We start from the raw sequence: 71,337 nt of genomic DNA, 5'->3' as shown, positions 1-71,337 counted from the left end.
ATGTTGTGTGCGGCACCCGGAGAGTTGAGAGCTGCCCCGCGCTGGGGCTGGGGCTTCTTCCCCTTTGCGAATCCCCAGGGCCACGCATGAATGGAAGTGCCGGAAGGAATTTTTTGCTGTCGCTCTCCTGAGTCTGGTGCACACAGGGCTCCAGACAGAGACGTGCGGTAGGGATGCCTTTTGTGCCTGAGCTCGCTTGGAAAAAAAAGCAACATATGAACAATGATACAGGAGTATGTATTTAAAAAAGACAAAAAAGAATAACAATAACAATAATGACATCAATAACAATAAGAATAACAACAACAATATAAAAAATATAAACAATATCAACAACTAAGAACTGCTGTGACACTACATAGAAAAAAATCCACAAAAGAGTCCAGGGCCGAAGTCCTCATGCCCAGCGCTTCCAGGCAGCAGCCAGAGTGAAGGGGAGCTTGGTCTGCAAGGGAAAAGGAGGCATCAGCAGGGCCGAGGAGCGGCTCGGGGGCTCCCGTGGAGCAGAGGCTCTTTGGCGGCTGCGCGGGCTCTTTGGCAGCAGCGCTGCCGTCATTGGTGCCCTGGCAGAGGCTTGGCGTGGCCAGCGCAGCCCAGAGGCCGGCAGAGGGGCTGAGGCAGCAGGTGCCCAGGCCTTGGGCGCTCCTGCGCCCTGTGCAGCTCTGCCCCGGCGCCGCGGCCCGCCAGAGCGCCCGCACACCTGGGCCAGGCTCCCGCGCGGCTGCTCCCCAAAGGCAGCGCGGAGCAGCGCCAAGGGGCCGGGCACAGCCCCAGCTCTGCCCGTGCAGCCGGCAGCAGGGACCATACCTGGGGGCTGCAGCCGGAGCTCTCCCAGTCCATGGGCTCCTCTGTGCTGCAGCCGACCAGGCCGCTGCTCCCCATCATCTGGAAGAGAGCAGGAGACCTTGGTGGGGACGGTCCGTGGGGAAGAGGAAGGAGAAGGGCATCCAGTGGCTGCAAGGACTGTACCTGGCTGCTGCCATAACTGAGCCACTCCATTGCCTCAGGCTGGTCCCCTGTGGAGCTCCCATTCGTGCATGGAGCCTGCAAGAGAGCAAGAGGCATTTGCTGGGCAGGACGCAGAGCTGGCGCTCCTTGGTTCCCAGGACCTCTCTTCCTGATTTCGGAAAGAATAAAGAGGAAGGGGCCGAGATGAGCCCCAGCTCTCCTGATGCTGCCAGAAGCAGGGGCAATACCTGGATGTTGCAGCTGGAGCTCTCCCACTCCATGGGCTCCTCGCAACTGCAGCTGCCCAGGCCTTGGGCTCCGAGAGTCTGGAAGAGAGCAGGAGAGCTTGTGGGGATGGTCATGGTGGCAGATCGGGCTCTGTGCGCGGGGCCTCGTGTCCCCTGCGTGCACAGGGCAGGCAGTGCACAGAGCCAGGACACCAGGCTCAGGCAGCAGCCCCCGAGGCCTTGGCCGCTCCTGGCCCTGGCGCAGCTCTGCCCCAGCACCCAGGCCTGCCAGAGCTCCCTGCCACCTCTGCCACCAGCCCTGCGGCTGCTCTCGCAGAGCCAAACGCCAGCCGTCCCCGCGCAGCCTCTGCCTGCACGCACAGTACCTGCGATGAGCTCTCCCACTCCATCTCTTCAACTTCATCTTTTTCCATTTTTTTCACTCTACTGACTCTGCAATGGAATGGAAATGTTCACTTTTGCAGCATGAGCACCCTGTCGCACGGTGGCTTTGGAGCCTCCCCTGGGAGGCATCGCGCAGGCTGCCCTGCAGCCCCGCAGCTCCCCTGCATCTTGTGGGCACCACGGGTGGCCCCTGGTGCTGCGCAGCCCTGCTGCTCACCTGGCCTTGCTGCTGCGTGGCCAGCACTGGGGCCACTGTGAGGCGCAGCCCTGGGAAGCATCCGTGTTCCCGTGGCGATAACTGCCCCTCTGGGATGTTCCAGTGCTCCGTGGGGGGAGGAGGGCAGCGGCAGGGGCCAGGGGGGCCACCGTGAGGAAGGGTCTGCGTGTGCTGGACTCCCCCTGGCACTGATGAACCTGGCGGCAGAGAGCAGTGCGTGGCCTTGTGCTTGCTGGGTGCCAAGGAGGGCTCCTCACGCAGCCCCATGGTGCTGCTGGTGGCTGCCTGCCCAGAGGCCGGGCTGCCCTTGGGGCTCTGCTTCCACCGCTGCAAGCAGCCTTGGATGCCTTGATCTTTCTTCACTGCTCCACTCCTGCCCTTACAGCCTGATGGACTTGAGAAAGTTTTGTTGTCCATGGTTGAGACGTGTTCCTTGGTAGTGTGTGCCTGTTGTGACTTTTTCAGATGTTAACCCTTTACTCACCCCTTCCATATGTATTGGTGGAGGGAGGAGGTTGAATAGTACAGGTGGATTAGCCTGGGCCTGGGGAAAAATGTAGCTGTTGCCATTTTCATATAATGCGTGGGTTTTGGGGAGAGCTTTTTAGTAGAGTAATGCTGCTACGGGGAATGTGTGAATAGCCGTAGTGCCTGTGCTGGGAAGGGATGCAAGGAAGCAAGGGCAGTATTTGGGTGCTTCCCTAAGCGTGCAGCGGCTGGTGATTTTTGCTTTGAGGCCTGTATTTTGTGGAGGGGAAAGAGCAGGGTGAGCATGCTAGAAGCAAGGTGTGAGAAGTGTGGTGTAATGGTTGGGAGGGAATGAAGCAGAGCAAGCAGGTGTTGTGAGGCTGCCCTCCTCATAGAGAGTGAAACTTTTGTTCTGAAGTCATGCTGCCTGGGACACAATTAAGCAGAATGACACTCTAAGTAGCAAACACTAAGCAGACATGCTATAAGAATCAAAAGGAATAAAGAGAGGAGAATGAAAGAAAGGACAGATATGGGCCTGGGTTGCCTTGGGAAATACGTGGTGGTCTTGGTGTGTGAGATGAAAGGCTTGTGATGCCTGTTTCCTGGGGAAGATACCTGAGTTATGTAACAGTCCTATATGTAAATGTAGGACTAGCAATATGCTAGACTCTCTCCATGCGTCTCTGAGCAAGTGCCCAGCAGCTATCCCTGTTCCTAGCAAGCAATCTCCAGTACTCCAGATGGGCCGTGTGTGGGTGAGGTCCTCCCCTCATGTACCCAGCCAGGAATCCCAGCTTCCCATCCCACCCTGGATGGGCACTTGCCTTCAGGAGCTTCCTCTGCACCCATCTCTCCAGCCTGTCCAGGGCTCTCAGAAGGGCAGCCCAGAGCTCTGCTGTAGCAGCCATTCCTCCCACTTGTACATCACCATCCCCCTCGTGCAGGGGAAAACCCTCCAAAAGCAAGCAGCGCAATCCCTACACCAAAGTGCTGGAGCCGAGAGGGGCATCTTGCTGCTGGCCAAGTTTGCTTGCTGGCATGCCGCAAGGGTCTGCTGCTGGACAGAGAAACCTTCATCCTGGTCCTCAGATCTTGGCATCTCTCATGCCAACAGAAATGTTCTTCGCATCTCTGACATAGCAAGCTCAGAAACAAGAACCCTGCTTCTCCAGCATCACCTTTTTCTAATTAAAGACCAAACTTGGTAAATATATTTTAGGTGATTGACTTTCTCAAGGAAAACCTGTGCTGGGCTTTCTGAAGCCAAGGTGCCCTCTCCCATGATTCTGTTGGTGCTGGAAGTGCGATTGCAGGTTGAGTGTTTGGCTCCAGGTTTATCTGGGGCGATGGGCCAGGGATTATAGAGCAGAGGGGATTTACCCTCCTCTCCCTCTGCCTTCCCCTTCCCCAAACACAGTCTCAGAATACAGAATTGGGATTGTGTCAAACCCTGGTTGCTTTGGTTCCAGCAGCAGTTTAGCGGCACCCGAAGAGTTAATTTATGACGTGAGAGTTTGGCCATGTGTTGAGAGGCCACTTGGCTTTTAGCAGAGGATCTCTAAGCCGTGCGCCTGTTCCTGTGCTGCTCACGGCGGCATCAGGGAGGCCGGTGCGCAGGGCAGGAGCTGCTCCCTGGCGACAGGGGGACAGGGACACTGCGCCCTGGGCACCTGTGCAGAGCAGGGGGGTCATTTCTCCCCTTGAGAAGCAGCTTGGGAAACAGCCAGATACAGGAATGGAAAACAGGTTTTTGTGGACTTCCCCACTAATGAGTAAATTCCCAAGAGCTGAGTGCCTAGCTCTAGGATAGGGGGTCAAGTGCAGCACGGGCAGCTACCAGGACACGTAGCCCCTCTTCCCCCGCACACCTCAGCCCCAGCCCAGCGCCCTCCTGCCAGCAGCCCGTGTGCTTGCGGTGCGCTCCGCGAGCCGCCGTGCCGGCCTCTTGTGCAAGCGCTGTGGCCTCCAGGGCCTCCGCTCCAAGGAGCCCCATCTCTATTGAAGCCATGGATGAGAAGCCCTGTGTCCCTGTTCACGTGGACGTCCATGGGAAGCCGTTGCTGTCCTTGGACAGCACAGGGACACGCTGCCCTCACCAAACAGAGTCCCCACAGGGGGCCGCAGCACCCGCTCCCCACAGCCTCTGCAAGGGGCAGTGTGGGGCTGCTGGAGCAGCGCAGCAAGGTGTGCGGCCAAACGCACCCGTCTGCCAGCCAAGGCAGGCGCCCTCGCGCAGCGCCTCTCTGCAGGAGCACCGGGGCATGGCCTGGTACCAACTGCCGCCACCATAGTCAGGCCAAGCCCGGGATGCGGCTACCACTCGTTCCTTCCCACCCATTTCAATTGCAGGGTTTTGGTGACATTCCGGAAAAAAAAATACTTTTTTGAGGAAATTGGGCTATAAGGGCAGGAGGGAAGCAGGAAAGAAAGATCAAGACACTCAAGGCTGCTTGCAGGGGTGGAAGCAGAGCCCCAAGTGGAGCCCGGCCTCTGGGCAGGCAGCCACCAGCAGCACCATGGGGCTGCGTGGGGAGCCCTCCTTGGCACCCAGCAAGCCCAAGGCCACGCACTGCTCTCTGCTGCCAGGCTCAGCAGTGCCAGGGGGAGTCCAGCACACACAGACCCTTCCTCACGGCGGCCCCCCTGGCCCCTGCCGCTGTCCTCCTCCCCCCACGGAGCACTGGAACATCCCAGAGGGGCAGTTATCGCCACGGGAACACGGAAGCTTCCCAGGGCTGCGCATCACAGTGGCCCCAGTGCTGGCCACGCAGCAGCAAGGCCAGGTGAGCAGCAGGGCCGCGCAGCACCAGGGGCCACCCGCGGTGCCCACAAGATGCAGGGGAGCTGCGGGGCTGCAGGGCAGCCGGCGCGATGCCTCCCAGGGGAGTCTCCAAAGCCACCGCGCGACACGGTGCTCATGCTGCAAAAGTAAACATTTCCATTCCATTGCAGAGTCAGTAGAGTGAAAAAAATGGAAAAAGATGAAGTTGAAGAGATGGAGTGGGAGAGCTCATTGCAGGTACTGTGCGTGCAGGCAGAGGCTGCGTGGGGACGGCTGGCGTTTGGCTCTGCGAGAGCAGCCGCAGGGCTGGTGGCAGAGGTGGCAGGGAGCTCTGGCAGGCCTGGGTGCTGGGGCAGAGCTGTGCCAGGGCCAGGAGCGGCCAAGGCCTCGGGGGCTGCTGCCTGAGCCTGGCACCCTGGCTCTGTGCACCACCTGCCCCGCACATGCAGGGGACACGAGGCCCCGCGCACAGAGCCCGATCTGCCACCATGACCATCCCCACAAGCTCTCCTGCTCTCTTTCAGACTCTCGGAGCCCAAGGCCTGGGCAGCTGCAGTTGCGAGGAGCCCATGGAGTGGGAGAGCTCCAGCTGCAACATCCAGGTATTGCCCCTGCTTCTGGCAGCATCAGGAGAGCTGGGGCTCATCTCGGCCCCTTCCCTCTTTATGCTTTCCGAAATCAGGAAGAGAGGTCCTGGGAACCATGGAGCGCCAGCTCTGCGTCCTGCCCTGCAAACTCCTCTTGCTGTCTCGCAGGCTCCATGCATGAATGGGAGCTCCACAGGGGACCAGCCTGAGCCAATGGAGTGGCTCAGTTCTGGCAGCAGCCAGGTACAGTTCTTGCAGCCACTGGATGCTCTTGTCCTTCCCCTTTCGCACGCACCGTCCCCACCAAGGTCTCTTGCTCTCTTCCAGATTGTGGGGAGCAGTGGCCTGGGCAGCTGCAGCCAGGAGGAGCCCATGGATTGGGAGAGCTCCGGCTGCAGCCCCCAGGTATGGTCCCTGCTGCCGGCTGCACGGGCAGAGCTGGGGCTGTGCCCGGCCCCTTGGCGCTGCTCCGCGCTGCCTTTGGGGAGCAGCCGCGCGGGAGCCTGGCCCAGGTGTGCGGGCGCTCTGGCGGGCCGCGGCGCCGGGGCAGAGCTGCACAGGGCGCAGGAGCGCCCAAGGCCTGGGCACCTGCTGCCTCAGCCCCTCTGCCGGCCTCTGGGCTGCGCTGGCCACGCCAAGCCTCTGCCAGGGCACCAGTGACGGCAGCGCTGCTGCCCAAGAGCCCGCGCAGCCGCCAAAGAGCCTCTGCTCCACGGGAGCCCCCGAGCCGCTCCTCGGCCCTGCTGATGCCTCCTTTTCCCTTGCAGACCAAGCTCCCCTTCACTCTGGCTGCTGCCTGGAAGCGCTGGGCATGAGGACTCCGGCCCTAGTCTATTTTGTGGATTTTTATGTATGTAGTTTCACAGTAGTTTTGATTTTTTTTGATATTTTTATATTGTTATTGATATTGTTGTTGTTACTGTTATTAATATTGTTGTTGCTATTGTTGTTATTGTTATTCTTTTTTGTTCTTGTTTAAATATATATTCCTGTATCATTGTTCATGTGTTGCGTGTTTTTTCCAATCGAGCACAGGTGCAAAAAGTATCCCCACTGCAGGTGTGTCTGTGGAGCCCCAGGATTTCAGGCACCAGGGGCAGGGGGCGACATTAAAAAGGTCCCTCTGGGACTTCCATTCACATGTGGCCCTGGGGATGCCCAAAGGGGAAGAAGCCCCAGCCCCACTGTGGGGCAGCTCTCAACTCTCCGGGTGGCGCACACAACGTGTCCCCGCAGGGCCCAAGCCACAGGCAAAGGGAAGCTGTCGCGCCCCAGGAACACGGAGCCTGGAGATGCAGGGCCGAACTCCACGAGCCCCTGGGGGACACAGGTGGGCATCACGGTGGGCAGTGTCCCTGGAGGCAGCTGATGCAGAAGTGGCCTGCTGCCAGGAAGGGCCCCGCGCTGGAAACCACGATGGAGGCTGCTCTGTCCCTTGGCAGCCCCATGAACAGGGATCAGGTCATCAAGGAAGGTCCTCCAGCTCCACAGTGACTCTGGCATTTCCTGTGCAGGGCCCATTTGCTCTGCTCATACTGTGGGACACTCGTGTCCTTGCGCTGCCTACAGCCTTTCCCAGCCTTTCCCTGTCCTGAGCCGCCTGCCATTTCCAGCACAAAGAGCTCCGGGAAGGCCCGTGCTGAGCACTGCATGTGAGCGCTGGGCCAGAGGAGCTGCCCTTGCCAAGGGGCCCTCCCTGTGCGCAGGGCTCAGAGCGCAGCAAAGCAAGCTGCAAGCTCCCTGCCACGCAGAGAAGGCAGGAGCTGCCAAGAGCAGGGCCCCGCGCTGCAGGGCCGCACGAGGGCAGAGCGTCTCCCACAGCTGCTCTCTGCCCTGCACCAGCTTCCAGAGGCACCTTTGTCCCCAGGGTGCAGCTGGGCCCTGCGTGCAGCAGCCGCCCGGGTGTCCACAGGCAGGGGGAAGGTGTCCTTCCCTCAGCACCACAGAGAACACGTTTGCCCCATCCTCTTTACATTCTCCCCTCAGCCAGTTGTACATGTGGAGAAGATCCCCTCTCAATCTTCTCGCTTAGTCTTTCCTCATAAGAGAGAAGCTCAAGGCCCTTAATCACACGGTCACCTTCTGTATGGAACTGGTCGGCTCTGGGCTCCTAGCTCTGGAGAGCCCGGGAGAGGTGAAACGGCCTCCCAGGCCCTTGGGTCCTTCCGATGTTGACCAGCTGAGTGGACACAAGAGTCTGGGTCACTGTGGCCATCTGCTGCTGTTCACTCCTCAATCTGGATGCCAGAAGGAAATTGATGCATGGCAGTTTTGAGCACATATTCGGTCATAGATTATTATAAAAACTCTCATATTTAACTATGGTTGTTCATTCTTTTTCTCTATTCCTTTTTCTTTTTCTTTTTCTCTTGCTTTTCCTTTCTCTTTTTCTTCTTTTTCTTTTCTTTTCTTTTCTTTCTTTTCTCTTTCTCTTCTTTTCTTTCTCTTTCTCTTTCTCTTTCTCTTTCTCTTTCTCTTTCTCTTTCTCGTTCGTGCTCTCGTTCTCTTTTCCTTTCTCTTTTCCTTTCTCTTTTCCTTTCTCTTTTCCTTTCTTTTTCTCTTTTTCCTATTATTTTCTTTTTTTATTGGTATCCTTTTTTATTATTATTCTGTTTTTCTTCCTTTTTTTCCATTACTTCCATTGCTCTTCCTTCCATTCCTTCCTTTCATTTGTTCCATCACTCTCTGGACACGAAGGGAACCTCTGAAGTCACACCCAGAAAGGAACGATGTTTCTTTTGTAGAAATGAGTATCCATTCCAATGCCAGGCAGTGGAGTTTCTTGCTCCCTTATGGAGTTGGGAATGAGAGTGTGGTGTCTGGCAAAACCAGACATTTAAGGGGAAGAGAAGGAGGTTGTTGGCAGATTGCAGCATATGATGCGCATGGACTCAAGTGTAATGTACCAAAGATCTTCTCTCGAGCATCAAATACAACTTATATACCTTACTGTCCTGGATATAATTCCTTATTTGCAAAAAGCACGTGAAGATGGTTGCTAAATGAGCCAACAGTCTAACTGGTTACACACAAGGTTATCCCATCACCTATGGATTCGTGGCCTTGCAGATGCCAGTAATCAGCTGGCTCCGTGCCATCTCCAATTACTCCCTGCAGTAAGTTTTGCATGGGAACAGCGAAGGGAGGTCCAGTATTCACTGCTCCTTCAAGGTCATGGGAGAGCGCTGTTCCATCTCAAGCTGCACCGTCTGCCACGGCTCCCCCTGTTTTGTTTAGCCAGGCCGCTGACAAAAGGAGCTGCCCTCATTTGGGCTTCAGCCTTTTGCAGTCTCCTCATCAAGGCCTGCATATTTCATGTATATGAGCAATTATATTTATTTGTATATATTCACATATATATTCATATCCATTCATATATGATTTACATATATATGAATATATATATTCATATATATTTTCTCAGATATATATTTACATATATGAATTATATATTTTTTTATATCTCCATACACATGCCCATATATATATATATATCATATTTATATATGTACACTTGTATTTATTTATATATATTCATATTCATGAACTATATATATTCATAGTATATATGTTTTATATTAATAGTTATATTTATCCATATATTCATATATTCCTAAACATATATATTCGTAATATATGTTTCATGTTAATAATAACATTAATTCATAATGTATATGTTTATATTAATAATCATATTTGTCCATACATATAAAACATATCTATTCATAATATATATGCTTCATATGAATAATAATATTTATTCATATACACATTGTTCACTTTTTTATGATTAATACTTACTTGTTACACACAAAAAAAACATTACAATTTGTGATACTCAGATTAGATACTAATAAAAAAAAAACGCATGGATGTGAAATGCATATCATAACCTTCTGAGTGTGAAGAATGGTCAAATTAGTCTCAGAATGGTTGCTATTAGTCAATAATTGAGATTTTTTTTTTTTATCCATATGCGTTATTGTCAATTGGAGGGGATGGATCCCACTATGAATCCAGTAAAGTTGTGTGAAGGTTATAGGTATACTCATCACACATAAAAACATCCACAATATTCTGTATTGGATATCCATATTAATCATACAGGTTAAAAGCATAAACTACTAATTATATAGGTAGAGATCAATGCAAATAAAAGCATAAGTTGTTAATTATATAGGTTAAGATCCATGTACATAACAGAATAAAATTGCAAACATCACCACATCTATTCCCTACTGCACCAAATGTTGAAAAATGATTCATGATTCACTCCAATGGCTCATTGGTTTTCGACTCCTGTGCTTGGCTGCAATTCTCCTGTGGCTGTGACTCCTCTGTCGTCAAGTAAGGCTTTACAGTTTTTGCTGGTAACCAGTGAGGACCTGTGGGAAGAAGAACACATGCATTTCCCCTTCCACACGTTATTAGTTCTACGAGGCCGGTCCATTGCGACTCCCCACATTCTTTATACCATACCTTTGGTTGAGCCACAAATGGAGGGACCCACCCGAATTGTTGGGCAGCTGCTGTTGTAAATAACTGATGATCAGAACAATTCAAAAAAATTATTGCCTAACTGTTCCTGTGGAGTAACATGGTCCATAGGATTCCTTCTTCTTTGTTTATTTATCGTAGCCTTGAGAGTCCCATGGACACATGCAATAATGGCTTTTCCAGTGAGAGAATGCAGGATATCAGTAACATTGTATACTCCAGTGTCGTAGTAAAATAGAAATTGGTTGTGAAACATAAGCAGGACCATTATAATTCTTAATTCTTTTCAGAAGGCCCATAGCAGCAAACATCGTAACCAGTGGCATTTCACATCGTGTGCCTTTTCTCCCGTATGTGCAGAGGCTACCAGACACCCTGAGAAGGTATCCACGCTAACATGCACAAAACGCAGTCGGCCCCATGTCCATATATGTGTGACATCGCCCTGCCACAACTCATTAGCTTGTAAATCTCAAGGGTTCACTCCTGTATATGATGATACTGGTGTGATACGTTGTAATACTGCTGTAATACAGCCAGAGCAGCTTGCATCGATAAGAATTCCCTATTTAATACCACAAAGTCGTCTTTAGTCAGCTGCAAATAAGCAGCACCAGGATAACTACAATAACTACAATGCAAGCACACATATTAGAGTCATTAAACACAGTCTGGTCATAAATTGCATTAATTAATTAGCAAGCATTTACACATTGGTCTACAACACACACATCCTTTCCCTGCATAAGCTAATGCAGTTTTATTATTACTCTATGGATTGATCTCAAAATGACACACGCTCTCCTTGGTATCAAGGCAAGCTTCGCTCGCCTTAAGCGCATCATCTTCGCATATGAACTCCAGCTCTGATACTAAAACACAGGCTTCTAAATCTATCAATTGCCATTTTTTAGCATTTTTTATCACACACACTTGCCCACATTCAGTGGTCCAGGGAATGGGGGGGAGAGAGGGACGTGGGTGTTTAGAGCACAGATTCGTTGGTGTTAATTTCCAGGGCTACAATGGGGTAAACCTTCTCAATGGTGACATCCGCCACTGTCCGTGCGTTAGTGATGACTGTGCTGAGGACCTGGTCATGGGTGAAGGTCACAGGTCTCCACCACGCTTGAAGCTGTTGTTCTTCCTCCAAGCCCTCAGAGTTAAGGTCAAACAGATCATCACTTGGAGGGTCAGCCACCCCCTCATATGGTGGTGCTCACGGTGGTGGTGTTTCTTTCTGGTCACTCTTATCACTCGGAGGGGCCCCCCGCTGCCTTCAGGGTAAGCATCATCTGCCACCTGGTGGTCACACGTTTTACTGCAGCTGCATCACCATCTGCCATCGCCTCCTTAAGGCAATTTCCGAGATCTTCCCACACCTCTTGCTGAAATGGGCCTTCTTTCAGAAAGATAGGTACCTTATCCTGGATCCATTCTAACAGAGTTGTTAGGTGTTTCCTGGAGACTTCCCGGTTCTGCTTGCACATCATGCGCTGCAGCACATCCAGGCTGTGTTTCTGCTCTTGAGACATTCCACCTCCCAGGGTTCCCAGGCCGCTCACATGATGGGTGCACACTGCAGCTCTTTCTGCTCCGTTCTTGGTTCACCTGGACTGCACTGATGGGTTCACACTGCGTGAGCTTCCTGACTGTTCATGCCCCACATTGGGCTCCATTTGCAGTGTATGATGTGCATGGACTCAAGTGGAATGCACCAAAGACCTTTTATTGAGCATCAGATACAACTTACATACCGTATTGTCCTGAATATAATTCCTTATTTGCAAAAAGCATGCAAAGACAGTTGCTAAATGAGCCAACAGTATAACCAAATACGCGCAAGATTATCCCATCAGCTATGGATTCGAGACCCTGCAGATGCCAGTAACAAGCTGACTCCATGCCATCTCCAGTTACTCCCTGAAGTAGGTTTTGTATGGAAACAGCGAAGGGATAACAGTATACACTGCTCCTTCAAGGTCATGGGAGAGCGCTGTTCCATCTCAAGCTGCACCGTCTGCCACAGCCAAGGAGCTGGAAGGCAGCAGTGCCAGGTCCAGCGGGAGTCGCGCGGCACATGGGGAGCAGCTGAGTGCACCCAACAGCCTGGCTCATTGCAGCCAATGACCACCTGCAGGGACCAGCCCTCACGCACATGCCCGCCCCAGTCCTGCTTCACTGCTTTAGCCCTCTCTTCAGCTTCTCCTAGAGAAGATGTCCTGCTTCTGCTGCATCTCTGCATGGCTCTTGCTTTGGGAGACAGGCCAAGAGGGCAGCCTCAGATCCTGAAGCAACCACAGGTGTCCCAAGCAGGGCATGATGTTCACTCCTTCCAGCAGCATGGAACATAGGGATACACTGGGCCTTGGAAGCAAAACACCAGCAGTACCTGACCTGCAGCACCACCAAGGCCAGGGAAAAGGAGGAGAGCAGCTTTGGCACAAACGGACCTCTCTTCAGGCCCCTCAGGCACAACAAAAGGCACCCATCCATATCCTCATCTTCCACAGCTGCAGGGAGCAAGGGCCTCCTTTGGCCCCTTTGCCATATGCAGCAAGCCAGCAGGGCTGCAGCTTCCCAAGCAAGGCCACTGCAGCTCTGCACAGACCACAACGGGCACTGCGCTCGCACCCGGCAGCAAGCAGTCCTGACGCACAGTGCGAGCAGGCTCCTGCCGGCCTCTTGGCGCAGCTTGCTGAGCACACCTCTGTGCTCACACACCTCCTGCTCACCAAGCTTTTTCACCTGGACCCTCACATCACCTGCCCCAAGGGAAAGAGCCCACGCTGAGCCATTCCTCTGGCCATTCCTTCCAAGGAGGGGGCGATGCCTTTGCAGCAGCTGCCAGCTGCACCTGCGCACCCCCAAAGCAAGTGGAGCTCTTGGGCTCTTCGCACAAGACAAGCTGTTCCACACAGCAACAACATGCTTTTCTCCTCAGGCCTAGAGTAATCCACTCCCACTACTCACTTCTCCCGCGCCACCAATACATATGGAACGGGTGAGTAAAGTGTTAACACCTGAAATAGGCACAAACCGGCACTAATGCCGCACAAATATGTGTTAGAAATCGCAGGTACTTTTCAAGGACTGCTCAAATAGGGAACTGAAAAGTCTTGTAGAGGCACCCACTGACAGGGCACAACTTGACTCACTCATGGTGCAAAGCCCAGAGAATCTTACTCAACTTGCCTGCAGATTCTGGAAGGATCACCTTATGAGGATGACCATATCACGGCCATGTCTTCTTCCTCCTAATGCTATAAATGACAGGGCCTAGCACTCATAAGCCGAGTAGGGACCGGGAATGACACCTGAACAACTCCTGATGCTGGACGGTGAGAATCCCTCACCTCCCCTTAACCTGGCACCCTGCACTAAGGAAACTGCTTGCATGGAGGAGAAACCCCTGCACTTTCAGGAAGAAATGTGCTAGCATTAACCAGGTATAAGCAGTGTGTCCTGTTTAAGTGCCTCTCTCGCATATAGTATTTGCACTTTTGTGTTAACAGATGAGTTTCATTCTAAACTTCCACGGACAGGAACCAGGTCACCAAGCAAGATCCGCCCGCTTCTTGGGACACTGGCGTTTCCTGTGCAGGGGCCATTTGCTCTGCTGGAATTGAGTGACACTCGTGTCCTCTGGCTGCCCGCAGCCTTTCCCATCCCTTGCAGCACCCTGGCTCCTGCTCCTCCTGCCTCCTGGTTGCTGCTGCCTCTCGCTGCCTCTGCAGCTCACGCCTCTGCCCTGGGCCGCCTGCCATTTCCTCTCCAAAGCGCTCCAGGAAGGCCCACGCTGACAGAATCACAGAATTATAGAAGCGTTGAGACGGGAAGGCACCTCTGGAGATCACCTACTCCAAACTCAATCCCATTGCATAGGATCACATCCAGGAGGATTTGGAAAGTCTCCAGAGAAGGAGAGTCCACAACCCCCTGGGCAACCTGTGCCGATGCTGTGTCACCCTCACCGCCAGCCGCTCTTTCCTCCTATTTAGAGGGACCTTCCTGTGCACCAGCTTGTGGCTCTTGCCCTTTCACCTAGCATGGGTCAGCAATAAAATGAGTCTGGACTCCTCCTCTTGACACCCTCCATTAAAGGCATTTTTACTGCTTAATAACATCCCTCTTGGCCTTCTCTCCTCCAGGTTGAACAGACCCAGCTCTCACAGTCTCTCCCCACAGTAAAGATACTCCCACCCCCTCATTGTCTCCAGAGCCCTACACTGCACTCTCCACAGTAGCTCCATGTCCCTCCTGTCCTGGGGAACAAACAGCTGGTCGCAGCCCTGCACATGTGGCGTCCCCAGGGCCTGAGGAGACGGGCAGGATCCCCTCCTTGGACCCACTCCCAACACTCTTCCTACTGCAGCCCAAAACACCAAGGACAGTCTTGGCCACAAGGGCACATTGCTGGCTCTTGGTCAACTTGTTGTGCACCCCAGGTCCTTCTCTGCGCTCTCTGGCCACTGCCTGCACCATGGGGCAAGAGGAGCTGGGGCTGCAAAGGGACCTTGGAGCCTCCTGCCCAAACAACTGGATGCCACCACTGCCTTAGGCCTAGTCCTCCTTATGTACAGTCAAGCGTGCTTCAGAAATGGGAGAGGCACATCACCCCAAGGTCTCTGCGCTAGTCGCTGCACCCTTAACACCTTCTATCACTCCCTCCCCAGAAACCCTTCACACCCCTAGAGGATATGAAGAGGAAATGGGCTAAAGGTGAACTCAGGCTGCCAAATCACAGGCTGACCAGATACAGGGACTTCTTCACTAACTTGATGTTATGATGTTATGATGAAGCAGTCCTGTCCCACATGCTGATCACTGAGGGATGCCACTAATAGCCAGCTGCCGCTTGGCAGCACTGTACTGCTGATCACTGTTCTCAGTGAGCCTGATGCTCCATCCACCTCCCTTATGGTCCACTGATCTTCTGCAAATCAGTTCACCAAATTGACTAGGAGACTATGAGAAACCTTTTCAATGCCCTTGCTAAAGTGAGAGTTTACAGAATCCCCTGTTTTGTCCTTTTGCACACAGGCTTTCCTCTTGAGGTAGGAGGCAACCAGGTTGCTCTGGGAAGGGCTAACTTTACTCTTGTATCAGGTTGGTAGGTGGTTTCACCAGGAAAATCTCCTGGCTCCTGTCCCAGTGCTGCTTAAGATGATAGCTAATGTATCTTAGCTAGGCATGCACCTAGATGGGGACAAGAACAATTTCTTTACATTTTGATTGCAATTAATAAATAGTATTAACTCCCTTCTCCACTCTTACCACTCAATGATGCACCCGCAGGGCAGGAATTTTGGGGGTGGTAAATGAGTGTGGGCAGAAAGAAGCCCATGTGGGGAACCTAAGCACAAGAGTCCCAAGTGTTTTGTCTTTTCGTGGAGGCCGGTTGGGATTGGTGTCACATGGAGCTGAGGGGGTGTAAAACGCGGCTGTTCCCATGTGCTGACCTGATGGTCGAGCAGGTGGCCACGCTGGTGAGGAGAGCCTCAAAGTGGGAGCAACTCGGGGAGGAGGAGGACTCCAAAAAGAGTGAGGAAGTGATGGCCTGGGATGGCAAGGAATAGCCACGGGGTGATGTGGGAAAGAGAAGCTCAGGGAGGGAGCATTGGGATGCAGGGAGCTCTGCCTTGGGGTGAACCAAGAGACAATCGAGAGCACAGGGGCGAGGACGGGGGTGGCCTCATGGTGGGTGTCTGCTATGGAGCGCCTGACGAGGGGCAGCCTCTGCAAGGCCTGGGGAGCGCAGAGCTGTGGAGAGGACAACTCGTCCTGCGCCCCAGGGACCTGCTCAGGAGTGGGGAGAGGAGGTGCCTGGTGTCCCCATGGCGACTCCCAGGGCTTTGTGATGGGGGTGGCATCACACCCACAGGCCACTGTGATGGGGCAGTCCCCAAGGTGACCGTGTCCCTGCTGGGGTCTTCACTCTGAGGATCGCGGCGCAACCAGCAGGGAGCAACTCCCCTTGGTGCCCGTGCAAGAGGTCCTCAGAGAGGTTCCTAGAGATGGAGAAAGAGCAGCAGGCGAATGCCTGCACCTCATCCATGGAAGGGAACTCTAGTGCGCAAGAGTGCACGAGTGAGGTGAGTGTTGGGGCTGGAGGGAGAGCTGGGAGGCAGGGACAGGACCCGCATGGAGAGCACAGGGGTGGTGGGGAAGGAGCCCTGGGTCAAGATAGCCGGGCAGGAGCTCCTCCAGCGAGGGGACGTGCATTCCTGGGCACGGGAAAAGCACCCCGACCTGCACTCTCCACCTGTACTTGGTGCTGGTGATGTTGCATCTCAAACACTGTGTTCAATTCTGGGCCCATCACTAGAAAAAGTAAAAATAAAAGCCATGGAAGCACTGGAGTGTGCCCAGAGAAGGGCACCAACGCTGGTGAAGGCTTTGGAGCATGGACCCTATGAGGAGTGGCTGAGGGAGCTGGGGTTATTTAGTGTGGAAAAGAGGAGCCTCAGGGGAGACATTATTGCTCTGAACAACAACCTGAGAGGTGGTTGTAGTGAGGCAGGGTTGATCTATTCTCAGAAATAGATATCAATAAGACAAGAGGAAATGGCTTCAGGTTGCACCAGGAGAGGCTCAGGTTAGATATTAGGAAAACTTTCCAGGTGGAAAGAGTGGTGAAGCATTGGAAGAGACTGCCCAGGGAAGTGGTAGAATCACTGTCCCTGGCAGCCTTCAAGAAATGTGCAGATAAGGCACTTTAGAGCGATGGTTTAGCAGACATGGGGTTGAGGGGTTTACAGTCGGACTGAATGGTTTTGGAGAACTTTCCCAACATCGTGATTCTATGATTCTTTGATCTGGACGCTCCAAGGCCCACATGAACCCCATGAGCTCTGTACTGAGGGCAGAAAGCAGGTCCAGGCCACGCACAGCCACATTGTGCTCCGCCAGGAGGTTCCCTCCGACACGAGGCTGGGGTTTCCTGTGCTTAAGAGCTGCTTGTACCAACACAAGTGTCCCCATCACGGGCCTCCTTCTCCCCACAGGTGGGCCAGCAGGAGCTGCCCGCAGCAGTGCAGCGCAGCGGGAGCCCGGCTTCGTCCCACCAAAGGGACCGGCTGGCACCGCTGCCCGGCCCTCAGGGCTCACACACCTCTGAACACGGCATCGCACAGGTACAGAGCTGAGCGGCGGTGGAGGCCGAGCCTCTGCCTGAGTCCCCATGGGGCCGAGAAGCAGGCGGGACGTGCTGGGAGACACCAGGAGGTCTCTGTGCCCGGCAGGCCGAGCGCTGCTCTGCACGGCAGCCTGCACGCACCCGCCTCGGGCTCTCCGAGGAGCTGCCTTTGCCCAAGGCTTGCCCATAGGCACGAGCCCTCTCCCCAGGCAGCCTTTGGGAGCAGGGCAGCAGCCACCTGCATGGCAGAGCCATCGTCAAGGGGGTCAGAGGCTGCCGGAGGTTTCCCGTTGGGAAGGATGGAGGGAGGGACCAAGGACGGCAGTAAGGACTGCCTTTGTGGTGGCCTTCATTGCAGGTTGTGGAGGAGACGGCCAGCGATGTCCTCTCCATGGTGCAAGAGCCGCAGCCCTCCACCAGCCTTGCAAGGCCTCAGGAAACGCCATCGCCCTCTCCACGGGAGCCAACACAGCCTGATGCCAATAGAGCTAGGATGGAGCTCGCTGTACCTGTGCCCCCACACGCACTGGCACGCGTCATCCATCAAGACGCCCAGGCAAGATCATGGCAGCTCCAGAGCATAGAGTGGCGCCCCAGCACATCATCTTCTGCACCTCAGACAGGGCCTGATCCCTACAGTCATCGGGGACAATTCCAGTGCAGCATTCCTAGCTGGCCGAGCTGGCCTAGCGGACTAAGCTGCCCAAGTGGGCCAGTGAGAGTACGGCCATCACGGACACGGCAGCAGCCCTTGGAGATCACGTGCCACCTCCAAGGAAGGCCAGTGCACGTGCACGAAGACAACACTGCACGCTACCTGGCTGTGCTCAGCATCAGAACAGAGCCGCTGGAGGAGCTGGAGAGGAGCTGCCTGCAGCGCACTGGACAGAGCTTGGCCCAGCTCCGAGAAGGAGCTTTTCCAATGAGGGAGCAGAAGCTGAGAGAGAGGCAGGACGAGCAGGAGGAGGGCCGTGGCAACCGTTTCTCCCTGACGCTGGCAGGATCACTCAATGCCAAACCCAAGGAGGTGAGTGCCAGGGAGTGCTGGGCCATGGGGGAGCCCTCCCAGTGCTGTGGCCAGCAGCTGTGCCGCGTCGTGCGGGACAGCCGGCTTGACAAAGCACTGGCGGAGCCCCACGAGGCCTTTCCTCCCTTCACAAACCTCCCTCTCTCCTTCTAGCTCCTCGCCAGAAACTCCTTCTATGACCTCTGGAGACCAGAGATCACGCGAGTGGAGCTCCTCAAAGGCGCAAGCTGCAAGTGGGAGGTGCTGGAGCGGCTCTATGCTCATGCCCCAACGCGGGAGGCGCCGAGAGGCCTGGGAGCACTGCAGGAGGAGAGAGTAGAGGACACTGATGAGGAGGAGGAGGATGGGGAAGAGGAGGTGGAGGAAATTAACTCTTTGACCTGGGTCAGAGCCAGCCTCTGCAGCCCGGCTGTGGACCTGGAGACGGAGCACGAGAAGGTGCCCTGCTCGCCCCATGTCAGCACCACAGAGGCTGTGAGCGAGGCACCTGGCCACGTGGAGAGCCTTGAGCCAGCAATGCCCAGGGGCGGTGAGCCAGGAGCACCTCCTTTGGCCAACAGCTTTCTGCACGCAGAGGACAGCGTGTCTGTCCCACCAGCAGCAAGTGCAGGAGCAGAACCAGAGGCCTCCCCTGCATCCAGCAACTTCATCCAGCATGCAGGGGAAAATGCTCCTCCGTCTCCATCACTTCCTCCAGAACCTGCACCAGAGGCCTCTCCTTCATCTGAAAACCCTTGCGATGAGATGAGCAGCAGCCCGTCTCCCAAGGAAACCCTGCTGCAGGAAACAACAGCAGCAGCTTCTCCCCCAGCTGCAGGCCCTGCTCCCCAGGTGAGCAAGCAGCATCTCCCCTGTCCTCACAATCCCCGGGAGCTGCCGTGGGAGCTGTGTGGGGGGTGCCCAGAGTTACCCCATTTCCTTGGAGCCCCCCTGCCCATGGCATCCCACTGTCACCCCCAGGCATTTATCCTCTGCCATGTCTCCATGGGGAGATGCCGACTTCTCTCCGTTTCCAAGTGCCAAAGACACAGGGATGAAGTCTGCTCCAGCCTATGTCGCATTCAGCCCTGAGGCCTGGATGCCGAGCGAGGAGGGAAGAGGCAGCCCCAGCAGCAGCCCCCTCCACACCAGGGCACCAGCCCCCTTGTGCCACGCACGCCCCCGGCTGCCTCCATTCCCCCTGCCCAGCCCTCTGCTATGGCCCCACAAAGAGCCTTGTCCCATTGCCGTGCCAGCCGCAGGTCCCTTCCCTTGGGACATGCAGCCATGGGCAGCCTCCTCTGATCCAAACCCTTTGCCATTGTGCAACCTGGGGCACTGGGACCCTCAGCAGGGCCAGCTGATGGCTGACGGGTGCGTGTTCTTGCTCTGCCCATGCAGGTGGCCTTGGAGCCCCAAGAGGAGGAGGAGAAGCCCTCCTCCTGCAGCCCCACACCTGACGTTGAGGCAGGTACGTACCCACGTGGAGAGCCCTGCTGGGGACAGTGGGCCTGTCCTGGCACAGGGGGTGGCACCGAGGCCGGCAGCAGGAAGAGCTCAGGAGTTGCTGTGCCGAGGACAGAACCCCTCGGGAAGCCCTTGGTGGCAGGGACAGGCAGGTGCAGACCTGCACCCTGCAGCCCATCGCCCACAGCTCTGCTTCCCACCACAGGCATCGCCGCCCTCCCGGACGTTGCAGCTCCCCAGCGATGGCGCTCACGGCTCAGGACGGCGCTTCGAGCTCTGCGCAGAGCGTTCTGCTGCTGCTGCATCCCGGGACAGCGAGAGGAGCAGTGAGCGGATGCATGTTCCAGACAGGGACCCTGAGATGGGGGCTGGAGCAGAGCCGAGAGACAGAGAGACAGACGCTGTGTCCTGGAGGCTACAGAGATGCCGCCCTGTTGTGTCCGATAGCACCCATGTGCCCAGAGAAACCAAACTCGCCAGCATCGCCAGCAGCCATTGCCTGCTTCAAATAAACCCATTTGGTAGCTTTTTCTCCCCGTGTTAGTTGGTGTCAGAAAATCTCCAGGGAGACAAGTGGGACTGTGGGGCCATAAGGCCATGGGGTGACTCCTAACTCCGCACTGGTCTTAGTGGTTGGGGTGGGTAGCAGACCCAGCAAACAGGGCTCCTCGTCACTGATACTGCTGGCACGCATCTGTGCTCTTGACTGGTTCTCAGAATGACCCCAGGGCTCTTGCAAGAGCAGCAGATTAGGTGAAACACCACCCAGGGAGTGTTCCTCAGAGGCAGAATTTTTCAGCATTTCTACTGGGAATCTTGAGAAGAATGGAATCATAGTCACCTTGTGCAGAGTGAGGAAAGCTCGTCTGCCTGTCAGCCTTGATTCCAGTGTCATGTTCCCACATCTCTCTGAACTCCACGACAATCATCCTAAATAAGTTCCCCTAAAAGGAACCCAACCCTTCCTAAGAGCAGACAAGTCCAGTTTCAAAACCTCGAATCTCCAACTTCTCTCCCTTTCTCAGGGCACTTGAGGCAGGTCTCCAAGCTCCACTTCTAGCCAAGAACATGCAGAGCTCTTTTTAGCTACTCATATGCACTTTCCAAACCATTTTTTCATACTCTCAGTCTTGTAACAGGTGGCAGGAAAATACTGGAATTAAAATTAGCACTTGGAGAGTCCTCGGGGTCTCTGAGGGAGGTGCCTGGGCCTGGGAGCTCTCACAGAAACCTCGGGAGACCAGAGGCCATCAGAGCTGCAGAGGGAGGCTGAGCAGAGAGGACGGGGGCACCTGCAATGGCACCAGCTGTCCAGGACTCCATGACCGCATCCCACACCAGTTCTTCTCAGTCCCACCTGAGAGATTACCTCTTCTACTCCACATGCTCCAAGACATATATCTGTATGTATTGCACAGACCGCTTGGGATATCTGGATGCAGATCCTGGCAAGAGCTGAGGAAGCTTCAGGATTGAACCTCAGTGTCCATCAGGCAGCAGGCTCCAAGCTCCCTTTTGTTGGGGGGACATTCCCTCTGTCTCCTGCTAAAGCATTTGTGCCTGTTCTCCAAGGAGAACACTCTTGGATAGAAAGTCACAGACCTCTAATGTCTTTCAGTCCTACCTAGACCATAAAAGCAGATGGACCCATGAAGGACAGAGACCCAGTTCAGACCCTGTAAGAAAATCTCACAAGATCCCTCCTGTTGGACAGGAAGGGGAATTACAACAGACAAAGAGCCTTGCAATCACAGATTATTAATGGTTCTGTTCTCATTACACCATGCTCGCTCAGGCACTTGTTCATTTAGCAGCCTAAAAGGTCTTGCTGGGCTCCCTGGTCCAATGGTAGCTGGCCACAAGTTTCTGCTCCTTGTCCACATTCGCCAGAGAAGATCATGCTCACAGCAGCACAAATTCATGGTGCTAAGTGCTCCATCTCCCTCCTCTTGGTTAAGGAGCTGCCTTTCTCCAGGGCTGCAGAGCTCCGCAGGTGTCAGCCCCTCCACGGGGCACCCTCAGCAAACCCTCTCGTCCCCGCCGCTGCTGCTGGCCCCTCACTGCTCTGGCAGCAGCGACCTCAGCGCCAGCACCCGCCGTGAGCCTCCTGCTGGCCCAGCAGCTCCTCGGGCAGGGGGACCTCGCTCGCGCACAGCCCAGCGTGGGCTGCTGCCGCCGCGGGCTGCAGGGACACCAGGTTCCTCGGCAGAGCCGCCCCGGCCAGGAAGGGGCTGCTGACGTCACAACCAGCTGCGCGGCCTGGCCTATCAGGGGCTGCGGCAGCAGTGACGTCACCAGCTGACGCCCACGCGTCAGCACAGAGCCAGCCCTGCAGAGAGCAGGCTACTGGAAGTAGTGATCATCGTGCCCCGTCCAGGACATTTGTGACTCCTTCAAGATCTGAGGCTACCTTCTTGGTCTGTGTCCCAAAGCAAGAGCCATGCAGAGATGCAGCAGATCCAGGGCATCTTCTTTGGGAGAAGCTGAAGAGAGGGCTAAAGCAGTGAAGCAGGACTGGGGCGAGCATGTGCGTGAGGGCTGGTCCCTGCAGGTGGTCATTGGCCACAATGAGTCAGGCTGTTGGGCACACTCAGCTGCTCCCTGTCTGCCGCTGAGTCAGTCCCCGTGAGACTGGACAACTGGGTGGTGAAAAACCTCATGAAATTCAACAAGGCCAAGTGCAAGGTTCTGCACCTGGGGAGGAATAACCCCAGACACCAGTACAGGCTGGGGACCAACCAACCATGAGGCAGCAGTGCACCCTAGTGGCCAAGAAGGCCAATGGGATCCTGGAGTGCATTAAGAAGAGCGTCTCCAGCAGGTCGAGGGAGGTGATCCTGCCCCTCTACTCAGCCCTGGTGAGGCCGCATCTGGAGTATTGTGTCCAGTTCTGGGCTCCACAGTAGAAGAGGGATGTGGAGCTGCTGGAGAGAGTCCAGCGCAGGGCCACAAGGATGATGAGGGGCCTGGAACATCTGCCCTATGAGGAGAGGCTGAGGGAGCTGGGCCTGTTCAGCCTGGAGAAGAGAAAGCTGAGAGGGGAATCTAATCAGTGTCTATAAATACCTCAAGGGAGGGAGTGCAGAGGATGGTGCTGGTCTCTTTTCAGTGGTGGCCACAAACAGAACTAGAGGTAATGGCCACAAACAGAAGCACCAAAGTTCCACATGAACTTAAGGAAAAATTTCTTAACAGTGAGGGTGACAGAGCGCTGGAACAGGCTGCCCAGAGAGGTTGTAGAGTCTCCTTCTCTGGAGATCTTCAAAACCCCCTTCGATGCAGTCCTGTGCCACGTGCTCTAGTTGACTCTGCATGTGCAGGGGGGTTGGACTAGATGATCTCTACAGGTACCTTCCAACCTAAGCATTCTGATTCTATGATTCCATGCTTCACAATGGGCCTCTCGTGACCTCACAATGGATGACATCACAGAGGGCCTCTGGTCAACTCACACTGGACAACATCACAATGGATGACCTCAGAATGGGCCTCTCGTGACCTCACAATGGATGACCTCACAATGGACGACCTCACAATGGGCCTCTAATTACATCACTATGGACAACATCACAATGGACGACCTCACACTGGGCCTCTCGTGACCTGACAACGGGCCTCTCATGACCTAACAATGGACGATCCCCGAATGGACGACCTCACAATGCATGATCTCACAATGGGCCTTTTGTGACCTCAAAATGGACGACTTCACAATGGACGACCTAAAAAAGGGCCTCTTGTGACCTCACAATGGACGACCTCATAATAGATGACCTCACAATGGGACTCTCACGACCTAAAAATGCATGACCTCACAATGGATGACGTCACAATGGCCAACATCACAACGGGCCTCTGATGACCTCTAAATGGATAAACTCACAATGGACCACCTCACAATAGCACTCTCGTTACCTCAAAATGGATGACCTGACAATGAGCCTCTCATGACCTCACAATGGACGATCTCACAATGCACGACCTCACAATGCGCCTCTGATGACCTCACAATGCACGACCTCACAATGGACGACCTCACAATGGACGACCTCACAATGGACGATCTCAGAATGGGCCTCTCGTGACCTCAAAATGGACGACCTCACAGTGGACAACCTCACAATGGATGACCTCACAATGTGCCTCTAATGACATCACAATGGACAACATCACCATGGACGCCCTCACAATGGGCCTATTGTGACCTCAGAATGGACAACATCACAATAGACGACCTCACAATGGACCTCTCATTACCAAACGATGGATGACCTAACAGTGGAAGACGTCACAATGGGCCTCTCATGTCCTCACAACAGACGACATCACAGTGGATGATGTCACAATGGGACTCTCATGACCTGACAATGGACAACATCACAATGGATGATGTCACAATGGGCCTCTCGTGACCTCACAATGGACAACCTCACAATGGACGACCTCAAAATGGGCCTCTTGTTACCTCACAATGGATGACCTCACAATGGACGAACTCAATATGAACATCTAGTGACCTCACAATGCATGACCCCACAATGCATAACCTCACAATGGATGACCTAAAAATAGGCCTCTAATGATATCACAATGGACAACATCAAAATTGACGAGCTCACAATGGGCCTCTCATGACCTTACAATGGATGACCTCACAATGGGCGACATCACAAAGGGTCTCTCGTGACCTCACAATGGAGGACCTCACAATGGATGACCTCACAATGGGCCTCTCGTGACCTCACAATGGATGACCTCACAATGGATGACCTCACAATGAGCCTCTTATGACATCACAATGGACAACAACACAATGGACGACCTCACAATAGGCCTCTCATGACTTAACAATGGATGACCTCACAATTGGCTTCTAATGACATCATAATGTACGACCTCACAATAGATGATCTCACAATGGATGACCTCACAATTGATGACCTCACAATGGATGACCTCATGGTGGTCCTCTAATGACATCACAACGGACGACATCACAATGGATGACCTCACAATCGGCTTCTAATGACATTACAATGGACAACATCACAATCGGCCTCTCATGACCTCACAATGGATGACCTCACAATGGATGACCTCACAACGGATGACCTCACAATGGCCTTCCCATGACATCACAACGGACGACATCACAATGGATGATGTCACAGTGGGCCTCTCATGACCTCACAATAGATGACCTCACGATGCTCCTCTAATGACAACACAATGGACAGCATCACAATAGACGACCTCACAATGGGCCTCTCATGACCTCACAATGCACGACCTCACAATCGGCCTCTAATGACATCAAAATGTACGACCTCACAATAGATGATCTCACAATGGATGACCTCACAATGCATGACTTCACAATGGGCCTCTAGTGACCTCACAATGGACGACCTCAGAATGGACGACCTCACAATGGGCCTCTCGTGACCTCACAATGGATGACCTCATAATCGGCCTCTAATGACATCACAATGGACAAAATCACAATGGGCCTCTCGTGACTTCACAATGGATGACCTCACAATGGACGACCTCACAATGGGCCTCTCATGACCTCACAATGCACGACATCACAATAGATGACGTCACAAAGGATGACCTCACAATGGATGACCTCACAATGACCTTCTCATGACATCACAACGGACGACATCACAATGGATGATGTCACAATGGGCCTCTCATGACCTCACAATGGACAACCTCACAATGAACGACCTCAAAATGGGCCTCTCGTGACCTCACAATGGATGACCTCGAAATGGACGACCTCACAATGGGCCTCTTATGACATCACAATGCACAACAACACAATGGACGACCTCAGAATAGGCCTCTCTTGACTTAACAATGGATGACCTCACAATCGACCACTAATGACATCACAATGTACAACCTCACAATAGATGATCTCACAAAGGATGAGCTCACAATGGATGACCTCACAATGGCCTTCTCATGACATCACAACGGACGACATCACAATGGATGATGTCACAATGGGCCTCTCATGACCTCACAATGGATGACCTCACAATAGATGACCTCACAATGGAGGACCTCACAATGCATGACTTCACAATGGGCCTCTGGTGACCTCACAATGGACGACCTAACATTGGGCCTCTCATGACCTCACAATGGATGACCTCACCATTGATGACCTCACAATCGATTACCTCCCAATGGATGACCTCACAATGTCCTTCTCATGACATCACAACGGACGACATCACAATGGATGATGTCACAATGGGCCTCTCGTGACCTCACAATGGACAATCTCACAATCGGCCTCTCATGACATCACAATGGATGACCTCACAATGCATGACTTCACAATGGGCCTCTCATGACCTCACAATGGACGACCTCACAATGGATGACCTCACAATCGGCCTCTAATGACATCACAATGGACAAAATTACAATGGGCCTCTCGTGACCTCACAATGCATGACCTCACAATGGAGGACCTCACAATGGGCCTCTCATGACCTCAAAATGAATGACCTCACAATGGACGACCTCACAATAGGCCTCTAATGACATCACAATAAACGACCTCACAATAGATGATCTCACAATGGATGACCTCACAATGGATGACCTCACAATGGGCCTATCATGACCTCACAATTGACCGCATCACAATGGATGATGTCACAGTGGGCCTCTCGTGACCTCACAATGGATGACCTCACGGAGCTCCTCTAATGACATCACAATGGACAGCATCAAAATACACGACCACACAATGTGCCTCTCATGACCTCACAATACACAACCTCACAATTCATGACCTCACAATGGATGAACTCGCAATGCATGACTTCACAATGGGCTTCTGGTGACCTCACAATGGAGAACCTCACAATGGACGACTTCACAATGGGTCTCTCGTGACCTCACAGTGGATGACATCACAATGGATGACCTCACAATGGGCCTCTTATGACATCACAATGCACAACAACACAATGGACGACCTCACAATCGGCCTCTAATGACATCACAATATACGACCTCACAATAGATGATCTCACAATGGATGACCTCACAATGGATGACCTCATGGTGGTCCTCCAATGACCTCACAATGGACGACAATACAATGGATGCTGTCACAGTGGGCCTCTCGTGACTTCACAATAGAGAACCTCACAATGGACGACCTCAAAATGGGCCTCTCGTGACCTCACAATGAACGGCCTCACAATAGATGACCTCACAATGGACGACCTCACAATGGACGACCTCACAATGGGCCTCTAATGACCTCACAATGGACGACCTCACAATGGACGACCTCACAATGGGACAATCACGAACTCACAACGGATGACATAACAATGGATGATGTCACAATGGGCCTCTCGTGACCTTCACAATGGATGATCTCACAATGGATGACCTCACAATGGGCCTCTCGTGACCTCACAATGGATAACCTAACCATGGACAACATCACAACGGACGACCTCACAATGGGCCTCTCGTGACCTCCCAATGAACGACCTCACAATGGGCCTCTAATTACCTCACAATGGACAACATCAAAATTGATGAGCTCACAATGGGCCTCTCATGACCTCACAATGCACGACCTCACAATAGATGACCTCACAATGGATTATCTCACAACGCATGACTTCACAATGGCCTCTGGTGACCTCACAATGGACAACCTCACAATGGATGATATCACAATGGGCCTCTTATGACATCACAATGGATATCAACACAATGGACGACCTCACAATAGGCCTCTCATGACTTAACAATGCATGACCTCACAATCGGACTCTAATGACATCACAATGCACGACCTCACAATAGCTGATCTCACAATGGATGACCTCACAATGGGTGACCTCATGGTGGTCCTCTAATGACATCACAATGGAAAACATCGCAATGGACGACCTCACAATGGGCCTTTCATGACCTCACAATGCACGACCTCAGAATGGATGACCTCACAATGGATGACCTCACAATGCATGACTTCACAATGGGCTTCTGGTGACCTCACAATGGAGCACCTCACAATGGACGACCTCAAAATGGGCCTCTCGTGACCTCACAATGGATGACATCACAATGTACGACCTCACAATAGATGATCTCACAATGGACGACCTCACAATGGACGACCTCACAATGGGACAATCACGAACTCACAACGGACGACATCACAATGGATGATGTCACAATGGGCCTCTCGTGACCTTCACAATGGATGATCTCACAATGGATGACCTCACAATGGGCCTCTCGTGACCTCACAATGGATAACCTAACCATGGACAACATCACAACGGACGACCTCACAATGGGCCTCTCGTGACCTCCCAATGAACGACCTCACAATGGGCCTCTAATTACCTCACAATGGACAACATCAAAATTGATGAGCTCACAATGGGCCTCTCATGACCTCACAATGCACGACCTCACAATAGATGACCTCACAATGGATTATCTCACAACGCATGACTTCACAATGGCCTCTGGTGACCTCACAATGGACGACCTCACAATGGACCTATCATGACCTCACAATGGACAACATCACAATGGATGATGTCACAATGGGCCTCTCGTGACCTCACCATGGACAACCTCACAATGGATGATATCACAATGGGCCTCTTATGACATCACAATGGATATCAACACAATGGACGACCTCACAATAGGCCTCTCATGACTTAACAATGCATGACCTCACAATCGGACTCTAATGACATCACAATGCACGACCTCACAATAGATGATCTCACAATGGATGACCTCACAATGGGTGACCTCATGGTGGTCCTCTAATGACATCACAATGGACAACATCGCAATGGACGACCTCACAATGGGCCTTTCATGACCTCACAATGCACGACCTCAGAATGGATGACCTCACAATGGATGACCTCACAATGCATGACTTCACAATGGGCTTCTGGTGACCTCACAATGGAGAACCTCACAATGGACGACCTCAAAATGGGCCTCTCGTGACCTCACAATGGATGACATCACAATGTACGACCTCACAATAGATGATCTCACAATGGCTGACCTCACAATGGATGACCTCACAATGGCCTTCTCATGACATCACAACGGACAACATCACAATGGATGATGTGACAATGGGCCTCTCGTTACCTCACAATGGATGACCTCACAATGGGGCTCTCATGACCGCACAATGGAGGACATAACAATGGAAGACCTCACAATGGGCCTCTCGTGACCTCACAATGGATGACCTCACGGTGGTCCTCTAATGACATCACAATGGACAACATCACAATAGACGACCTCACAATGGGCCTCTCGTGACCTCACAATGGATGACCTCACAATGGATGACCTCACAATGGGCCTCTTGTGACCTCACACTAGATGACCGCACAATGGACGACCTCACGATGGTCTTATCATGACATCACAACGGATGACATCTCAATGGATGATGTCATAATGGGCCTCTCGTGACCTCACAATGGACAACCGCACAATGGACAACCTCAAAATGGGCTTCTCGTAACCTCACAATGGATGACCTCACAATGGATGACCTCATGGTGGTCCTCTAATGACATCACAATGGACGACATCACAATGGATGATGTTACAATGGGGCTCTCGTGACCTCACAATGTACGACCTCAAAATAGATGACCTCACAATGGACGACATCACAATGGATGATGTCACAATGGGCCTCTCGTGACCTTACAATGGATGACCTCACAATGGATGACCTCACAATGGACGACATCACAATGGATGATGTCACAATGGGCCTCTCGTGACCTCACAATGCACGACCTCACAATAGATGACCTCACAATGGATGACCTCAAAATGGATGACCTCAGAACGGCCTTCTCATGACATCACAACGGACGACATTACAATGGATGATGTCACAGTGGGCCTCTCATGACCTCACAATGAATGACCTCACTGTGCTCCTCTAATGACATCGCAATGGACAGCATCACAATAAACGACCTCACAATGTGCCTCTCATAACCTCACAATACATGACCTCACACTAGATGAGCTCACAATGGATGAACTCACAATGCATGACTTCACAATGGGCCTCTGGTGACCTCACAATGGAGAACCTCACAATGGACGACCTCACAATGGGCCTCTTATGACATCACAATGGATGACATCACAATGGATGACCTCACCTTGGACGACCTCCCAATGGGCCTATCATGACCTCACAATGGACGACATCACAATGGATGATGTCACCATGGGCCTCTCGTGACCTCACAATGGACCACCTCACAATGGACGACCTCAAAATGGGCCTCTCGTGACCTCACAATGGATGACCTCACAATGGATGACCTCACAATGGGCCTCTTATGACATCACAATGGACAACAATACAATGGACGACCTCACAATAGGCCTATCATGACCTCACAATGGACGAGAATACAATGGATGCTGTCACAATGGGCCTCTCGTGACCTCACAATGGGCAACCTCACAATGGACGACCTCAAAATGGGCCTCTCGTGACCTCACAATGGATGACCTCACAATGGATGATGTCAGAATGGGCCTCTCGTGACCTCACAATGTACGATCTCACAATAGATGACGTCACAATGGGCAACCTCACAATGGAGGACCTCACAATGGGCCTCTAATGACCTCACAATGGATGACGTCACAATGGACGACCTCACAATGGGACTATCACGAACTCACAACGGACGACATCACAATGGATGATGTCACAATGGGCCTCTCGTGAACTCTCAATGGACAACCTCACAGTGGACAACCTCAAAATCGGCCTCTCGTGACCTCACAATGGATGATCTCACAATGGATGACCTCACAATGGGTCTCTTATGACATCACAATGGACAACAACACATTGGACGACCTCACAATAGGCCTCTCATGACTAAACAATGGATGACCTCACAATCGGCCTCTAATGACATCACAATGTACAACCTCACAATAGATGATCTAACAATGGATGACTTCACAATGGATGACCTCACAATGGGCCTCTGGTGACCTCACAATAGAAGACATCACAATGGATGACCTCACAATGGGCCTCTCGTGACCTCACAATGGACAACCTCACAATTGGCCTCTCACGACCTCACAATGGACAGCATCACAATTGACAAGCTCACAATGGGCCTCTCATGACCTCACAATGCAGGACCTCACAATGGACGACCTCACAATGGGCCTCTGGTGTCGTCTCATTGCATGACCTCACAAAGGATGACCTCACAGTGGACGACCTCACAATGGGCCTACCGTGACCTCACAATGGACGACCTCAGAATGGACGACCTCACAATGGGCCTATCATGACCTCACAACGGACGACATCACAATGGATGATGTCACAATGGGCCTCTCTTGACCTCACAATGGACGACCTCACAATGGACGACCTCACAATGGGCGTCTCGTGACCTCACAATGGATGACCTCACAGTGCACGACCTCACAATGGGCCTCTCTTTACCTCACAATGCACGACCTCACAATAGATGACCTCACAATGTATGACCTCACAATGGGCCTCTTATGACTTCACAATGGACAACAACACAATGGACGACCTCACAATAGGCTTCTCATGACTTAACAATGGATGACATAATAATGGACGACCTCACAGTGGGCCTCTCGTTACCTCACAATGGATGACCTCACAATGGATGACCTCACAATGAGCCTCTCGTGAGCTCACAATGCATGACCTCACAATGCATATCCTCACAATGGACGACATCACAATGGGCCTCTCGTGACTTCACAATGTATGACCTCACAATGGACGACCTCACAATGGACGACTGCACAATGGGCCTCTCGTGACCTCGCAATGGACAACATCACAATGGACAACATCTCAATGGGCCTCTCGTGACCTCACAATGGAGGACATCACAATGGATGACCTCACAATGGGCCTCTCATGACCTCGCAATGCATGACCTCACAATGGACGACCTCACAATGGGCCTTTCGTTATCTCACAATAGATGACCTCACAATGGACGACTTCACAACGGGCCTCTGGTGACCTTACAATGAACCACCTGACAATGGATGACCTCACAAGGGACGACCTCACAATGGGCCTCTTGTGACCTCACAACGGATGACCTTACAATGGGCCTCTAATTACTTCACTATGGACAACATCACAATAGACAATGGGCCTCTCGTGACCTCACAATGCATAACCTCACAATGGACAACCTCATAATGAGGCTCTCGTGACCTCACAATGGATGACCTCACAATGGGTCTCTCGTGACCTCACAATGGACGATCTCACAATGGACGACCTCACAATGGGCCTCTCGTGACCGCACAATGCACTACCTCACAATGGATGACCTCACATTGGATGACTTCACAATGGACGACCTCACAATGGACGACCTCACAATGGTGACCTCACAATGGGTGTACCGTGACCTCACAATTGATGAGCTCACAATGGGCCTCTTGTGACCTCACAGTGGATGACCTCACAATGGACGAACTCACAATGGATGACCTCACAATGGGCCTCTCATGACCTCACAATGGATCTTGGAATGCACAACCCGCGCCTTGTCAAGTGATATACAGGGGGGTGGCAATGACCTGTCCTTGACCAAGATGGAATAAGGAAGCTGCTGTTTCTAAGCAAGCAGCTTGAGGAAACTTGCCCGTACCGGTTAAGGAAGGGGGCTTGTGATTGGGCCATGCAAATACAGCCTAGCAATCAGCTAAGCAACAGCCAACAGCCAATCCTGTGAGCTTGGGAAAGGCCCTGGGTACCTGTAGGGTATAAATGTTCGTGTACCTTGGTTCATAAACGGAGCAAGATGGAAAACTCACATTGAGTCTGTATCTTGTAACCCGGGTTGATCTCCTTCACTAGAGGGCTAGGATTAAAAGGGTAGGATTAAAGGTTGAGTGTTAAAGGGCTCGCATTAAAGAGCTAGGGGTTAAGGCTAAGGGAATTGAATAAAAGGGGTAAAAAGCTAAATGGCTGGGGTTAAAATGCTAGAATAAAAGGGCTAGGATTAAATGGCTAGGGCTTAGGGCTAAGGGATTCAGCTCCAAAGGGCTATGGCTCAGGGTTGAAGTGCTAGGGTTGTAGTGTTTGGGGCTAAAGGGCTTAGTACTAAAGGGCTTAGGACTGAAGGATTTCTGGTTAAAAGAAAAAGGGCCTAGGTCTAACTGGCCTAGCACTAAAGGGCCAGAGTTTAAAGGTTAAGGATTAGGGCTGAAGGGGTAGTGCTTAGGGAGAAAGACATAGTGGTAAAGGGCTATAGGGAATGGCTAAAGGGCTAAGGCTAATGAGGTCTTAGGGCTAACGGGCTAGGACTGAAGGCCTGAAAGGTGAAACAGCTCTGGTTAAAGGGCTCGGATGAAAAGGCTCAGATTAAAGGGCTAGGGCTACCGTTTAGGACTAAAGGGCTTAGGTCTGAATGCCTTAGGGTTAAAGGCCTCAGGACTAAAGGGCTTATGGTTAAATGGTAAAGGGCTCAGGGCTATAGGGGTTAGAGCATAAGGACCAGGTTTAAGTGGTTTAGGACTATTGGTCTTATGGCTAAAGCACTAGGGCTAAAGGGCCAACACTCCGAGGGAGAGGGCTAAGGTAGAGGGCTAGGGTCAAAGGGCTAAAGATGGAGGCCTAAATGGTAGGGCTGAAGGGTTAGGGTCAAAGGGCTAGGACTAAATGGCTAAGGCTAAAGCGCTGTGGTTCAAATGCTGGAATTCAAGGGCCAGGATTAAAGAACTAGTGCTAGGGTTAAGTGCTGAAGAGTTAGAGCTAAAAGGCTAGGGCTAAAAGAAGAAAGGGCTTGGGGCTATGGCCGAGGTCTAAAGGACCACGTCCTAAGGCCTAGGGCTAAAGGTCTTATGGCTTAAGGGCTAAAGGGTTACAGCTTAGGGCACTAGCTCTGCAGCTAAAGGTCTAGGGCTAAAAGGCTGGTGGTAAAGAGCCCTAGTACTAGGGCTAAGGGGCTAGGGCTTAGGGCTGAAGGGCTAGGACAGGACCGAAGGGCGAAAAGGCTAAACGGATGGTATGAGAATATATAGATGAAAGGTTAATATTGCCAAGGATGAAAACAGGGGCTGCGCGGGGCCTTTTTGGCCCTCTCACGTCTCAACACAGAAATGTGCGCGCGCAACAAGGGCTGTCGCGAGCAGTGTCCCCGCGATGTGTATGGGGTCCGGTTCCGGCGAGCTTCTTCAGCAACGAGCCTGGTGTCTTGATGCAGACGCGGCAGGACATGGGCAGGACCCTTCTCGATGGGCACAAATCTCCTAAGGGAGCGTGTCACAAGGATGGCACCATTTGGGGACTCTTCGTTTGCAGCTCTAGGGCTGGGGCTTGAGAATATTCCGGAAGAGCGAGCTGTGGGAGCAGAATCTTGTTTCCTTAAGCGGTGATTTCCTTCTGATGCTCAGGCTGGTTCAAAGTGAGAGGAAAAGCTCCGCTCTTGGGGTCTGTTCTTTGCTCGCACGCTTTCACAGACATCCTGCACGGACATGTAGAAATCATCCCTAGGAGCCCGTGTGTGGCAAATGATTACACAGACTCCAATTTGTTAATCAGAATCAGAATCCTTTATTGGAATCCATTATAGGAATTTCCCATCGATGGAATCCCCATCTTGCTCCAGTGAACACCTTATATATTAACATAATGTCTGCTAGAGCCAATCACAGACACTTGCGTTTAAGGCCAGGTCGCTGATTAATGTTGATTAGGAATAGAAATGTCGGTGCCATATCCACCAGTCCTGTAAATGCTTTACCATTGATCATAACTGTTAACATGGGTTGCCCTGGTAATATCTTCTGCATCCCAAAAATACTCAATGTCCCTGTACTACCGAACACTTCTTCTTGCCTTTGTTTACTATCTGCCACCCCAGCATGATACGGTAATAAAATCAACTGCGCAATACGCTCCCCTTTTGGGATAGCACAGGGAGGATGTGCAGTCCAGACTGTTATTTTGATCTCCCCGTGAAAATGGGATCGGCAGCTCCAGGTAATAGGAAAAGTCCTGAGTTGGTGGCTGAAGAACGTCCAATTAACAGACCGCATTGTGAGGTAGGGGCCATGTACCCCAGTGTGTGTAAGGTTTTCTGATCCATCTGATGTTGTAGCCGTTGTCGCTGTGGACGGATCCAGCCCGGCACTGCGGGCCGTGTCGGAGGGGCTGAACGTTTTATGCCGGAGTTCAGCATGGGTGTTTTTTTTTGCATTTTTCCATTGCAAGCTGAAGTAACAAAATCTCATCTTGGAGAAGGGACAGATGATCCCCAGAACCCGCTCCCCACATAAATCACCTGTCTGGTCAGTTCGGAAACCAGATGGGAGGTGGTGACTGACAATTAAATATCGGCACCTCAGTGCTGGTACTTCCCCATTAACAGCTGCTGTACCGAATATTGCAAACTTAACGGCTTCCTTACAAGCAGCTGCACACCCATCGATGGCAACACTAGATGCAAAGCACATGTTTTTCATGGTCACCTTACCAGAGAACAGGGATAAATTTGCTTTCACATAGCATGGCACACAATACCCATCCAAATGACTCCCACAAGGGTATAAACATTCACCTCCCATTGCACCCCTGCATTGGCTGAGCTTTTACAGGCAGTCTCACTTCCACAGGAGTGAAATTGCACCAGTTCATAGATGGCATCCTAAACGGGGGTGATTCTCCCAAAAAGGTTGGGAAAGTGGCCACAGCAGTATGGAAAATCCTACTTGGAGCTGACATTGAGGTACCACCTGAGGAATGACAGGGACCAAGCAAAGAGGTAAAATTCCTAGGGATTTGGGGGATAGCTGGCAGTGCAGGGATTCCTCCAGATACCTTAAGAAAAATTGAAGAGCTGCAAATGCCCCAATCAAGGAAAGAATTACAACAATCAATGGGAACTTTAGGGTATTGGAGAAGGCACCTACCTGGATTTTCTATCATTCCATTATATTCGCTCTTAAGGAAAGGCAAACCTTGGAGGTGGGAATTAGAACACAAAGAGGCAGTCAAAACTCCAACTGAAGAATTAGAAGCATTTCAGTCACTGGGGCCAGAACACCCCCAAGACCCTCTTATAGCTGAATGGGGTTTCCCTGAACGTGCTACTTACTGTAAGTTACAGTAACTTACTGTTACTGTAAAAATAGATCCCTTAGCATTGGAACAACCTCTTAAACCTACACCAATTCTGAACGTACCATTTGCCATCGATGGAACACCAGCAGAAAACGTTCGGTTTAGAGATGCTTCAGCAAAAAGGGTAGATGGTAAATGGCTATAAAAGGCTGTTGCATTAAATATTATCACTGGTGAAGAGGTAATAGAAGAAGGCGGAGGCAGTGCACAAGTAGGAGAGTTAAGAGCAGTAGTTTTAGCTACACAAAATGGAGCAAGGGTTGTCTGTGTAGGCTCCTGTGCTGTGTGGGCTGGTGCCACACGATGGCTTTGTCGATGGGAAGCTCTTAACTGGGAAGTAAATAGAAGCCCAGTTTGGAGAAACCAGGATTGGCAGCTACTGCTGGATATAGCGAGAAAAACACCATTTAAAATGGGATGGGCAAAAGTTCCTGTTAAGGATAATAAACCAGCGACAACGTGGTATCAAAAGGTGGATGAGCTGACTAAAATGAGGAAAATCACCCTAGATCCAGAGTGGTGACCGTTGGGAGAATGGTTACATCAAAACCCAGGTCACACATGTAAGGAAGCGCTTTACTTTGCTGCACAGAGTAGGGGATGAGCCCTAAACAGGAAAACTTGTGCTACTGTTCTCACTGAATGTCCCCAGTGCACATTGAGGTTGCAAGCAGATCGTCCTGCTAAAGTTCCACATATCCAAGACTGTTGTTTTGGTTCTCACATCTGCCTAGTCCTGTTATTATCCAAAGTTCACATTCCTCCTGTGAAGAAGTGCAAGACTGGGCAAAGCAAGAAGGAATTCAGTGGGTATTCCACACCCCACGCTATCCCCAATCAGATGGGATGGTAGGAAGAGCTATTGGCTTGTTAAAAAAGAGCCTGAACCCACACAAGGCTCAATGGGGCAGCCAACTTCCCAAAGTACTCCCTCAATTAAATAATCATCGTGGGCCTACTGGAAGGCCTGTAAGCCCAGAATTCTTTGTGAAAGCTGAGCTTAGTGCTCGACCTACAGGTAAAGGAGGATGTCCAACAACGTTACAGCCGGAGAGCCTGTGGTGGTCAATTTGCCATCCATTGGGATTGTGCCTAGGACTCTAAGTGAAGCTCGTGGCCCACTTACCTGGGAAGCTACTGATAGCAGTGGTGCAAAACACAGAATTAGTGCACAATGGATTTTTCCTTCTTTTGAAATGGGGCAACCTTTTCGGCCTCACCCCACCGAAACAAGTTTTATTTTCTCTTGCGCAGGATGGCAGATGGAAATGCTGTATTTGTGTTGCTATTCCAAACGTTGGCAATGCCACCCCTTGTGACCTGTGCTCAAAGAATCCCCCAATGGCCATAGCCACACGTATGCAGAAGTATGGGAATTACTTCTAATTCCTGCTCCTGTCGGAATGAACCTTAGGTTGGTGAAAAAAACTGCTACAACGCCATGACCTGTATCATCCAGGACAACAGACGAAGGATCCTAATCACCGTTCATCATGATACAGAAGAAATACACCGTATCCTGGAAAGAATGAAAAAGGATGGAGAACACCTCCAACACCTCCTCAAATGATCACCAACAGCAACAGGAGTTTTCCATCTCATGCTCCATTCAGTTGTGATTTTACTAACTCTAGTGTTCCTAGCTCTTATAATCATATTGTATATAAAGGTGTGGGGCATGACAAAACGAATAACCCAAATTCAACCACCCAAAATGCACAAGTTAGTACATAATAGCAATACTTTATGCTAAAAATGTCAACTTACCGTGCTCCTTTAAGTGCAAAAATTATCGATACGCTGTTTATGGCACGAAGGCAAGAGGTGACTGCTCTGTGACGTTAAGATGATCCTGGTGGGTAGCTCCCTGATTTCTGCCCCCACTCAGATATTGACCATTAATGAGAGTCCTCATGGCTGCATTCTCAGGGCGGGATAAGGCTGATTGTGCCTACACCAGCCAGAAGTGCTCTGGAATGCAAGAATGACTCTAAGTCAACCATCTTCTCCCATAAATATGGGGACAGCCCCAAAACCCCTTGAGCTTTCCTTGCATCGCAGCGGGCTGCACGCCAGGATCCCCCCTGGAGCAGGGACACGTCTCAAGGATGCTCCTTGGCATTAGGAGATCCTTGCCAGATCCCAACAGATCCATGGTAAGTGACTATAGCGTGCTCTCTTTTTGAACTTGTAAACTTTGCTGATATAAGTGCGCACAAATTTCCAGACTCCTCTCACAAAGAGTTTGCAAAGCCAGGGGGTCCAATCTGCACCCCGTGACTCAACGCGAGGGTCTCCTTGGTAATTCTCTGTATATCCCGTACCCCATGCAGTAAATAATAAGTGACCTTGCCATAGAATCTCGTGAAACCATTGCCCATATAAATATTAATAAAATAATAATATAAAATAAGTAATAAAATAATAATAATAAATAAAATAATATAAAACCTATTACTCTTTCTTTCAGTGCACTGTGTCACTCATCCCCACCACCGCTCGTTCCGTGACAACCAATAACAGCAGCAGCAAGAGGAAGACGAGGGAAAATGTGGGCCCGCTGCTGAACGGGGTGGGTGTCTTGGTGACGGAGGACAGGGAGATGCCAGGGTTACTAAATCCCTTCTTTGCTTCAGCCTTCACTGCTAAGGCCAGTCCCCACGGACTGGAGAGCTCAGAACAAGAGAGAAAATCTGGAGGGAGGAACATCTTCCCCGCTCCCGGCTGCGCCCACCCCGGTGCAGACGCCGGAGCAGAGCTCGGGGCCAGCCCCGGCTCCCGCAGCCCTTCCTCCATCCATCCATCCATCCATCCATCCATCCATCCATCCAAGGGCAGCCCTTCCTCCATCCATCCATCCATCCATCCATCCATCCATCCATCCATCCAAGGGCAGCCCTTCCTCCATCCATCCATCCATCCATCCATCCATCCATCCATCCAAGGGCAGCCCTTCCTCCATCCATCCATCCATCCATCCATCCAAGGGCAGCCCTTCCTCCATCCATCCATCCATCCATCCATCCATCCATCCATCCAAGGGCAGCCCTTCCTCCATCCATCCATCCATCCATCCATCCATCCATCCAAGGGCAGCCCTTCCTCCATCCATCCATCCATCCATCCATCCAAGGGCAGCCCTTCCTCCATCCATCCATCCATCCATCCATCCATCCATCCATCCAAGGGCAGCCCTTCATCCATCCATCCATCCATTCATCCATCCATCCATCCATCCATCCAAGGGCAGCCCTTCCTCCATCCATCCATCCATCCATCCATCCATCCATCCATCCAAGGGCAGCCCTTCCTCCATCCATCCATCCATCCATCCATCCATCCAAGGGCAGCCCTTCCTCCATCCATCCATCCATCCATCCATCCAAGGGCAGCCCTTCCTCCATCCGTCCATCCATCCATCCATCCATCCATCCATCCATCCAAGGGCAGCCCTTCCTCCATCCATCCATCCATCCATCCATCCATCCATCCATCCATCCAAGGGCAGCCCTTCCTCCATCCATCCATCCATCCATCCATCCATCCATCCAAGGGCAGCCCTTCCTCCATCCATCCATCCATCCATCCATCCATCCATCCATCCAAGGGCAGCCCTTCCTCCATCCATCCATCCATCCATCCATCCAAGGGCAGCCCTTCCTCCATCCATCCATCCATCCATCCATCCATCCAAGGGCAGCCCTTCCTCCATCCATCCATCCATCCATCCATCCATCCAAGGGCAGCCCTTCCTCCATCCATCCATCCATCCATCCATCCATCCATCCAAGGGCAGCCCTTCCTCCGTCCGTCCATCCATCCATCCATCCATCCATCCATCCATCCATCCAAGGGCAGCCCTTCCTCCATCCATCCATCCATCCATCCATCCATCCAAGGGCAGCCCTTCCTCCATCCATCCATCCATCCATCCATCCATCCATCCATCCATCCAAGGGCAGCCCTTCCTCCATCCATCCATCCATCCATCCATCCATCCATCCAAGGGCAGCCCTTCCTCCGTCCGTCCATCCATCCATCCATCCATCCATCCATCCATCCAAGGGCAGCCCTTCCTCCATCCATCCATCCATCCATCCATCCATCCAAGGGCAGCCCTTCCTCCATCATGGCCCCACCAGGGTCTCTCACCTCGCCAGGAGACACACGCCGGCCGTGTGAGCCCGGGGTGCTGTCGATGACGCCCACGCTCCCTGCTCCCGCAGCAGCCACCGGCGCTCCAGGCTCTTGGCCGGCACCAGCTCCACCACGAACAGGCTGCGGGGAGAAGCCAAGGAAAGCTCCAGGGGCAGCACTTTGTGGGAAGCTGCTCTTCAGCACAGCCCCACGATGGATCCAGCCGCAACACTCAGCTGAGCTGCAGGAATGGCCCAATGCCCCGCGCTGCCCTGCAGAGCCCAGTCCCACCTACCCCGGGGGCAGCCCAGCCCCAGGGCAATAGGCAGGTGCCCCTGCGAGGCCATGGGCCGCGCACACAGATTCTGCCCCTGTCGCTCGTCACCTGCCCGGCGGGTCACTCCTCATCAGCTCTCCAAGGGAGGCTTCCATTTCCTCCCCCAGTGTCTCGCTGAGCTGCTCCAGGAGGTTTGGAAGCAGCCGAGGAAGCAGGCGCCGAACCAGGGTGATCTACAGAGAAATTCAACCAAGAACCGCCTGGTAAGACAAGGCCCACGGACCACGTCCCCCTGACAGCCCGGGGGCTTTTACTCTCTCCGATTCTCACTGCAGGAAGAGCCTTTCAGCCTGCCCCAGCTCCCCACGCTGCTACCACCCCAGCTCAGCACCCCACAAGGCTCCACGGCCCTCACAAAGGGCAGGAATCCCGCTTGGAAAGCACGTGCAAAGCGGCACGGCCGCCGGGGCTGCTGGCCGTACCCTGCGAGGCTCCAGGGCAGCTTCCCGGAGCAGCGGTTGCTCCCATGGCTCTTTCCAGCTGCCCCCAACTTCTGTGTTAAACGGATGAGGATTGGGCTTCTTGCCAGGCTCCTCCACCCCTTGCTGTGTTGCTGCAAAGGAACGCACGCCAGGACGTGAACCGGCATCCCCGGCTACCCAAGGTACCTCCGGAGAACCACAGACCTGTCCATGGGCAGCGGGGTCTGCCCAGCACCGCTCTCGGAGCGAGCGGCACAGCAGGACCGAGTGCTCTGCCGGGTGCTCCGCAGGCACGTGCACAGGATGGACACGAGCTCCGGCACCTGGAAGGAGGTGGGCGAGAGAGAAAGGCTCGGTGGGTCCTTTCCCCATTGAGCCTCGGGGACAACACACTAAAAACGCAAACCTAAAAAATGCCTCTCTCACCTCCTCCTGGAATATCTTCTCAGCACAATCCCCCAGGAAGGTGAGTGTCCACCGACGCGCAGCCCACATGGGCCTGGCGCACAGCAGGCTCTCCACGATGCTGTTCATGAAGCCTGTGGCCTGGCCTCGGGGGAAATGTTTGCAGACAAGCTGGGGAGAAATCAGAAACACGAGTGAGCGCATCACGGGAGCTGCTCAGATGCAACACACGTGTCCTGAGAGCAACACACGTGCACACCAACATATCATGGTCCCCGTCCTGCTTTTCAAGGGCCAGGTACCTTGGCAATGTTGGTGGAGGTTGCCAGCAGAGACACAGAGGTGACAGCGCTGAGCCTATGGGGCAGACACGCGACCTGGGTCCACGGCGCCACGTCCATGTTTTCGGCTGGAACTATCAGAAAGGGCAGTAACGTTCATGAGGAGCCATCAGAAAGGGCAGTGACGTTCATGGGGAGCCATCAGAAAGGGGAGTGACGTTCACGAGGAGTCATCACAAAGGAGAATGACGTTCATGGGGAGCTATCAGAAAGGGGAGTGACGTTCATGGGGAGCTATCAGAAAGGGGAGTGATGTTCATGGGGAGCTATCAGAAAGGGCAGTGACGTTCATGGGGAGCCATCAGAAAGGGGAGTGATGTTCATGAGGAGCTATCAGAAAGGGGAGTGACGTTCATGGGGAGCTATCAGAAAGGGCAGTGACGTTCATGGGGAGCCATCAGAAAGGGCAGTGACGTTCATGAGGAGCCATCAGAAAGGGCAGTGACGTTCATGGGGAGCTATCAGAAAGGGCAGTGACGTTCATGGGGAGCCATCAGAAAGGGCAGTGACGTTCACGGGGAGCCATCAGAAAGGGGAGTGACGTTCACGAGGAGCTATCAGAAAGGGCAGTGACGTTCATGGGGAGCCATCAGAAAGGAGAATGACATTCATGGGGAGCTATCAGAAAGGGCAGTACCGTTCATGGGGAGCCATCAGAAAGGGGAGTGACGTTCATGGGGAGCTATCAGAAAGGGCAGTGACGTTCATGAGGAGCTATCAGAAAGGGCAGTACCGTTCATGGGGAGCCATCAGAAAGGGGAGTGACGTTCATGGGGAGCCATCAGAAAGGGCAGTGACGTTCATGAGGAGCCATCAGAAAGGAGAATGACATTCATGGGGAGCTATCAGAAAGGGCAGTGACGTTCATGGGGAGCCATCAGAAAGGGCAGTGACGTTCATGGGGAGCCATCAGAAAGGGCAGTGATGTTCATGGGGAGCTATCAGAAAGGGGAGTGATGTTCATGGGGAGCCATCACAAAGGGCAGTGATGTTCATGGGGAGCCATAAGAAAGGGGAGTGACGTTCATGGGGAGCCATCAGAAAGGGCAGTGACTTTCATGGGGAGCCGTCAGAAAGGGCAGTGACGTTCATGGGGAGCCATCAGAAAGGGGAGTGATGTTCATGGGGAGCCATCAGAAAGGGGAGTGACGTTCATGGGGAGCTATCAGAAAGGGCAGTGACGTTCATGGGGAGCCATCAGAAAGGAGAATGACGTTCATGGGGAGCCGTCAGAAAGGGCAGTGACGTTCATGGGGAGCTATCAGAAAGGGCAGTGACGTTCATGGGGAGCCATCAGAAAGGGCAGTAACGTTCATGAGGAGCCATCAGAAAGGAGAATGACATTCATGGGGAGCTATCAGAAAGGGCAGTGACGTTCATGGGGAGCCATCAGAAAGGGCAGTAACGTTCATGAGGAGCTATCAGAAAGGGCAGTGACGTTCATGGGGAGCTATCAGAAAGGGCAGTGACGTTCATGGGGAGCCATCAGAAAGGGGAGTGATGTTCATGGGGAGCCATCAGAAAGGAGAATGACGTTCATGGGGAGCCATCAGAAAGGGCAGTGACGTTCATGGGGAACTATCAGAAAGGGCAGTGACGTTCATGGGGAGCCATCAGAAAGGGCAGTGACGTTCATGGGGAGCCATCAGAAAGGAGAATGACGTTCATGGGGAGCCGTCAGAAAGGGCAGTGACGTTCATGGGGAACCAACCTCCAGATCCCTGGGCGCTGAGCGAGGACATGAGGGAGGCCCGCAAAGGCCACGCAAAGCCAGGGTCCCCCAAGGCAACACAGGGGCTTTGCCAGCTGGACAAGGTGCTGCGGCACAAGGGGACAGGGCTGCTTTTGTGGCCCTGCATCCCTGGGCACCGCAGCCCCGCGTGAGGAGCCCTTGCCGTGGCCACCTCCCCACCCCAGGCTCTCACCACGGGCAGCCTTCGTTTGTGCATCAGCCCCTGCTCACAGCGGCACAAGTGGGAGAAGCTCTGCCCATCTAGGGGGCTGCAGGACCCTGCAAGGACGTTGCTGCAGACGGGAAAAGCGTGGATGCAAACCTAGGGCGAGGGGGCCTGGAACTAGGACCATTTCCCTTCCCGCTGATGTGCACCGATGGCACCGGGTTAGAGAAGGGCTCCCCTCCACAGACCAGGGCTGCAGGAGTGATTCCCCTGGCAGCAGCAACAGCAACAAGGATGGTGCTGGTCTCTTTTCAGTGGTGGCCACTGATAGGACTAGAGGAAATGGCCGGAAACTGAAGCACCAAAAGTTCCACAGGAACTTAAGGAAAAATTTCTTAACAGTGAGGGTGACAGAGCACTGGAACAGGCTGCCCAGAGAGGTTGTGGAGTCTCCTTCTCTGGAGATCTTCAAACCCGCTTGGACGCAGTCCTGTGCCACGTGCTCTAGGTGTCCCTGCGTGTGCAGGGGGGTTGGACTAGATGATCTCTAGAGGTCCCTTCCAACCCTAAGCATTCTATGATTCTATTCTATGATTCTATGCCCCAGGGCACCCACCTGCCCCACGACCCCCATGCAGATGGGGACCATGCAGAGAGGGGCTTACCAGCGCTCCCCAGAGTGAGGCAGAGGACGGCTGCCCTTGGCCCAATCCACAACCCCAAACCCAGCGCCCGCAGCCCCAGCCGGACCAGCCAGCGGTGCTGGGACACCCACAGTGCCAGGAACAGCCCCGACCTCAACTGCTCCACGGCCACGAGGGCCCAGGGCTGCAGCGGGGCCTCCCGCGGCTCCTCCTGGGTCACCTCCTGCAAGGCACAGACAGGCACAAGGTGCCTGTTGGCTCCCACAAAACGACTCCCACAAAGGCTCTAGAGTGGCCCCGGTCAGGGCACTCACCACCAGGGTCTGCAGCAGCTCCCGCTTGCGGCAGAGCTCAAACCCGGGGCCTGGATGGCTGCGCTGATTTCCGTGGTGCTCTGCACCAGGGAGAGCTTCAGCTGCGCGTCCTGATGCCAGGGAGGAAAAATCCACTGTAAGCAACTCAAAGGGCCCAGGGCGGAAAGAACAAGGGAGACGGAGGCAATGTGTCTGCAAGCACAGTGCGTGGAGGACACTGCACAGTGCGTGGAGGACACTGCGCTCCGCAAGGAAAACTCTTCCCAAGGAGCCTCCCAAGGGGAGGGACGCAGCTGCCTTGGCTGTATCCCGGGAAGACCCCACGGATCCCGGCCCCGGGGGGCAGCACTGGCCCCGCTGCGGCAGGAGAGGGGCACACGGGAAGCACGAGGAGAGGATGGAGCTGGAGGCAGCTCCCTGGCTCTGCCACGCGCCCCGAGCCCTCACCTGGGAGCCCTCCTGGTAGAGCCGCAGGACGTTGCCCACGATGTCTGTCCCCACATGGACCAGCAGCGGCTCCTTGGGTGGTTGCAGAGTTCCCAGGAGCTGCTCCACAGACGACAGGGCCGGCTGGAAGTGCCCCTCAGCACAGCGGGACACGACCGAAACCATTCCCTGCAACGCAGCAAAAATGGGGAGTCGCTCTCACCACAGTGCTCCACCAGCTCCACCGGCCGGGCAGGACCTTTCCTGAGGTAATGGCAGTGAGCAGAAATGCAGCAGGGCCAGAGCAGGGCACACAGAGCCCCAGGACACGCAGCACAACACGAGGAATCCTAGAATCCTAGAATCATAGAATGCTTAGGGTTGGAAGGGACCTCTAGAGATCATCTAGTCCAACCCCCCTGCACACGCAGGGTCACCTAGAGCACGTGGCACAGGACTGCATCCAAGCGGGTTTTGAAGATCTCCAGAGAAGGAGACTCCACAACCTCTCTGGGCAGCCTGTTCCAGCGCTCTGTCACCCTCACTGTTAAGAAATTTTTCCTTAAGTTCCTGTGGAACTTTTGGTGCTTCAGTTTGTGGCCATTTCCTCTAGTTCTGTTGGTGGCCACCACTGAAAAGAGGCCAGCACCATCCTCCTCACTGCCTCCCTTGAGGTACTTCTAGACACTGCTCAGGTCCCCTCTCAGCCTTCTCTTCTCCAGGCTGAACAGGCCCAGCTCCCTCAGCCTCTCCTCACAGGGCAGATGTTCCAGGCCCCTGATCATCCTCGTGGCCCTGCGCTGGACTCTCTCCAGCAGCTCCACATCCCTCTTGTCCTGTGGAGCCCAGAACTGGACACAATACTCCAGATGCGGCCTCACCAGAGCTGAGTAGAGGGGCAGGATCACCTCCCTCGACCTGCTGGAGACGCTCTTCTTAATGCAGCCCAGGATCCCATTGGCCTTCTTGGCCACTAGGGCGCACTGCTGCCTCATGGTCAACTTGTCGTCCACCATGACACCCAGGTCTTTCTCTGCAGAGCTGCTCTCCACAAGGTCGGTCCCCAGCCTGTACTGGTGTCTGGGGTTATTCCAGTGAAAAGAGACCAGCACCATCCTCTGCACTCCCTCCCTTGAGGTACTTATAGACACTGATTAGATCCCCTCTCAGCCTTCTCTTCTCCAGGCTGAGGAACCCTCACCTGCGCCTCCCACAGCTCCAGGAGGTTTGCACGTTGCAGGTGTCCCAGGGTCTGCTCTTGTACGAAGAGGGGACTCCCGCTGTGCCGAGCGCCTTGTACAGGAACCGCTGCAAGAGGAGAGGCCAGGGGCAGCAGGGACAGCCCGGCCCGGCGGGACAGGGCCAGCCCCATGGAGCCAGCACACGCCAAGGCACCCGCGGCACCAACAGCAGCCAGACCGGCCCCGGGACCAGCTTAGCATGGAGGGGGCACAAGCGCCTTCCTGGGCACAGAGAGAGGGCAGGGGCAAAACCAGGCACCGGCGACCCGAGTCCTGTGCGGAGCCCCCCGGGGTTTTGTCACCGCAGCCCTCGGGGTACGTGAACCCCAGCAACACTGCACCGGGAACAAACCTTTTCCCAGGACAGGCGCGGAGAGCAGCCCGGCTGACGGCTCCTTTCCCGGATCAGCCCAATAATCCAGACGTCGCTCGCGACAACGTCCAGTGACGCTCGCAGGAACTAGGGTGAAGCGGGAGGTGAAGCAAATGGCCCCCCTGTTCCCGGCCAGGACATTTTGCAACCCCAGTGACCCTGGGGACGGCCGGGGCAGAGCAGCCCCTCGCAACTGCCCCTCTGCCCACCGGCCCCTCCGGTAACTGCCCCTCGCTCTGCCCCTCAGGAGCCACTCGAGCTCCTGGGGGGCCAGGGCAGGCCCTGGGGGGACCTGCTTGTGCCACTCAGTGCCTCGACAGGGAGTCATAGAATCATAGAACGCTTAAGGTTGGAAGGGACCTCTAGAGATCATCCAGTCCAACCCCTGCACACGCAGGGTCACCTAGAGCACGTGGTACAGGACTGCGTCCAAGCGGGTTTGAAGATCTCCAGAGAAGGAGACTCCACAACCTCTCTGGGCAGCCTGTTCCAGTGCTCTGGAGGAGTCCAGAGGTTCCTCCTTGCCCTTTTCCTGGGCCTGCTTGCCCCATCCATGCGTGCCCCCGCAGGGATGCTGTACCTTCAGCAGAAGGCTCTCCCATTCCACCACGTCCAGGTTTCCTGCAGTTGTTCCTGCAAAGCCAGAGAAATGAGAAGCTCTTGCTGCTCTTCCAGCACCGTGTCTCATGTAACAGAGCCTCAGGCCATTGGGCTGATAAGTTCTGGCAAACACGACTTGATCCTGCCCAGCTTACCAGGATCTCTGCAGCCCAGCTCGCCCCCACGCGCCCGCGGATCCTGCTGGGAAGCGCCACGGCCAGCGCCTGCGCGGGGAGTCACCTGGACACACTGGACAACTGGGCGGTGAAAAACCTCATGCAATTCAACAAGGCCAAGTGCAAGGTTCTGCACCTGGGGAGGAATAACCCCAGACACCAGTACAGGCTGGGGACTGACCTTCTGGAGAGCAGCTCTGCAGAGAAAGACCTGGGTGTCATGGTGGACGACAAGTTGACCATGAGGCAGCAGTGTGCCCTAGTGGCCAAGAAGGCCAATGGGATCCTGGAGTGCATTAAGAAGAGCGTCTCCAGCAGGTCGAGGGAGGTGATCCTGCCCCTCTGCTCAGCTCTGGTGAGGCCGCATCTGGAGTATTGTGTCCAGTTCTGGGCTCCACAGTACAAGAGGGATGTGGAGCTGCTGGAGAGAGTCCAGCGCAGGGCCACAAGGATGATCAGGGGCCTGGAACATCTGCCCTATGAGGAGAGGCTGAGGGAGCTGGGCCTGTTCAGCCTGGAGAAGAGAAGGCTGAGAGGGGACCTGAGCAGTGTATATAAATACCTCAAGGGAGGGAGTGCAGAGGACGGGGATGGTCTCTTTTCAGTGGTGGCCACTGATAGGACTAGAGGAAATGGCCACAAACTGAAGCACCAAAAGCTCCACAGGAACTTAAGGAAAAATTTCTTGACAGTGAGGGTGACAGAGCACTGGAACAGGCTGCCCAGAGAGGTTGTGGAGTCTCCTTCTCTGGAGATCTTCAAACCCGCTTGGATGCAGTCCTGTGCCACGTGCTCTAGGTGACCCTGCGTGTGCAGGGGGTTGGACTAGATGATCTCTAGAGGTCCCTTCCAACCCTAAGCATTCTATGATTCTATGATCAGCGGACAGGTCTCCCCAGCCAGAGCTCAGGCTGCCAGGAGAGGCCAGTGAAACCTGGGGACAGGGGCCTCGCTCTCCGAGCTGGGGACACAGGCACCAGGAGGTCCCCGTCGCCCCCATGGAGCACGCGGGGCGCCGAGCGCGGCGCTGGCCCTCACCTCGGAGCGCTCGCAGCATCCCCGTCGTGGGGATGCTCCTTCCGCGGACGCGCTGCTCCATCAGCAGCACCTCCTCCCGCAGGAGTCACGAGCCACTGGGCCAGCAATGGTGATGGGACGACGGGGACCGCCGTGACGGCCCGTGCCTGCGCAGTATTCATTCATTAGGAGGATGTGGAATAAACCTGCTGCAGGTTACCATCCTTCTGCCCCAGTTCAGGAGCTTCAAACAGTGTCACTGACGCTGCTGCCAAACAACCTCTTGTCTTCACGGGATTATCCAAAGGACAGAAGCAATAGAGCTGCTTCCAAGGCCTTTAGGCCATTCCTCCCGCCACCAGTGCCACCCCTTGGCAGCTCTCCAAGTTACAGGAGCGTTCCTAGTTGTCCAGAGATAACCCTCCCGTGTTGCCCTTTCCGTTGTTTTCTGTTCTCATTCGCTCTTTCTCCCTCTCCCTTTCTCTTCTTCACTTTCAAGTCTCTCTCTTCTTTCTCTCCTATCTGCCCATCGTTCTCTCTCCTTCTCTTTCCCTCTGCTGCTCTCCTCCCGCTCGCTTTCATTCACTTACACTTTCCCTTCTTTCTTTCTCTCCTTCTCCCATTCTTTCCCTCTTTCTCTCCCTTTCTCTCCTTCTCTTCCCTTCTTCCTTCCTCCCTTCCATCCTCCCTCTTTTCCTTTGCCTTTTCCCTCTTTCCCGCTTTCTCCCTAGCCTGCTTTCCCTCTCTCTGTCAGGAGCAGCCACTTGAGCGCTCACGGTCCAACACAGGCTGAGGCTCTCGAGAGCTTCCTGGGATGGATGGGAGGTGGATGGAGCTCCAGCTCTGCTCGGGAGCCGCCACCACAAAAGGGGCTTCTCCAGCACCAAGCCTTGCACCCAGCTTTGACCCAAGGGTCTCCAGAGAGGGCCAGAAGGACCAAGACGGGTCTTGACGGGTGCCCAGGAACTCCCCAACACACGGCCAAGGCCAAGGGCTTTGGCAGGACGGGCTCTGCAAGAGGCCGTAGGCTCCTGGGAGAGCGCGGTGCCCTGCTCCGGGTGAAAGGATCCACCACAGCCAACATAGAATCATAGAATCATAGAATGCTTAGGGTTGGAAGGGACCTCTAGAGATCATCTAGTCCAACCCCCCTGCACACGCAGGGTCACCTAGAGCACGTGGCACAGGACTGCGTCCAAGGGGGTTTGAAGATCTCCAGAGAAGGAGACTCTACAACCTCTCTGGGCAGCCTGTTCCAGTGCTCTGGCACCCTCACTGTTAAGAAATTTTTACTTAAGTTCCTATGGAATTTTTGATGTTTCAGATTCCGGCCATTTCCTCTAGTCCTATCAGTGGCCACCACTGAAAAGAGACCATCCCCGTCCTCTTCACTCCCTCCCTTGAGGTATTTATATACACTGATTAGATCCCCTCTCAGCCTTCTCTTCTCCAGGCTGAACAGGCCCAGCTCCCTCAGCCTCTCCTCATAGGGCAGCTGCAGCCCACACGGAGCGGGAGAGCATCTTTCCCTCGTCAACCCCCACCAAGCCCTGGCCCTTTCCCCCTCCTCGCTGCTTCACACCAAGCCTGCTGGTTACCTGAGGTCTCTCCACTGCGGTGCCCCATGTCCTGGTGCTCCCACCGTGCCCGGCACCAAGGCCATGCTGCCACCCGGGTCAGCAGAGCGGGATTTGGGGGTGACAGAGCCCTGGAACAGGCTGCCCAGAGAGGTTGTGGAGTCTCCTGCTCTGGAGATCTTCAAACCCGCTTGGATGCAGTCCTGTGCCACGTGCTCTAGGTGACCCTGCGTGTGCAGAGGGGTTGGACTAGATGATCTCTAGAGGTCCCTTCCAACCTTCAGCATTCTATGATTCTATAATTCTATGATTGTATGAAGACCACCCCTCCCAGCTCTGCTTCACCCGCCCTGCTCAGCCTTTACCCAATGGGTCAGCACAGACACAAGGCCGAGCACACGCTTGAACCTCCCTTTTTACCAGGAAACGGCCTATTACTGTAGCAGAGCTTGTTCTTCATCACGACTGTCTCGTACAGGTGAAACGTGGGTCTCTGAACACCAAACACCTGCTTGTTCACATAGCAGAAGTAGTCCTGCTTGACGTACAGGTGACCAACACCCGGTAGCTTGACAGTCTGCAAAGAGAGGAGCAAGAAGGGAGCACACAGGGTGATTTTTCAAACACAAGAAGCCACTGGTGACTTGGCAGCTTACGCTACGGGAGCTTGGTGGCTTCTCCACCGCTGAGGTTCCAAAGGGCATCAAGGGGAGAGCTCTGGAGAAGAGCCCGGCGCTCCAGCCTTTTCCAGCCTCCTCCTCACGTCCAGGAGCTGCTCGGTGAGGGACAAGTGGATTAAACCACCCTCAGCAGCTCCAAGGAGGATCAACCATGAGGGAACCCCTGAGGAACGTGACACCCTCTGCGGCCGTGTGCGATGGGGAGAGCTCGAGATTCACAGAATGCTCAAGGTTGGAAGGGACCTCTAGGGATCATCCAGTCCAACCCCCTGCACACGCAGGGTCACCTAGAGCACGGGGACAGGACTGCGTCCAAGCAGGTTTGGAGATCTCCAGAGAAGGAGACTCCACAACCTCTCTGGGCCTTTGGAGAAGGCTCCATAGAAGCCACCTCACAAACTGCTTGTTGAGCGGCGCTTTGCAGGCTCCATCGGGGCCTTTTTCCCACTTCCAGGGCTGCTGGAGGAGGATGGTGACGTTCAGCGTCGGGATGGAAGGGGGCAGCAGCTCTCCCAAACTCCGATGACATCTGTGGGGCAAGAGAAAGATCTGGGGTTCAAGGTCGCCCCCATCTCGCCCGCTCCGGTGGCACCCTGTCGTGTCCCCCTCTTGTCCCCCGGGTGTCCCAGGACACCGTGGGCGGCTCGTGTCCCCCCCGAGCGCCCCACGGGTGCCGGGATCCGGCTCCTCCCCACTTGGGATGCTCCCGAGTCCCCCAGGCTCCCCTGGGAGCTCTCAGCAGGTCCCCATGTCCCCCTGTCCCCTCCCGGGGACCCCGCGGCCACGTCACACGCGACGGTTGTGGCTTTGTCCAACCCCCAACGCCACCTCATGGGGTCCCCAGCCCGGCACACACGGGCCTGGGCCCCGCTGGGGACACCGGCCATGGGGACCCCGTTGGTGACACCGGGAACGGGGAGCGCCGGCAACAGGGACCTCGTTGGTGACACCGGGAACGGGGAGCGCCGGGAAGGGGGACTCCATTGGTGACACCGGGAATGGGGACTCCATTGGTGACACCGGTCAGGGTGACCCTGTTGGTGACATTGGGAATGGGGACCCCATTGGTGACACCAGGAAGGGGGACCCCCATTGGTGACACCGGGAAGGGGGACCCAGTTAGTGACATTGGGAAGGGGGACCCCCATTGGTGACATCAGGAATGGGGACCCCATTGGTGACACCAGGAAGGGGGACCCAGTTAGTGACACCAGCCAATGGGTCCCCGTTAGTGACATCGGGAATGGGGACCCCCATTGGTGACACCGGGAAGGGGGACTCCATTGGTGACACCGGTCAGGGTGACCCTGTTGGTGACATTGGGAATGGGGACCCCCATTGGTGACACCGGGAAGGGGGACCCAGTTAGTGACATTGGGAATGGGGACCCCCATTGGTGACACCAGCCAATGGGGACCCAGTGGGTGACACCAGCCAATGGGTCCCCGTTAGTGACATCAGGAATGGGGACCCCCATTGGTGACACTGGTCAGGGTGACCCTGTTGGTGACATTGGGAATGGGGACCCCCATTGGTGACACCAGGAAGGGGGACCCTGTCGGTGACACCAGCAATGGGGACCCTGTTGGTGACACCAGCCAATGGGTCCCCGTTAGTGACACCGGGAACAGGGAGCACCGGGATTGGGGACCCGGTTGTCCGGGGGGCGGGGCCTTTTTCCCGCCATCCCCCGCACGGCGCCGCCTCCCGCTCCCGTGATGCCCCGCGCGCTCAAAATGGCCGCCCCCGCGCGCGCCGCGCCGCGGCCGGAAACTGCATCTCCCGTGATGCCCCGCGCGCGGCAACATGGCCGCCCCCGCGCGCGGCGTCCGGCGCCTGCCGCTCCCGTGAGCCCTTGCGGCGGGAGGACCCCGCCCCCCCCCCCCGGCGCTACCATTGAGACGCGGCGCGCTCTGCCCGCCCGGCCGCTTCCGGTGCTGTCCCCGCCCCCCCCGCCGGGCTCGCTCCGCCCCCCCCCCGGACTCCTGGGCCCCCCCCCCGCGCGGCGGGAGGCGGCGCCGCCCCCCGCCCCCCCTCCCCCCCCGCCACGACCGCCGGAGCCGGCGGCGCCGAGAGGGTGAGAGAGACCCCCCCCCGGGGGGGGCACGAGGGGCCCCGGCGTCCGGGAGGGGGGGGGGGTTGGGATGAGGGGACCGGGAATCCGGGATGGGGATGGGGATGGGGGGGGGGAGCGGGATGAGGGGACCGGGAATCCGGCATGGGGATGGGGATGGGGGGTTGGGATGAGGGGCCCGGCGTCCGGGAGGGGGGGGGGGGGGTTGGGATGAGGGACCCGGGAATCCGGGATGGGGGGGGGGGCGGGATGAGGGGACCGGGAATCCGGGATGGGGGGGGGGGATGAGGGGACCGGGAATCCGGGATGGGGGGGGGGGGATGAGGGGCCCCGGCGTCCGGGATGGGGGGGGGGGGTGTTGGGATGGGGGGACCGGGAATCCAAGATCGGGATGGGGATGGGGGGGGTGTTGGGATGAGGGGCCCCGGGAATCCAGGATCGGGATGGGGGGTTGGGATGAGGGACCCGGGAATCCGGGATGGGGGGGGGGGGGGCGGGATGAGGGACCGGGAATCCGGGATGGGGATGGGGGTTGTTGGGATGAGGGGCCCCGGCGTCCGGGATATCGGGATGAAGGGGATGGGGGACCCGGGAATCCGGGATGGGGATCGGGATGGGGAGTTGGGATAAGGGGCCCCGGCGTCCGGGATTGGGATGAAGGGGATGATGAAAGGTCCGGGAATCCGGGATGGGGATGGGGGGTTGGGATGAGGGGCCCCGGCGTCCGGGATGGGGGTGGGGGGTGTTGGGATGAAGGGCCCCGGCGTCCGGGATTGGGATGAAGGGGATGGGGGACCCGGGAATCCGGGATGGGGATGGGGGGGGTTGGGATGAGGGGCCCCGGCGTCCGGGCCCCTCCCCCCTTCGGGAGCCTCCGGTGGCTGCTCTGAGACTTGGGGGGGGGGGACACGTGACCCCCCCCCCCCATATTAATGAGGTTCCTTAATGAGGAGCCGCTAACGAGCGCCCCATGGTGACACGTGGGGGGGGCAGGTGGCACCTCTGTCCCCCCCCGGACGCCGGGGCCCCTCCTGCGGGGGGGGTCCCGGAGCGGGAGGAGGTTCCTGACGCTAACGAGCCCCGGGGGGGGAGGGGGGTTCGTTAGCGCCGGGTGTCAATTAGCGCCCGGGTCCCCGGGGGGGTCACACGGGTGTCCCGGCTCCCGTCAGGCCGCCGGCGCCGCCATGGAGACGCGGAGCCGGTAGCACCGGGAACACCGGGACGCAGCGGGAACACCGGGACGCAGCAAGAACACCGGGAAACGGCGGGAACACCGAGAAACAGGGGGAACACCGCGACGCAGTGGGAACACCGCGACGTGGCGGGAAGAGCGGGAACGGGAGGAACACCAGGACGCAGCGGGTACACCGCGAAACAGCGGGAACGCCGGGACACGGTGGGAACCCCGAGACGCAGCGGGAACACCGGGAAACAGCGGGAACACCGGGACACAGCGGGAACACCGGGAACCCCAGGAGGAGGAAGGTAGGAGGAAGGAGCCGGACGCCCGGGCCCCCATCCCGGGGGTACCCGCGTCACCCGGACGCCCGGGCCCTCATCCTGGGGGTACCCGCGTCACCCGGACGCCTGGGCCCCTCCTCGAGCGCCGCCCCCTCCCCTACAGGCGGCGCGGGGGGCGCCCGGCCGGCGGTGCCCATGCGAGCGGGGGGGCGCCCGGGGGCCGTCCCGGGGCGGCCGCAACAGGCGGAGCGGCGACAGGCGGAGCGGCGACGACAACCGCGGGCGGCGCCGCCGCGGCCCTGGGTGGTGACGGTGACGGTGACGGTGACGCTGGCGGCGGCGGCGTGGGGCTGCCCGTCCGTGTGTCGCTGCGCGGGCGGGCGGGTGTACTGCAACGACCGGGGGCTGACGGCGGTGCCCGAGGGGCTGCCGGCGGGCGCCACCACCCTCTTCCTGCAGAACAACCGCATCGGCGACGCGGGCATCCCGCCGCGGCTCGGCCGCCTGTCGGCGCTGCGCGTGCTCTACCTGTACGCCAACGCGCTGGAGCGGCTGCCCGCGCACCTACCGCCGGCGCTGCGCGAGCTACACCTGCAGGACAACAACGTGCGGGCGCTGGCGCGGCGGGCGCTGGCGCGGGCGCCGCTCCTGGAGCGCCTACACCTGGACGACAACTCGGTGTCGGCCGCCGGCATCGAGGCGGACGCCTTCGCCTCCAGCCCCCGCCTCCGCCTGTTGTTCCTGTCGCGCAACCACCTGAGCAGCGTCCCGCCGGGGCTACCGCCGGCGCTGGAGGAGCTGCGGCTGGACGACAACCGCATCGCGGCCATCCCGCGCGGCGCCTTCGAGGGGCTGCCGGCGCTGCGGCGCCTGGTGCTCGACGGCAACCTGTTGGCCAACAGGCGGCTGGCGGACGACACCTTCGCGCGGCTGCACAACCTGAGCGAGCTGTCGCTGGGCCGCAACGCGCTGGCCGCGCCGCCCGCCAACCTGCCGCCGGGCCGGCTGCGCCGCCTGTCGCTGGCCGCCAACACCATCAGCCGCCTGACGCCCGGCAGCCTGGGCCCGCTGGGCGCCCTGGAGCGCCTCGACCTGTCGGCCAACAACCTGACGACGCTGCCGCCGGGGGTGTTCGACGGGCTGGGCCGCCTGCGCCTGGTGGCGCTGGGGGACAACCCCTGGGCGTGCGGCTGTGCGCTGGCCTGGCTGCCGCGGTGGTTGCGGCGCCGGGCGCCGCCGGGGCTACAGCTGCGCGGGCTGTTGTGCCGGGCGCCCGAGCGGCTGCGGGGCCGGGCGCTGCCGGAGCTCGACATGGAGGCGTGCGGCGGTACCGCGGCGCCGACTGTGCCCGCACAGCCGCCGCCGCCGCCCGCACCGCCGCGCCTCTGGGTGGAGGCGGCGCCGGCGGCGCTGCGGGTGCGCTGGGACCCCCGCGCTACAGGCGGCCGCGGCGCCGGCGCGTCGCTGCGGCTCAGCTGGCGGCGCCCGGGCGCCGGCGGCGTCACCGAGACGCTGGTACAGGCGGAGCGCGGCGAGTACCTGGTGACGGCGCTACAGCCGCGCGCCGCCTACCGCGTGTGCCTGGCGGCCCTGGAGCCGCCGGGCGCCCCCCCCCGCTGCGCGCAGGGCCGCCCCGGCGCCCCCCCGCCGCTCCGGCAACACCCGCACGGGCCCCGCGCGCCTGTTGGCCCCGCAGCGGCCGCGGTGGTGGCGGCGGCGGCGGCCGCGCTGGCGCTGGCCGTGGCGGCCGGCTGTTGGCGGCGCCGGCGGTGCGGCCGGCGGCGGGGTGACAAGGGCGGCGGCGCGGCGACGCGGAGGCCGCTGCGGGACGGCGCCGTGCGCACGGTGTTCCCGCCGCCGCCGCCGCCTGTACCGCTGGTGCTGCGGTCGCCGCGCGGGGACGGGGACGGCGGCACCGCCACCGCGCGGGGGTTCCCCGACGGGCGGGTGCCGCAGGGCGACTGTGCGGGGCACTGAGGGCGGCAACACCGCGACGGGACCCCCCCGGGGCTACAGCGGGACTGGGGCGGGGGGGGCCCCCCGCAACAACCGCCAACAGGGTGGTGGGCCAGGATAAAGGCGGGAAACCCTCGACAACACCGTGACGGAACAGCCTTGACAACACCGTGACCAGGGTGCTGCTCTGGGACACGGCGAGGACACACTTGACAACAGCGTGACGGGACAGTCTCAACAACAACACCGTGACTGGGGTGGTGCTCTGGGACACGGCCAGGACACACTTGACAACAGCGTGACGGAACAGTCTCAACAACAACACCGTGACCAGGGTGGTGCTCTGGGACACGGCGAGGACACACTTGACAACAGCGTGACGGAACAGTCTCAACAACAACAACGTGACCGGGGTGGTGTCCCCGGACATGCACAGGACACTCGACAACACCACGACAGGACAGCCTTGACGAACACTGTAACCAAGATGGGGATTGGACACTCACAGCAACCGCGCGACTGGGGTGTAGGTACCCCCGGAACCCACTTCGACAACAGCCCACCGGGACAGTGACGGCGCCGGGGCCTTTTTGGGGCAATTTGGGCCGTTTTGGATGTTTTTCCCTCCTCGCGGCAGCTGCTTTGGGGGGAAACGCGGTGGTTTCGGGGCAGCCCCCGAAGGGGGGCCCAGGCGTCCGGGGGGACGTTTCTGTGATAGAAACGGGTGGGGGGAAAGGGCAAAAAGGGGGAAAACGGCCCAAAACGGCGTCCCCCTCCCCCAATAAAGCAGTGCTGGTTGCTTTTAGAGGCGCCTCCTTCGTGACCCCCCCAAGTACCCCCCAACGTCCCCAAACACCCCCAAATATCCCCCAATTCCCCCCCAAAGACCCCAAACACCCCCAAATATCCCCCAATTCCCCCCAAAGACCCCAAACACCCCCCAAGTGCCCCAACCCCCCCTCCAGCTCCCTCCTTCGCCCGGACGCCTGGGCCCCTCCTCCCAAAAACCCCCAAATTTCCCCCAAAACACGACCCCCGTGCAGGGGGGAGGGGCGTTGCCGTGGCAACCAGGCGGGTGACCCCTGGTGTTACCACGGTAACGACCCCCCCCACCCTGCGCAGGCCCCGCCCCTTCGGTTAGCCCCGCCCATCTGAGCAAGCCCCGCCCCTCTGCGGACCACGCCCACCCGCCGCGCAAGCCCCGCCCCCTCGGTGGTGGCGGGGGGGGGGGGTCGCGGCGAGTCCTCCCGTCCGCGCGGGGTCGCCCCCGCCGCCGCCCGGGCCCCGCCCCCTCTTGCGTCACCCCTTCGCCCGGCCAATGGGAGAGTTGGAAAATTCCAGAAGGGAGCGGGAGGGGGGACGCCGGGCCAATGGGCGGCGAGCGGCGCCGGCGCGGGCCAATGGGCGCGCAGCGAGGGGGCGGGACCGCGGCGTTGCCCGGGGCCGCGGCGGCTTCCGGGGAGGAAGGGGCGGAGCCGCGCGAGGGCGGCACCTTGCGGAGGCGACCAATGGGGGCGCGCGGGGAGAGGGCGCCGGCCAATGGGGGCGCGCGCGGGCGGGCCGGGCGGCCAATCGCGGGGCGGGGGGGGCGGGCCGCGAGGCTTCTAGCAGCTTCCAGAAGGCGGCGGGCGCGGAGCGGAACCGGCGCCGCCATGGCGGAGGTGGGAGGGGGCTGTGGGAGCCCCTATGGGGGCACCTATAGGGGGAGCGGGGGGCCCATAGCGGGACGGGGGGGCATAGGGGTCTATAGGGGAGCGGGGAGTCCTATAGGAGGCCGTAGTGGGGGCCATAGTGAGACATGGGGACTTATAGGAGGGTTATAGGGGAGCGATGGGGACCGGGAGGATATGGGGGTTATAGGGGCATCTATAGGGGAGCGGGGGGGCTATAGGAGGCCATAGGGAGTATAGCGAGGTTATAGGGGGTCCGGGGGTGTATGGGGGTCTCTAGGGGCATCTATAGGGGAGTGGGGGGCTCTGTAGGGGGACTATAGTGAGGTTATAGGGGGACATGGGGACCTATAGGAGGATCAGCGGGGCTGGGGGGTATGGGGGTCTATAGGGGCCTCTATAGGGGAGCATGGGGTCTATAGGGGTCTATAGGGGCATCTATAGGGGAGCATGGGGTCTATAGGAGGCCATAGGGAGTATAGCGAGGTTATAGGGGGTCCGGGGGTGTATGGGGGTCTCTAGGGGCATCTATAGGGGAGCGGGGGGCTCTGTAGGGGGACTATAGTGAGGTTATAGGGGGACATGGGGACCTATAGGAGGATCATCGGGGCTGGGGGGTATGGGGGTCTATAGGGGCATCTATAGGGGAGCATGGGGTCTATAGGAGGCCATAGGGGGGCTATAGGGGGACATGGGGACCTATAGGAGGGTTATAGGGGAACGATGGGGACCGGGAGGATATGGGGGTTATAGGGGCATCTATAGGGGAGCGGGGGGTCTATAGGAGGCCATAGGGAGTATAGCGAGGTTATAGGGGGTCCGGGGGTGTATGGGGGTCTCTAGGGGCATCTATAGGGGAGCGGGGGGCTCTGTAGGGGGGCTATAGTGAGGTTATAGGGGGACATGGGGACCTATAGGAGGATCATCGGGGCTGGGGGGTATGGGGGTCTATAGGGGCATCTATAGGGGAGCATGGGGTCTATAGGAGGCCATAGCGGGGCTATAGTGAGGTTATAGGGAGACTATAGGGGGACATGGGGACCTATAGGAGGATTATAGGGGCGTGGGGGGCCTATAGGAGGCCATGGGGGGGCTCTAGCACCTTATAGAGAGTATATAGGGGGACCAGGGGAGCATGGGGGTCTATAAGAGCATCTATAGGGGAGTGTGGGGCTTATGGGAGGCTATAGTGGGGTTATAGGGGGTTACTGGGGGGCTTATAGGGAGCTGGGGGGGGGAAGTATGGAGGTCTATAGGGGAGTGGTGGGCCCTATAGGATGCTATAGGGGGGATATGGCAGGGCTGTAGTGGGGGTCTGTGGGGCTATAGTAGGGTTATAGGGAGCTGGGGGGTGTATGGGGGTGTATAGGGGCATCTATGGGGGAGTGGGGGGCCTATAGGAAGCCATAGGGGGCTTATAGGGCAGCAGGGGGACCTGTAGGAGGGTTATAGAGGGGCAGGGGAGTTTGGGGGCCTATAGGGCGTCTCTCTTGGGTCCTAGGGGCCATTGGGGCCTATAGGAGGCTATAGGGGGTCTGTGGGAGGCCAGGGTCCATTGGGACTGTAGGGGTCTATGGGGGGACATTGGGGCCTGTAAGGGGGTTGTAGGGGTCCTGGGCACGTGTAGGGCCCCGGGGGGGGGTATGGGGGTTTATAGATGTCTATAGGGGGTCTGTGGAGGGCCATGAGGGCTAATAGGGGAGCTATAGGGGGTCTGTGGAGGGTCATGGGGGCTTATAGGGGATCTATAGGGGGTCTGTGGAGGGTCATGGGGGCTTATAGGGGATCTATAGGGGGTCTGTAGGGCCCTACGGGGTGGGTGGGGGGTCCTGGGGGTTCTTGCGTCCTTGGGCGGGGGGTACTGAGGGAGTCTATAGGGGCTTATGGGGCTGGGAGGGGCCTATAGGGGGTCTATAGGGCTGGTGGGGGGGTCCTGTGGGGCTGGGGGGGAGGAGCTTGGGAGGGGGCACCACAGGGACCTTCGGCCTCCTCTTCATCCTCGGCCTCTTCTTCCCACCCCTGCGGATCCTCCTCGTGGCCGGCGTCCGACTGTCCCCCGCGTCCGACTGTCCCCCGCGTCCGACTGTTGGCGGCGTCGCGCACAGGCGAACACGCTCAAGGAGCAGGGCAATGCGGCGCTGGGCGCGGGGCGTGTGGCTGAGGCCGTGCGCCTGTACACGGCCGCCATCGGCCTCGACGGTGACAACCCCGTGCTCTACAGCAACCGCTCGGCTGCCTACGCGCGGCAGGGCGACTACAGCCGCGCGCTGGAGGACGCCTGTCGCACCGTCGAGCTGCGCCCCGACTGGGGGAAGGTGTGTGAGGTGGTACTGGGGTGTTGTAGGGTGTTACATGAGTGTTGCAGAGTTGTTGTAGCTCATTACAAGGGTGTTACAGAGGTGTTGTGAGGTGTTTTAGGGTGTTACCATCTGTTGTAGAGGTGTTATGGGGTGTTGTAGGATGTTATGAGGTCTTGCAGGGTGTTATGAGGTGTCGTAGGGGTGTTGTAGGGTGTTATACGGGGGTGCCTACAACCGCGTGCTGGATGACGCCTGTCGCACTCTTGAGCTGTGCCCCGATGGGGGGAAGGTGTGTGGGCCCTGTAGGGTGTTATAGGGCTCTATATGGGGCTGTGGGGCTCTGTAAGATGCTGTAGGGCCCTATAGGATGCCATAGGGCCTTGTAGGGTTCTATAGGGTGCTGTAGGGCCTCGTAGGGTGCCACAGGGGGCTGTGGGGCTCCCATCCCGCTCTTTTCCAGGGCTGTTCCCACAGGGCGCCCAGAGGAGACCGAGCGCTCTAGGGCTGTATGGGCCACCCTATAGGGGTCTATAGGGTGTTGCTGTAGGGTGCTGCAGCTGTGGCGGATCCCGTTTTCCCAGGGCTATTCCCGCAAGGCGGCGGCGCTGCAGTTCCTGGGGCGCCTGGACGAGGCCGAGCGCTGCTACGAGCAGGGCCTGGAGCGGGAGCCGGGCAGCTCCCAGCTGCGCCAGGGGCTGCGCGACCTGCGCGCGCGGCTCGCCGGTACGTACCGCGCGCCGGCAACACCGCGCCAGCAACACCGCGCGCTCACCGCGTGTGTGTGTCTGAGAACAGCCTGAGCGCAACAGCGTAACTACGCTGTGCTCTGTGTGTATGTGTGCGTGTGACACCCCAGTGTGAAACAGCATGACAGCAACACCACGCGCTCACCGCGTGTGTGTGTCTGAGAACAGCCTGAGCGCAACAGCGTAACTACGCTGTGCTCTGTGTGTGTGTGTGTGTGACAGCCCGCTGTGAAACAGCATGACAGCAACACCGCGCGCTCACGTGTGTGTGTCTGAGAACAGCCTGAGTGCAACACCGTGACTACACTGAGCTGTGTGTGTGTGTGTGTGACAGCCCGCTGTGAAACAGCATGACAGCAACACCGTGCGCTCACGTGTGTGTGTCTGAGAACAGCCTGAGTGCAACACCGTGACTACACTGAGCTGTGTGTGTGTGTGTGTGTGTGTGTGTGTGTGTGACAGCCCGCTGTGAAACAGCATGACAGCAACACCGTGCGCTCACCGCGTGTGTGTGTCTGAGAACAGCCTGAGCGCAACAGCGTAACTACGCTGTGCTCTGTGTGTATGTGTGCGTGTGACGCCCCACTGTGAAACAGCATGACAGCAACACCGCGCGCTCACCGCGTGTGTGTGTCTGAGAACAGCCTGAGCGCAACAGCGTAACTACGCTGTGCTCTGTGTGTATGTGTGCGTGTGACACCCCAGTGTGAAACAGCATGACAGCAACACCGCGCGCTCACCGCGTGTGTCTGAGAACAGCCTGAGCGCAACACCGTGGCTATGCTGCGCTGTGTGTGTGTGTGTGTGTGTGTGACACTCCACTGTGAAACAGCATGACAGCAACACCGGGACTACACCATGCTCACAGTGTGTGTATGTGTGTCATCTCGCTGCTAAGCAGCATCCTGGCTGTGACACTGTGACTACACTGTGCTCACTCTGTGTGTGCGTGTCGACTGTGAAACAGCGCCCTGACCACAACACCACAACTATACTGTGCTCTGTGTGTGTGTGTGCGTGCGTGCTGCAAAACAGCGTGACAGCAACAGCACAACTACACTGTGGTCAACTGTGCCGTGCTTATACTGTGTGCATGTATATGTGTTGCCCAGCCATGGAGCAGCACCCTGACTGTAACGTTGTGACTACACTGTGGTCATTTCGTGTGTATGTGCGCGTGTGTGTGCAACCCCACCGTGGAACAACACCCTGACAACAACACCCCGACTGCACTGTGCTCAGCGTGTGTGCCTGTGTGACCCCTCTGCAAAACAGCATGACAGTAACACCGCAACTACAGTGTGGTCAGTGTGTGTATGTGTGTCACCACACCACAAAGCAGCACCTTGACTGCAACACCGTTATTACACTGTGCTCTGTGTGTGTGTGTCTGTGTTACCCCGATGCAAAAGAACACCCTGACTGCCACACCATGACTACATTGCACTCGTGGGTGGGGGTGCGTGTGACCCCGCTGCAAAACAGTGTGACACCAACACCACGACTACACTGTGCTCATAGTGTATGTGCGTGGGTGTGAGCCTGCCATGAAACAGCACCCTGATTGCAGCACCACAACTACACCTTGCTCACAGTGTGCATGCGTCACCTCTCTGCGAAGGGGCACTCTGTCCTCAACCCCACACCTACTCCATGCTCACGGTGGGGTGTGTGTGTGTGTGTGTGTGAGAGACCCCACCACGAAACAGCACCTTGCCTGTACTGCTGTGACTACAATGTGCTTATGGGGTGCTGGGGGTGACGCTGAGCACACCTCCACACCTACCTCATGCTCATGGTGTTGCGTGTGTGTGTGTGTCACCCCTCTGTGAAGTGGCACACCCCCACGCTTACCCCGCGCTTACGGTGTGTGTGTCACTCCTCCACGAAGTGGCACACCCCTACATTTACGCCCCGCTCACGGTGTGCGTGTACGTGTCACCCCTCTGCGAGGCGGCAGAACCCCACGTCTACCCTGTGCTCACAGTGTTGCGTGTTTCCCCCCGCTCATGGTGTTGTGTGTGTGCGTCACCTCTCCACGAGGTGGTAGAACCCCACGTCTACCCCGCAGTCACAGTGTTGCGTGTTCCCCCCAGCTCACGGTGTTGCGTGTGTGTGTCACCCCTCCGTGAGGTGGCAGAACCCCCCTCCTACCCCGTGCTCACGGTGTTGTGTGTTCCCTATGCTCACGGTGTTGCGTGTGCGTGTCACCCCTCCGCGAGGCGGTACGCCCCCACATGTACCCCGCGCTCACGGTGTTGCGCTTCCCCCCGCACAGCCGAGCGCCGCGTGCCCAACCCGCTGGGCGCCCCCGACCTGCTGGAGCGGCTGCGGGGGGACCCGCGCACGCGGGCGCTGCTGGAACAGCCGGAGTACCGGGAGCTGCTGGACGAGCTGCGGCGGCGCCCGGCCGAGCTGGGAGCGTCAGTGACACTGCGGGGGGACGGGGGGGACAGGGGACACCGCGGGGGGGTGGGTGACATTGGGGGGGGTCCCGGGGTTGGTCCTGGGTGACACCGGTGGGGGCTGAGGCTCGTGGGGGGGGCTGTCCCTGGTGACATTGAGGGGGGATCCTGAGGGGGGCCCTGGGTGACACAGGGGGGCTGAAACTCATGGAAGAGGGTCCTGGGTGACATTGGGAGGGGTCCTGGGGAGGGGGTCCCAGGTGACACTGGAGGGGGGGCTGAGGTTCATGGGGGGGTCCCTGGTGACATTTGGGGGGCTGAGGCTCATGGGGGGCTCCCTGGTGACATTGGGGAGGGGGATCCTGGGAGGGGTCTCCAGGTGACACTGGGGGGATGAGGCTCATGGGGGAGGGTCCTGGGTGACATTGGGAGGGGTCCTGGGGAGGAGGGTCTCAGGTGACACTGGGAGGGGCTGAGGCTCATGGGGGGCTCCCTGGTGACATTGGGGAGGGGGATCCTGAGGGGATCCCCAGGTGACATTTGGGGGGGCTGAGGCTCATGGGGGAGGGTCCTGGGTGACATTGGGAGGGGTCCTGGGGAGGGGGTCCCAGGTGACACTGGGAGGGGGGCTGAGGTTCATGGGGGGGGTCCCTGGGGACATTGACGGGGGATCCTGGGGAGGGGGTCCCAGGTGACATTGGGGGGGGGCTGAGGGTTATGGGGGGGGTCCCTGGTGACATTTGGGGGGGCTGAGGCTCATGGGGGGCTCCCTGGTGACCCTGGGGAGGGGGATCCTGAGGGGATCCCCAGGTGACATTTGGGGGGGGTGAGGCTCGGGGGGGGGGTCCCTGGTGACATTGGGAGGGGTCCTGGGGAGGGGGTCCTAGGTGACACTGGGAGGGGCTGAGGCTCATGGGGGGGGTCCCTGGTGACATTGGGGAGGGGGATCCGGGGAGGGGGTCCCAGGTGACATTGGAGGAGGCTGAGGCTCATGGCGGGGGGTTCCAGGTGACATTGGGGGCGGGTTCTCGGCGGGGGGTTCCGGGTGACATTGGGGGGGGCTGAGGCTGAAGCGGGGGCAGGGGTCCCATGCAGGGGGTCGGGGGCAGCTGCTTGGATCCGGAGGGTCCCGGTGGAGGGGAGAGGCATGGGGTGGGGGAGGGGTGTCACCTGGGGGGCCCTGGGGACGCGTTGGGGGTCCTGGGTACCCCGGCCGGTCCGGGTGTTGCCGGGGGGGGTCCTCACGCTGCCCCCCCGTCCCCAGGAGGCTGCAGGACCCGCGGGTGCTGACGACACTGAGCGTCCTGCTGGGCGTGGAGCTGGGCGGGGCCGAGGAGGAGGAGGAGGAGCCTGCGCCGCCCCCCACCCCCGCGCCCCCCCCGCAGGCCCCCCCCGCCCCTGAGCCGGAGCTGCCCGAGAACAAGAAACAGGTTGGGGGGGGTGACAACACCGTGAGGAGGGGGTGACATCGCGGGGCGGGGGGACAACACTGTGAAGAGGGGGTGACACCATGGGGGGGTGACACCGCAGAGAGGAGTGACAACACCGCGAGGAGGGGGTGACATCGCGGGGCGGGGGGACAACACTGTGAAGAGGGGGTGACACCATGGGGGGGGTGACACCGCGGAGAGGGGTGACAACACCGTGAGGAGGGGGTGACACTGCGAGGGGTTGCCATCACCCCAAGAGGGTGATGATATTGTGAAGAGGGAGTTGACGACACCAGAAAGGGGAGGGTGACGGTGTGAGAGGGTAGATGACACTGAAAAGGGGGATGACAACACTGTGGGGGCGGGGTGACACTGCAAGGAAGGGGACGGTGACACCGTGGGCACCCCAGCAACACACGGTGACCCCCGCCGCACAGGCGCTGCGGGAGAAGGAGCTGGGCAACACCGCCTACCGCCGGAAGAGCTTCGAGACAGCCCTGGGCCACTACAGCCGCGCGCGGGAGCTGGACCCTGACAACATGACCTACATCGCCAACCAGGCCGGTGCGTCACCGCGGCGGCCGGGGAGGGGGGGACGCACACCGCGACGCGGGTGACGCGGCTCACCGCCTACCACCGCGCTACAGCCGTGCACTTCGAGAAGGGCGAGTACCAGCGGTGTCGCGAGCTGTGTGAGGAGGCCATCGCGGTGGGGCGCGAGAACCGCGAGGACTACAGGCAGATCGCCAAGTGAGTCGCGGTGTCATCACACCCTACCGGGGTGACGGTCGTGGGGCAACCCCCTCCACGTGTTCCTACACCCCCCCACATACACCCCTTGCAGGGTGTATGCGCGCGTGGGGAACTCGTACCTGAAGGAGGAGCGGTACCAGGAGGCCATACAGTCGTACAACAAGTCGCTGACCGAGCACCGCACGCCCGAGGTGCTCAAGAAGTGTCAGCAGGTGAGCGGTGGTTGCCGGGGGGGATGTTGCGGGGTATTGGGGACCCCGGGGACATCCCCCTACCGCCATCGCCAACAGGCGGAGAAGATCCTGAAGGAGCAGCAGCGCCTGGCGTACATCGACCCGGAGCTGGCGCTGCAGGAGAAGACCAAGGGCAACGAGTGTTTCCAGAAGGGTGAGCGGCTGTAGCGGCACGGAGGGGTGTCCCGGCAACAGCCGGACTCGCCGTGACCGCCCCCCCACACACACACACACACAGGCGACTACCCCCGCGCCATGAAGCACTACACCGAGGCCATCAGGCGCAACCCCGAGGACGCCAAGCTGTACAGCAACCGCGCCGCCTGTTACACCAAACTACTGGAGTTCCAGCTGGCGCTGAAGGTGCCGCCGGGTGTTCTGGGGGGTGATTCCGGGCTGCTCCTGCCTGACGGCAGCGGGTGACACAGCGGGTGTTGCGTTCACCCCTCGCCCTAACAGTCGCTGTCCGCAGGACTGTGAGGAGTGTATCCGGCTCGACCCCTCCTTCAGTAAGTGCGAGCCCCCCTGCTTGACACGTTCCCCCCCGCGGTGTCACCCGCTCCGCTCACAGCCGCCGCCGCCTGTTGTCAGTAAAGGGCTACACCCGGAAAGCAGCGGCGCTGGAGGCCATGAAGGACTACACCAAAGCCATGGACGTCTACCAGAAAGCCCTGGACCTCGACAGCACCTGTAAGGTGAGCGGTGGTTCCCGCACAGGTGGCACCCGCTACAGCCGCAGCAACCCCCGCAGCGAGGGGAAGCGGCTCCCGCCGCCCGGTGCCACAGGGGGTTCCGTCACCCCCACTGTTGTCACCCGTGCTACAGGAGGCGTCGGAGGGCTACCAGCGGTGCCTGCTGGCGCAGTACAACCGGAACGACACCCCCGAGGAGGTGAAGCGCCGCGCCATGGCCGACCCCGAGGTGCAGCAGATCATGAGCGACCCGGCCATGCGCCTCATCCTGGAGCAGATGCAGAAGGACCCGCAGGCACTGAGCGAGTGAGTGGCTGATGCGTCACCCGGCGGCGGCGTCACCCGGTGGTGGCGTCACCCCCGTCGGGGCTCGTGGTGGGGTGGGGGGTTGTTCCCCCCGTGGAATGGTGCGTGTCACCCGGCAGCCCCGCGCGGCTCGGGGTTCTGTCACAGCCGTCCTGCGGCTGTTGTCAGGGTGTCCCTGGAGTGGTTCATGCGTCACCCAGCCCGGAGCACCCCAGTGTGTCGCTGTGTCCACCTGTGTTGTCATGTGACACTGCCCCCGTCACCCTGTGGCTCCCCCATGTCACCCTGTGTCACCCACCGTGTCACCGTGTGTCACCACCCAGCACTGTGTGTTTCCCTGTCACCCTATGTCACCTGGTGTCCTTGTCACCCTATGTCCCCCTGTCGTCCTATAAGCCCCATGTGCATTTCCCCCAATGTCACTGTGCGTCACCCAGCGCCGCCTGTCACCGTCCCCCCCGCAGGCACCTGAAGAACCCGGTGATCGCGCAGAAGATCCAGCGGCTGATGGACGTGGGGCTCATCGCGATCCGGTGATACCCCCGGGGGCCGCCGCCTGTCAACACGCCTGGCCGGTTGTGCGTCACCCCCCCACAACCACCGGTGACACCCCCTGCCCCTCCCCAGGGCGGGGAGTGGTTGGGGACAGGCCGGGGGTGGCCGAGTGTTGTTTCCCCCCCCCCCCCCGCCCCCAAATGAGGGGTTATTGGGGGTCGGGGGGGTGTTGGGGGGTGTCAGGTTGTTGTCTCGGTTTGGGGGGTGCCCTCCCCCCCGCACCCCTGTAATAAAGAGCGGAGCAGACACCGAGTGGAGCCTGTTTGGGGGTGCCCGGACGCCGGGGCCCCTTGCGGGGGTTGTGGGGGGAGGGGTGTCACGTGGTGCGGGGTGGGGGGGGGGCACCCGGACGCCTGGGCCCCCCCGCGCCAAGGAGGAAGCTGGGGCGGGGGAGGGGGTGGGCAGGACGCCTGGGCCCCCCCTTCCCTATGGAAAAGGGAGGAGGGGCCTTGTCCCGAATCAGCCTCTTTCACCCGCAAACGGCCCCTTCAAGGCAAGGAAGGGGCCCAGGCGTCCGGGTGACGCTTCCTGCCCTCCAACCCCCGCCCCCGCTCCAGGGCCCAGGCGTCCGGGCCCTGCAGCGATGGGGTGAGGGGGTCCGGGCACCTCGAAGGGCTGGGGCCCAGGCGTCCGGGTGCCCCCCCATAGATGTGAAGGGGGTGACTGTGCAGGGGCCCAGGCGTCCGGGTATCCCCCTGCCCCACAAGAGTCGCAATGGGGGGTGGCTATAGGGGGCCCAGGCGTCCGGGGCCCCATATCCAAGGGATCAAGGGCGTGATGGGAAGGGGGCCCAGGCGTCCGGGTGCCCCCCAATAGACACGATGGGGGTGACACTGCAGGGGTCCAGGCGTCCGGGTGCCCCCAATACTCACGATGGGGGTTACCTGCTTGGGGCCCAGGCGTCCGGGCGCCCCCGGCGGGGCGGGGTCCCGGCGGGCCTTGCGCGGGGGCCCAGGCGTCCGGGGCGGCTTCCCCTCCCCTTCACGAACTTCCTCTGCGGCGGGGCCCAGGCGTCCGGGGCGGGGGCGCGGGGCGGCGGGGCCCAGGCGTCCGGGCGGCGATGGCGGACGAGGGCGCCGGCTCCTTCGAGCTGCGGGTGGACGTGGAGCTGGGCCCGGGGCCGCCCGTGGAGCTGGCCCTGCGCGTGGCCGGCGGCCTCCACGTCGGCGGCCTCGTGCTCCGCATCGTCGACGCCGTCGGTGAGTCCCGCCCCGGGGCCCGATGGGGAGCGCGGCCCTCCCGGGGCCCCGGCGTCCGGGCGGCCCCCGAGCTGTCCCTTCCACCCGCCAGGGGCCCAGGCGTCCGGGTGCCTCCCGCATCCCCCCAAGGGCCCAGGCGTCCGGGTGGCCCCCACGTTGCCCCTTCCACCCCCCAGGGGCCCAGGCGTCCGGGTGCCTCCCGCATCCCCCCGAGGGCCCAGGCGTCCGGGTGCCTCCCGCATCCCCCCGAGGGCCCAGGCGTCCGGGTGGCCCCCACGTTGCCCCTTCCACCCACCAGGGGCCCAGGCGTCCGGGTGCCTCCCACATCCCCCCGAGGGCCCAGGCGTCCGGGCGGCCCCCACGTTGCTCCTTCCACCCGCCAGGGGCCCAGGCGTCCGGGTGCCTCCCACATCCCCCCGAGGGCCCAGGCGTCCGGGTGATCCCCAAGCCGCCCCCTGCACCCCACAGGGGCCCAGGCGTCCGGGTGCCTCCCGCATCCCTTCAAGGGCCCAGGCGTCCGGGCGGCCCCCACGTTGCCCCTTCCACCCCTCAGGGGCCCAGGCGTCCGGGTGCCTCCCGCATCCCCCAAGGGCCCAGGAGTCCGGGTGACCCCCACGTTGCTCCTTCCACCCACCAGGGGCCCAGGCGTCCGGGTGCCTCCCGCATCCCCCCGAGGGCCCAGGCGTCCGGGCGGCCCCCACGTTGCCCCTTCCACCCCTCAGGGGCCCAGGCGTCCGGGTGCCTCCCGCATCCCCCCAAGGGCCCAGGCGTCCGGGCGGCCCCCGAGTTGCCCTCTCCACCCGCTAGGGGCCCAGGCGTCCGGGTGCCTCCCGCATCCCCCCGAGGGCCCAGGCGTCCGGGCGGCCCCCACGTTGCCCCTTCCACCCCCCAGGGGCCCAGGCGTCCGGGTGCCTCCCGCATCCCCCCGAGGGCCCAGGCGTCCGGGCGGCCCCCGAGTTGCCCCCTCCACCCGCCAGGGGCCCAGGCGTCCGGGCGGCCTCTGCTCTTCCCTGCAGCCCCCCCGGCTTCGTGGAGGCGTCCGGATGCCCTTGGCCTCCCCCTTGTTCCCTACCCCCCCATCCCGAGCGCCATCTCTCCCCGGAAGGGCCCGGGCGTCCGGCTCCCCCCTCTGCCCCCACCCAGGGAAGGGCCCAGGCGTCCGGCTCCCCCGCCCGCCCCGCGTTGTCGCTGCGGGTGTCACTCGGTGCTGAGTGACAGCGGCGGGGGGGGGGCAGGATGTGGCTGGGGGTCCGGGTCCTTATCGGAGCCTCCCACATTCCCTTCCCCTTCCCCCCCCCCGAAAAGGGAACCAGGAATAACCCGGGAGGGGCCCGGACGCCTGGGCCCATGACACCCCTCCCCCCAGTTCCCTCATGTCGGGGCTGCCGGGAGCCCCAAAACCGCCGTTTTTGGGTGCCTGGGGACCCCCGATCTCCCCCCATGTCGCTTTGTCCCCTTGTGTCCCCGGGGGAGCGGTGGGACTGGCCGGGCCATGAGCTGGGGTGGCACCAGAACCCCAAATCCCTCCATTTGGGACCCCTGTATCCCCCAGAAACCCGGGTTTTTTGGTGTCCCTGTGTCCTGCCATGTCCCCCCCATGTCACTGTGTCCCCTCACATACCGGTGTCCCCAGGGGAGTGCTGGGACTGGTCAGGCCACACGCTGTTGTGACACCAGAACCCCAAATCCCTCAATTTGGGACCCCAATAACCCATTTTTTGACATCCCCATCTCACCATGTCCCCAGGGGAGCGCCGGGACTGGTCGGGCCATGCGCTGTGGTGGCACCAGAACCCCAAATCCCTCCATTTTGGGGCCATTTGGGACCCCTATATCCTGCAGAACCCGGGTTTTTTGGTGTCCCCATCTCACCATGTCCCCATGTCCCCAGGGGAGCGGCGGGACTGGTCGGGCCACGCGCTGTGGTGACACCAGAACCCCAAATCTCTCCATTTGGAACCCAAATAACCCCCAGAACCCGGGTTTTTTGACATCCCCGTCTCACCGTGTCCCCTCGTGTCCGCAGGGGAACGCCGGGACTGGTCGGGTCATGCGCTGTGGTGGCCCCAGAACTCCAAATCCCTCCATTTTGGGACCCCAATAACCCATTTTTTTGACATCCCCATCTCACCATGTCCGCAGGGGAGCGCCGGGACTGGTCGGGCCACGCGCTGTGGTGACACCAGAACTCCAAATCCCTCCATTTTGGGGCCATTTGGGACCCCTGTATCCCCCAGAACCCGGGTTTTTTGGTGTCCCCCTCTCACCGTGTCCCCTCATGTCCCCAGGGGAGCGGTGGGACTGGTCGGGACATGCTCTGTAGTGACACCAGAACCCCAAATCCCTCCATTTTGGGGCCATCTGGGACTCCAATAACCCTTTTTTTTTTTGACATCCCCATCTCACCATGTCCCCAGGGGAGCGCCAGGACTGGTCGGGCCACGCGCTGTGGTGGCACCAGAACCCCAAATCCCTCCAATTTGGGGCCATTCGGGACCCCTATATCCTGCAGAACCCGGGTTTTTTGGTGTCCCCATCTCACCATGTCCCCGTGTCCGCAGGGGAACGCCGGGACTGGTCGGGCCACGCGCTGTGATCGCACCAAAACCCCAAATCCCTCCATTTTGGGACCCCAATAACCCATTTTTTTGACATCCCCATCTCACCGTGTCCCCAGGGGAGCGCCGGGACTGGTCGGGCCACGCGCTGTGGTGGCCGCAGCGGCGGCGCTGGCTGCTCCCTAACCCCAAATCCCTCCATTTTGGGGCCATTTGGGACCCCAATAACCCATTTTTTTGACATCCCCATCTCACCGTGTCTGCAGGGGAGCGCCGGGACTGGTCGGGCCACGCGCTGTGGTGGCCGCAGCGGCGGCGCTGGCTGCTCCGCGCCGGGCGCTCGCTGGACGCGCTGGCCGTGGGCGCCGAGGCCGCCCTGCGCTTCGTGTCGCGGCGCCGGCCGCTCCGGCTGCGCCTGCCCTGCGG

At 57.6% G+C, this 71,337-nt stretch overlaps 2 protein-coding genes across 2 annotated transcripts; both read left to right on the top strand.

The window, feature by feature from the left end:
• Window positions 1-54,303: 54,303 nt before the first annotated feature.
• Window positions 54,304-56,085, top strand: LOC148592374 (leucine-rich repeat transmembrane protein FLRT1-like). Its single transcript, XM_088535119.1, has one exon. The coding sequence runs from the start codon at window positions 54,304-54,306 to the stop codon at window positions 56,083-56,085; it is 1,782 nt and encodes a 593-aa protein (XP_088391245.1).
• Window positions 56,086-57,661: 1,576 nt separating this feature from the next.
• LOC104576383 (stress-induced-phosphoprotein 1-like) lies at window positions 57,662-67,153 on the top strand. The gene is made up of 14 exons (XM_088535108.1): window positions 57,662-57,725; window positions 59,840-60,049; window positions 60,616-60,757; window positions 63,059-63,203; window positions 64,450-64,615; window positions 65,053-65,179; window positions 65,263-65,365; window positions 65,460-65,580; window positions 65,659-65,755; window positions 65,840-65,964; window positions 66,074-66,110; window positions 66,193-66,296; window positions 66,427-66,599; window positions 67,064-67,153. Exons 1-14 carry the CDS (start codon window positions 57,717-57,719, stop codon window positions 67,134-67,136), a joined length of 1,632 nt encoding a protein of 543 aa, XP_088391234.1. The 5' UTR covers window positions 57,662-57,716; the 3' UTR covers window positions 67,137-67,153.
• Window positions 67,154-71,337: the final 4,184 nt, after the last annotated feature.

Source organism: Tinamus guttatus, unplaced genomic scaffold (assembly GCF_059628265.1).
Source record: "Tinamus guttatus ecotype Peru unplaced genomic scaffold, ASM5962826v1 Tinamus_guttatus_pri_ptg000616l, whole genome shotgun sequence".
Lineage (NCBI taxonomy): Eukaryota > Metazoa > Chordata > Aves > Tinamiformes > Tinamidae > Tinamus > Tinamus guttatus.
The sequence above is the reverse complement of the archived record's forward strand: the minus strand, read 5'-3'. Positions and strand labels throughout refer to the sequence as shown.

Coding starts and splice junctions, on each gene's coding strand:
- LOC148592374 (XM_088535119.1), top strand. CDS start 54,304: ATGCGAGCGGGGGGGCGCCCGGGGGCCGTCCCGGGGCGGCCGCAACAG.
- LOC104576383 (XM_088535108.1), top strand. Junction 60,758..63,058: donor CCTGCGCGCGCGGCTCGCCG/GTACGTACCGCG, acceptor CCCCCCGCACAG/CCGAGCGCCGCGTGCCCAAC. Junction 65,366..65,459: donor GACTACAGGCAGATCGCCAA/GTGAGTCGCGGT, acceptor CACCCCTTGCAG/GGTGTATGCGCGCGTGGGGA.